The 72089-nt window shown below is 45.0% G+C and overlaps 1 non-coding gene across 1 annotated transcript; it reads left to right on the top strand.

Annotated features, from left to right (window-relative positions):
• The first annotated feature begins 39457 nt into the window (after nucleotides 1-39457).
• On the top strand, nucleotides 39458-39587 carry LOC141109167 (U6atac minor spliceosomal RNA). Its single transcript, XR_012236173.1, has one exon. It is a non-coding gene; the product is annotated as a U6atac minor spliceosomal RNA (small nuclear RNA).
• Nucleotides 39588-72089: the final 32502 nt, after the last annotated feature.

The raw sequence follows: 72089 nt of genomic DNA, 5'->3' as shown, positions 1-72089 counted from the left end.
CGGTCCCCTGACTGGACACTTTAGTGTACAACAGGGGCCCATAGTTAGTCTACGACAGGAATCGATTTCTTCCCTCCCCCCCTCCCTCTTCCCCTCCCCATTCTTACCTTACCGCTCCCCCCTCCCTTTTCTCTCTCTGATCCTCTCTTTCTCTTCTTGACCTCTGCCTGAAGGAGGCTCTATATCTTGGTGCCTCCCATACAGATACTACCTTCCATTTCCCTGCCAGAAGACACAATGGGTCATCTTAAGGTCACCTCCCTAAACGTGCGGGGCCTCAATGTCCCGGAGAAGCGCTCGCAGCTACTGGCTGATTTGCGCAGAGGCAAAACCCACGTAGCTTTTTTGCAGGAAACACACTTCCGGGCAGGCTCTATACCTCGGCTAACTAACAGGGCCTTTCCTATAGCGTACCACAGTGTCTCTCCGGTCTCCAAGTCCAAGGGGGTCAGCATCATTTTGGCCGGGTCGGTTCCATGGATATTCGAGGCGCAGCGGACAGACGAGCAGGGTCGCTTTCTTCTCCTAAAGGGGAAGGTGTTTGATGTACAGGTCACGTTCGCAAATGTTTATTTCCCTAATGTGAATCATCCCCAGTTCATGCGCAAGCTCCTCTCTGAGCTCCTGGAGTTCTCAGAGGGGATGCTTATCTTTGGTGGAGACCTTAATTTTGCCATGGACCCGGCTGTAGACGTCTCACGAGGATCCTCACACATGTCCTACTCACGCCTGAGGCGCCTCAAGACGGATCTCCAAACCTTACACTTAGTCGACCCATGGCGGTTGCTCCACAACCAAGACAGGGACTATACCTTTTTCTCCCAGGTACATCACACATACTCACGGCTAGACTATCTGCTACTGTCACATAAGGATCTTGACAAAGTGGTTTCAACGTCCATAGATGTCATATCCTTCTCTGATCATGCACCAGTCCACCTGACTCTTCAATTGGGATCGATAAATAGGTCCCCCCCGTCCTGGCGACTAAATGAAGCACTGCTTCAATCAGAGGAAACCCGCTCGGAGATACTGAACACATTACGGGAATACTTCATTGTCAATGAGGGATCGGTTCCCAACCCCCTTGTGGTCTGGGAAGCACACAAGACGGTTGTGAGAGGGGCACTGATCAAAATAGGAACCCGCCTCAAGCGAGATAGACAGAAACGCACTGAGGAACTCCTAGCATTAATCCGTAAATTAGAGAGAATACATAAAGCTAGTCTTGCCCGCGCAACCTTCCGAGACCTACAGAAGGCCCGCGAGGAACTATGTACATTGCTATTCCATAAGACCAAACAAAAACTAGCGTGGGCACATCGCACCATGTTCGAGTTTTCAAACAAACCCGGGTCACTTTTGGCCAGAGCCCTGCAGGGCCCTCGCACGAGAACATATATCCCTCACATACAGTCATCCTCAGGACGGAAGCTAAATACATCATCTGACATAGCAGAGGAGTTCTGCTCATTTTACACAGGCCTCTATAATCTAGAAAGCACGCAACCAAGGGACCCCCCCCTAGAGGGCAGACATACCCCCCAAACATATGTAGCTGCCTCAGGCATGCCATCATTACCAGAGGATGTGAGGGAGGAGCTGGAGGAACCCCTGACGGTAGAAGAACTGGGGGTAGCACTGGCCTCCTCGAAACCGAAAAAGGCTCCTGGCCCTGACGGTTTAACCCCAGTGTACTACAAAACCTTTTTTGACACACTGTCGAAACCTTTGGTTTCTGCCCTTAACACACTTACGGAGGGGAACGCCTTCCCAATAGACACCCTCAGGGCCTATATCTCCCTCATCCCGAAAGAGGGTAAAGACCCGTCACTTTGTGGGAACTATCGTCCTATTGCACTCCTAAATTCAGATCTTAAACTCTTTGCCAAGATCATAGCCAACAGGCTGCTCCCCCACATACCGAGTCTGATACACAGAGATCAGGCAGGCTTTGTGCCGCTACGTGAACCAAGAGACAACACTATCCGAGTTATCAACCTGATCCATGCGGCAAAGACCACCAAAAAAGCTCTTCTCCTGCTGTCTACCGACGCGGAGAAGGCTTTCGATCGCGTCAGTTGGCCCTTTATCAGGGCAACTTTGGAACACATAGGTCTTCGCTCATCAATGATGCAGTGGATACTTTCCTTGTACTCCCGCCCCTCTGCATCAGTTAGGGTTAACGAGACGAGATCAAACTTCTTTACAATCCGGAATGGTACACGACAGGGATGCCCCCTTTCCCCTCTGATCTTTATTCTGTCCCTGGAACCCCTGTTGTGTACAATTAGGGCAAACTCCAACATTGTAGGCTACCCGAAACCCTCGGGGTCTCATAAGGTAGCCGCCTTTGCGGATGACCTCATCTTTTTTCTGACGGAACCACTTTCCTCCCTACCAAGTCTGTTACAATCCCTCCGAGAATATGGTACTCTCTCCTCGTTTCAGATTAACCTAAACAAATCCTCCATCCTTAACATAACAGTGGGAACAGGAGTTGCCCAACGTTTACGTTCGTCCTTTCCACTGAAGTGGGCAACCAAGCTTATACGATACTTGGGAGTTGACATTACATCAGATCCAACGGAATTGTACTCGGCAAACTTTGATCCACTACTTCTACGCCTTAAAACTGACCTCCTACACTGGCACTCCTTGACGCTGACGTGGTTCGGCAGATGTAGTGCCCTTAAAATGACTCTTCTGCCAAGGGTTCTATACCTGCTTCAGGCACTTCCCATTCGACTGCCTCCAGCGTTCTTTAAACGGATTGACTCTATGTTTCGGGCATTTGTCTGGTCCCACCGTAAACCGCGAGTCCGACTGCAGCTTCTCCATCTGGCGAAAAGTAGGGGGGGGGTGGGCCTGCCGGATATCAAGGCCTACTACAGAGCGGTTCACCTAACTAGGTTAGTGGACTGGCATTGTCATGCTGAGGCGAAACATTGGGTTGCAATGGAAGAGGAGGACTCTGGGGGTACGGCCAGGAGCTGGCCCTGGATCACAACACCGTTACCCAGGGAGATCATAGCACACCCTACTCTGGGCAGCACCCTAACGGTAGTTAGGGATGCTTTCCGGCACACATCTGTGTCCCCGCAGCCGTCCCCCATGGTCCCGATTCTGGGTAACCCGGAATTCCCCCCTGGATTACAGAGCCCACAATTTAAGCGACTCGCAATAGACACCAAGTTGTATCTACATGACTTCATAGAGCCCAGTGGCCAACTCTCCCTTAACGTCGGGACGGTGGCGACAGACCCTCCCCTAGATTTCTGGAGCAGTTTGCAGCTGAGGAACTTTCTACGCAGTTGTCTACGGAAACCAGGAATTTCCCGCAAACTTACTGAACTGGAGCTTATATGCCACCGGGGGGAGCCGATACGACACTGCCTGTCACTGATATACTTATCCCTAACTCAACCGGAGGAGGGATACGTACCCCCGTTTCTCACTAAATGGGAGGGGGAACTTGGAATCCAATTCACTGATGTACAGAGACAAAAAATTCTTTACTTTGCTCAGAAATCCTCCATTGCGACCAGGGTTCAAGAAACTGGGTACAAAATCATGACACGCTGGTACAGGGTCCCTGCCATCCTTCACCGATTCTTCCCTCAGCTGCCCAGCCTCTGCTGGCGTTGTGGTACTGAGGAGGGGACGATGCTACACATTTTTTGGTCGTGTCCCAAACTTGCTCCATTCTGGCTCGAAGTGGCCCGCACTATCGGTCACCTAACGGGTGTTTCCCTGGAGGGGAACCCTGCCGCCTGTCTGCTCCATCTGTCAGATCGACCCATTAAAAAATACAAGACCTCTCTTACCATTCAACTTTTGAACGCCGCAAAGGCATGCATTCCCCTGTGTTGGAAATCGGAGAGACCACCGGCGAAATCCTTGTGGTTCATTAACCACTTGCCGACCGCCTAACGTATATATACGTCGGCAGAATGGCACGGGCAGGCAGAATCACGTACCTGTACGTGATCTGCCTCCCGCGGGCGGGGGGTCCGATCGGACCCCCCCCCGGTGCCATCGGCGGTCGGCATCTGACTGGGAGCGTCGGGAGGCGAGGGGGAGACCATCCGATCGTGGCCCCCCCCTCGCGATCGCTCCCAGCCAATGGGAATCCTCCTCTGCCTGTGTGTAGTTTCACACAGGCAGAGGATGTGATGTCATCTCTCCTCGGTCTGGCAGTTTCCGTCCCAGCGCCGAGGAGAGAAGACATGTAAGTGCACACAACACAAACACACACAGTAGAACATGCCAGGCATACCTTACACCCCCGATCCCCCCCCGATCGCCCCCCGATCCCCCCCCCAATCACCCCCCCCCCCGTCACAAACTGACATTAGCAGTATTTTTTTTTTTTTTTTTTTTCTGATTACTGCATAATGTCAGTTTGTGACAGTTACAGTGTTAGGGCAGTGAATATTACCCCCCTTTAGGTCTAGGATACCCCCCTAACCCCCCCTAATAAAGTTTTAACCCCTTGATCACCCCCTGTCACCAGTGTCACTAAGCGATCATTTTTCTGATCGCTGTATTAGTGTCGCTGGTGACGCTAGTTAGAGACGTAAATATTTAGGTTCGCCGTCAGCGTTTTATAGCGACAGGGACCCCCATATACTATCTAATAAATGTTTTAACCCCTTGATTGCCCCCTAGTTAACCCTTTCACCACTGATCACCATATAAGTGTTACGGGTGACGCTGGTTAGTTTGTTTATTTTTTATAGTGTCAGGGCACCCGCCGTTTATTACCTAATAAAGGTTTAGCCCCCTGATCGCCCGGCGGTGATATGCGTCGCCCCAGGCAGCGTCAGATTAGCGCCAGTACCGCTAACACCCTCGCACGCAGCATACGCCTCCCTTAGTGGTATAGTATCTGTACGGATCAATATCTGATCCGATCAGATCTATATTAGCGTCCCCAGCAGTTTAGGGTTCCCGAAAACGCAGTGTTAGCGGGATCAGCCCAGATACCCGCTAGCACCTGCGTTTTGCCCCTCTGCCCGGCCCACCCAAGTGCAGTATCGATCGATCACTGTCACTTACAAAACACTAAACGCATAACTGCAGCGTTCGCATAGTCAGGCCTGATCCCTGCGATCGCTAACAGTTTTTTTGGTAGCGTTTTGGTGAACTGGCAAGCACCAGCCCCAGGCAGCGTCAGATTAGCGCCAGTACCGCTAACACCCACGCACGCACCGTACACCTCCCTTAGTGGTATAGTATCTGATCGGATCAATATCTGATCTGATCAGATCTATACTAGCGTCCCCAGCAGTTTAGGGTTCCCACAAACGCAGTGTTAGCGGGATCAGCCCAGATACCTGCTAGCACCTGCGTTTTGCCCCTCCGCCCGGCCCAGCCCAGCCCACCCAAGTGCAGTATCGATCGATCACTGACACTTACAAAACACTAAACACATAACTGCAGCGTTCGCAGAGTCAGGCCTGATCCCTGCGATCGCTAACAGTTTTTCTGGTAGCGTTTTGGTGAACTGGCAAGCACCAGCCCCAGGCAGCGTCAGGTTAGCGCCAGTACCGCTAACACCCACGCACGCAGCATACGCCTCCCTTAGTGGTATAGTATCTGATCGGATCAATATCTGATCCGATCAGATCTATACTAGCGTCCCCAGCAGTTTAGGGTTCCCACAAACGCAGTGTTAGCGGGATCAGCCCAGATACCTGCTAGCACCTGCGTTTTGCCCCTCCGCCCGGCCCAGCCCAGCCCACCCAAGTGCAGTATCGATCGATCACTGTCACTTACAAAACACTAAACGCATAACTGCAGCGTTCGCAGAGTCAGGCCTGATCCCTGCGATCGCTAACAGTTTTTTTGGTAGCATTTTGGTGAACTGGCAAGCACCAGCGGCCTAGTACACCCCGGTCGTAGTCAAACCAGCACTGCAGTAACACTTGGTGACGTGGCGAGTCCCATAAGTGCAGTTCAAGCTGGTGAGGTGGCAAGCACAAGTAGTGTCCCGCTGCCACCAAGAAGACAAACACAGGCCCGTCGTGCCCATAGTGCCCTTCCTGCTGCATTCGCCAATCCTAATTGGGAACCCACCACTTCTGCAGCGCCCGTACTTCCCCCATTCACATCCCCAACCAAATGCAGTCGGCTGCATGAGAGGCATTTTCTTTATGTCCTCCCGAGTACCCCTACCCAACGAACCCCCCAAAAAAGATGTCGTGTCTACAGCAAGCGCGGATATAGACGTGACACCCGCTATTATTGTCCCTCCTGTCCTGACAATCCTGGTCTTTGCATTGGTGAATATTTTGAACGCTACCATGCACTAGTTGAGTATTAGCGTAGGGTACAGCATTCCACAGACTAGGCACACTTTCACAGGGTCTCCCAAAATGCCATCGCATTTTGAGAGACCCGAACCTGGAACCGGTTACAGTTATAAAAGTTAGTTACAAAAAAAAAGTGTAAAAAAAAAAAAAAACACATACAAAAATATAAAATAAAAAAAAAATAGTTGTCGTTTTATTGTTCTTTCTCTCTCTATTCTCTCTCTCTATTGTTCTGTTCTTTTTTACTGTATTATATTCTGCAATGTTTTATTGTTATTATGTTTTATCATGTTTGCTTTTCAGGTATGCAATTTTTTATACCTTACCGTTTACTGTGCTTTATTGTTAACCATTTTTTTGTCTTCAGGTACGCCATTCACGACTTTGAGTGGTTATACCAGAATGATGCCTGCAGGTTTAGGTATCATCTTGGTATCATTCTTTTCAGCCAGCGGTCGGCTTTCATGTAAAAGCAATCCTAGCGGCTAATTAGCCTCTAGACTGCTTTTACAAGCAGTGGGAGGGAATGCCCCTCCCCCCCCAACGTCTTCCGTGTTTTTCTCTGGCTCTCCTGTCTCAACAGGGAACCTGAAAATGCAGCCGGTGATTCAGCCAGCTGACCATAGAGCTGATCAGAGACCAGAGTGGCTCCAAACATCTCTATGGCCTAAGAAACCGGAAGCTACGAGCATTTTATGACTTAGATTTCGCCGGATGTAAACAGCGCCATTGGGAAATTGGGAAAGCATTTTATCACACCGATCTTGGTGTGGTCAGATGCTTTGAGGGCAGAGGAGAAATCTAGGGTCTAATAGACCCCAATTTTTGCAAAAAAGAGTACCTGTCACTACCTATTGCTATGATAGGGGATATTTACATTCCCTGAGATAACAATAAAAATGATTAAAAAAAAAAAAAAAATGAAAGGAACAGTTTAAAAATAAGATAAAAAAATAATAATAATAAAGAAAAAAAAAAAAAAAAAAAAAAAGCACCCCTGTCCCCCCTGCTCTCGCGCTAAGGCGAACGCAAGCGTTGGTCTGGCGTCAAATGTAAACAGCAATTGCACCATGCATGTGAGGTATCGCCGCGAAGGTCAGATCGAGGGCAGTAAGTTTAGCAGTAGACCTCCTCTGTAAATCTAAAGTGGTAACCTGTAAAGGCTTTTAAAGGCTTTTAAAAATGTATTTAGTTTGTCGCCACTGCACGTTTGTGCGCAATTTTAAAGCATGTCATGTTTGGTATCCATGTACTCGGCCTAAGATCATCTTTTTTATTTCATCAAACATTTGGGCAATATAGTGTGTTTTAGTGCATTAAAATGTAAAAAAGTGTGTTTTTTCCCCAAAAAATGCGTTTGAAAAATCTCTGCGCAAATACTGTGTGAAAAAAAAAATGAAACACCCACCATTTTAATCTGTAGGGCATTTGCTTTAAAAAAAATATATAATGTTTGGGGGTTCAAAGTAATTTTCTTGCAAAAAAAAATTATTTTTTTATGTAAACAATAAGTGTCAGAAAGGGCTTTGTCTTCAAGTGGTTAGAAGTGTGGGTGATGTGTGACATAAGCTTCTAGATGTTGTGCATAAAATGCCAGGACAGTTCAAAACCCCCCCAAATGACCCCATTTTGGAAAGTAGACACCCCAAGCTATTTGCTGAGAGTCATGTTGAGTCCATGGAATAATTTATATTGTGACACAAGTTGCGGGAAAGAGACAATTTTTTATTTTTTTTATTTTTTTTTGCGCAAAGTTGTCACTAAATGATATATTGCTCAAACATGCCATGGGAATATGTGAAATTACACCCCAAAATACATTCTGCTGCTTCTCCTGAGTACGGGGATACCACATGTGTGGGACTTTTTGGGAGCCTAGCCGCGTACGGGACCCCGAAAACCAAGCACCGCCTTCAGGCTTTCTAAGGCCGTAAATTTTTGATTTCACTCTTCACTGCCTATCACAGTTTCGGAGGCCATGGAATGCCCAGGTGGCAAAAAAACCCCCCAAATGACCCCATTTTGGAAAGTAGACACCCCAAGCTATTTGATGAGCGGTATAGTGAGTATTTTGCAGACCTCACTTTTTGTCACAAAGTTTTGAAAATTGAAAAAAGAAAAAAAAAAATTTTTTTTTCTCGTCTTTCTTTATTTTCAAAAACAAATGAGAGCTGCAAAATACTCACCATGCCTCTCAGCAAATAGCTTGGGGTGTCTACTTTCCAAAATGGGGTCATTTGGGGGGGGTTTGTGCCACCTGGGCATTCCATGGCCTCCGAAACTGTGATAGGCAGTGAGGAGTAAAATCAAAAATGTACGCCCTTAGAAATCCTGAAGGCGGTGCTTGGTTTTCGGGGCCCCGTACGCGGCTAGGCTCCCAAAAAGTCCCACACATGTGGTATCCCCATACTCAGGAGAAGCAGCTAAATGTATTTTGGGGTGCAATTCCACATATGCCCATGGCCTGTGTGAGCAATATATCATTTAGTGACAACTTTGTGCAAAAAAAAAAAAAAAAAAAAAAATTTGTCACTTTCCCGCAACTTGTGTCAAAATATAAAACATTCCATGGACTCAACATGCCTCAAAGCAAATAGCTTGGGGTGTCTACTTTCCAAAATGGGGTCATTTGGGGGGGTTTTATGTCATCTGGGCATTTTATGGCCTTCAAAACTGTGATAGGTAGTGAGGAGTAAAATCAAAAATGTACGCCCTTAGAAATCCTGAAGGCAGTGATTGGTTTTCGGGGCCCCGTACGCGGCTAGGCTCCCAAAAAGTCTCACACATGTGGTATCCCCATACTCAGGAGAAGCAGCTAAATGTATTTTGGGGTGCAATTCCACATATGCCCATGGCCTGTGTGAGCAATATATCATTTAGTGACAACTTTTTGTAATTTTTTTTTTTTTTTTTTTTTTTTGTCATTGTTCAATCACTTGGGACAAAAAAAATGAATATTCAATGGGCTCAACATGCCTCTCAGCAAATTCCTTGGGGTGTCTACTTTCCAAAATGGGGTCATTTGGGGGGGTTTTGTACTGCCCTGCCATTTTAGCACCTCAAGAAACGACATAGGCAGTCATAAATTAAAGGCTGTGTAAATTCCAGAAAATGTACCCTAGTTTGTAGACGCTATAACTTTTGCGCAAACCAATAAATATACACTTATTGACATTTTTTTTACCAAAGACATGTGGCCGAATACATTTTGGCCTAAATGTATGACTAAAATTGAGTTTATTGGATTTTTTTTAGAACAAAAAGTAGAAAATATCATTTTTTTTCAAAATTTTCGGTCTTTTTCCGTGTATAGCGCAAAAAATAAAAACGGCAGAGGTGATCAAATACTATCAAAAGAAAGCTCTATTTGTGGGAAGAAAAGGACGCAAATTTCGTTTGGGTACAGCATTGCATGACCGCGCAATTAGCAGTTAAAGCGACGCAGTGCCGAATTGTAAAAAGTGCTCTGGTCAGGAAGGGGGTAAAACCTTCCGGGGCTGAAGTGGTTAAAGTTAATGAATTGAGGGATATGGAGGATCTCACGGCTACCCTGTACAACAGGGAGGAGACCTTTCGGGAAACCTGGAGACCCTGGCAGCACTTTATATATACGGAAGAATATCTCCAGGAAATGGAGAAATCCAGCAACCAAGCCAACTGAATGAACATGCTCCACACATCAGGCGGAGGCCAACCCTCCTTATATTTCATATTCTCATACTTTCTGTACTTCCGCTCCTCTACTCTTAACCCACCATCTTCTACCCCCCTCTTTGCCCCCCCTTCCTTTCCTCTCCCTCCCTCCCCCCCTCTTATCCTGACATTTCCCCCACCTATCCCTGGGGATAACAGTCTCTGTTTAACGCATTCTCATGCATGGGTTTCCCTACGGCCAGATATAAAGTAAATCTTAAAATCAACTACCTTCTCATTTGGTCCCTTGTATGGGTTTGATAGCTTCTTAGAACCCCACCTTTATTATTTTTACTGGGAATAAAAAACTCCATCTTTCACTGAGTGTTGCAATCTACCACTGTAGGGAATCAGTACTGAACCAAGCAACTAAGACCCCGAAGCACTCTTAAGATCCTAATTTTGGGCAGTAGTGTTATGTTGGGGTATAACCCCCACAAACTGTGAATTTGGTGCTAATTTAAGTAATCAGATATTCTGACCTTGCTACTTTTGATATCTCGGGTTATAAACTCACTTTTGTATTCCACCTGCTTGTTTCTAACACTGTTGTATAATTGAATAAGTAAACGGTTGTACCCACTCAGTGTGAAAATAAAGGAATTTAAAAAAAAAAAAAATAAATTGCATGTGGTTATGAAGTATAATGAAGAGGAAGCCACATCTGTAGACCATAGCAGCCAATCGGAAATCAACCCATAATTTCCCACAGTCATACTTTCCACCACCTTTTCCATCAGCTCCTACTGGCCAGCCTGTTAGGATAATACAATTTTAAAATTATTTTATGTTGTCATTAACAGCCTGTCCAAAAGTCAGCTTCCATCACTTGCGTCTGTCAGTGGCTTAGCAGGGCAGGCGAGTCGTCCTTTGTGAAACTTCATGCATCTCATAGGAAGAAGCCAAACACTGCCCAAAAGAGTCCAAGTATGAGCAAGATCAGGCAATGTTCTGTGTGATGCAAGGCGCCATTACATAGATCGGTGTCACAGCAATGGATCTGCACCCCCGGTAATTCCTGCTGCTGGCAATGACGGGAGGTGGCGCAACCGCTAGTCAGGAGTTTCCCCAACACCACTGCAACAAGAAGGGACAAAGTGCATGTTACAGCATCAGTACTCATCAGACAGGAAGCAATTACGGGGAATGAAAGGAAAACTTCCTCTTACATCCAGTTGTGTCCCCAGGACAGGAAGCAAACGAAAATATACCCAATGAGACACGGGCAGCAAAATAAATGTGCACAAAAAGAACATTCCCACTATTACTCCAGAAATTCTGACCCCACCATTATATGAACACTGTGTATCGCTATAGTCAGTCATTTATTTTCAGTGGGAACATGGGGGGAACGCACTAAATGTAAGTAATGGCAAGAATTGCTGGGGTGTGCTGAAGGGGCTATTGATGCTGAGTGCTGGGCGATCTATTGTCACTGAGGGGGATCTATTGTTGCTCTGGGGGTCGTAAATTGGTGGGAGATATCTACTGTTGAGGAAGGGGTCTATTGTCGCTGGCTGGTGGGAAATCTATTGTTGCTGCAGTGTCTATTGTTGCTACCTGCAGGGAATCTATTTTACTGCTTTTCTTGTTATCGTTAACACCAGGGCCGTCTTTAAGGCAGGGCAAAAGGGGCAGCTGCCTTGGGCCCTGCCATTGTTGTGGGGCCCAAAGCAGCTGCCTTATACTGGCAAACTATCCTGGTTTAAATTCCCCCATCCCTTAAATTTTAGTCCTGTGCTGTGTCCCCATATCTCAGTGTGAAGTGCTGCTACTAATTCTGCCCAGCTCTGCCCTATTGTTGTGTACAGATGACTCAGCTGCAGACCCTGTGTTTATATATAAATAACCAGCATTGATATGTAAATAGCCACAGCCCACGGCATTGATATGTAAATAAAGGCGGCATTCATATGTATATCATACCGCCCTGAGGTCATATCCACATTACCTATACTGAATGCTGCCCACTGGGGAGACAAAGGGGCATGCTTGAAAGTCCTACCTGCAGCTGTGGTCATTAAGCCTAACATCAGCCCATTCTGTAACAGTAAGCAAATTGGTGGGGGGAGGGTAGTTTGGGGTGTGCAGAGGTAGGCAGAGAAGGAATTACAGTTTGGGTGCACAGGTGAGCAAGGAGGGATGTATAGAGGTAAGCAAGGTGGGTGCAAAGATAAACATAGGAGGCAGGTAGAGTTAAAGGGGTGGAGGGTTGGAGTGGAGAGAACGGGGGAGGTTTGGGGTGCAGAGGTTAGCAGGGGTCTTAGGTGTACTGACAGGGTGGAAAAAAATGTAGGTAACGTGTAGGACAGCCCATCCATTTCAATGGGCTGCTCTATGCACTAGAAATGCAGAAGAAAGTCCCTAACGCTTTTTCAAAATCACATGGTGCCATAGCACATGTCAGCAGATGCGTGAGGGTGTCATTAACAATTGATGGCACTGTTGTGTATCTGCTAAAGGGCAGCACGTTTCTGTGGTGTCAGGAAAGCGATTTTGCACACATTCCTGACACACAAATGTGAACGCAGGCTAAATGTCTCACTTACATTGGTGGTCAATGTAAATCTTCTCATTACATTGGGGCTTGGTGTAGAATCCTTTCATTCACACTAGTGGCCAGTGTGAATGTCCCCCTTACATTGGTGGTCAGTGTAAATCTCTCCTTACATTGGTGGTTACTGTGAATGCTTATATTACATTAGTGGTCAGTGTAAACCCCTATTTTATTGGTGGCCAGTGTTGAAACTACTCTTTATATTGGTAGTCGGTAATAAAATCAGAATTGCCATTGATCCCCCCCCCCCAGCACTGCCTCTGATCCCAGGAGTTCTAGGGGATCCATAGGAATTTTCTGTCTATTAATGGGTCCCCTCACCTCCCCAGTCCATGGTGTGCAGGCAGTGAGGAGATAATGTCCTGTAACCACTAGCGAGCAATCAGTAATGAAGTGCAGTAATCTCTAGCACCCAATCAACAAGCAGAAATAATGTGCTGCAACCTCCAGCAACTAATCAGTGAGCCGTAATGTGTGCTGTAACCTCTAGCAACCAGTCAGTAAGTGGTAATGATATGCTGTAACCTCTGGCAACCAATCGCAATCGCTGTCTGATCTATATCAGTAAACTGATTTTGAGTCTAGCTGCTATTTATTGTGTATATACAGTTGCAATAAAAAGTATGTGAACCCTTTTGGAATGATATGGATTTCTGCACAAATTGGTCATAAAATGTGATCTGATCTTCATCTAAGTCACAACAATAGACAATCACAGTCTGCTTAAACTAATAACACACAAAGAATTAAATGTTACTGTGTTTTTATTGAACACACCATGTAAACATTCACAGTGCAGGTGGAAAAAGTATGTGAACCCTTGGACTTAATAACTGGTTGAACCTCCTTTGGCAGCAATAACTTCAACCAAATGTTTCCTGTAGTTGCAGATCAGACGTGCACAATGGTCAGGAGTAATTCTTGACCATTCCTCTTTACAGAACTGTTTCAGTTCAGCAATATTCATGGGATGTCTGGTGTGAATCGATTTCTTGAGGTCATGCCACAGCATCTCAATCGGGTTGAGGTCAGGACTGACTGAGCCACTCCAGAAGGCGTATTTTCTTCTGTTTAAGCCATGTTTTATGACCAATTTGTGCAGAAATCCACATCATTCCAAAAGGGTTCGCATACTTTTTATTGCAACTGTATATATTAGAGCAGGTGGAGATCTAAAAGGGGCAGTAGTGGGACGTGGGTGGAATGTGGAACCAAGGGGCAGTGCTCAGAGGTGAGTAGGGGGGCGGAGGCAAGGGGTGAGTTGGAAAGGGGGAGTACTTGCACCTATTCCCTGAGGAAAAAGTTCATAAAAAACATTTTTATTAAAGAAAAAGTATAACCAAAGCCCTTTTGGCCATACTTCTTCTCTGGGTCACAGAAGAGTACTAAGTTCCTGTGACCCAGTTTCAGCCGACCAAGGGCTAAAGCCTGCTGTTGATTGACATCACAGAGCCTGTGCAGGCTCTGTAGGGATCCCGACAATAATGTCAGGATCTACCCAGATGCCTGACAGGCAGCTGGCTTGGTCTCTCAGTGCACTACTGAGACCGCTGCAAACAGCATCGTGTGAAGCATGTCAACCAAAAAAAGTTCAGGAGCTTCTTTTGGGCGACATGCTTCCCATAATGTGGTTTGCTGTGACTGTAGTGAGATTTATCGTGTGACAATCGCAGCAGAACCACACTGAGATTTTAGATGGCATTCAAATGAATGGCATCTCAAATGTGCATTCTGTGATTTGTCATTCACACCTGGACATTTTGAAAAAGCAGGCAGAATCGTGGCAATTCTGACCGCGATTCAAAACACTGAGCTGTTAATGCAGCCTCAATGATTACCAGATCAATTGTGTGTGTAGAGGAAGGTTCTGGACAGGTTATCTGTATCTATAGCTTCCTGTCCTGGCACACAGACAGCAATAAACACTTGATAGGTTATTATATAATCCTTCCCAGAATAAAATAAAAATAATACTGTTGTTAGAATTTAAAAAGCACTGTTTAACCCACTTATTTATTTCTTCAAATGTTATAAAATGTATTTAACGATGAATGTCAACACACTAGCTGAAAGGCAAATAAAGCTTGCAGTTGGAGTTTCTACATGGTGTGGGCTTAGGTGGGGGTCATCAGCATTGTGTTATCCATCTAATAATCCACAGTGTGGGCAGGGGTATAGTAACATAGTCAAACTCATTCAATGGATAATCCACACATCAGGGAAGTGGATTTTGATAGTTAAAATGCAATTGTAAATATGTCATTGGTAACCCTGATTTTGCCCCAGGTTGCTAGGACCCCAAATTCCATCCATTTTTAAGTTTTCAGACTGATGGACTTCAGAGAAGCTGGTAGTAAACATACCTGCAATCCAATCATTGCCTATTTGGTAGGCGTACCAGATCAGACATTTTTTAGTATATATTAAACCCAATTGGGCAGACCCCCTGACCTGTCATCTTTGTAAGAAGTAAGGAGCCTGCCCTGTTCAGACATGGCTTTCTGCTGCCTACACTACACTTACCTCCCTCCCGAGAATTACATGCCCCCTTCCTTGACTGAAAGGGACCACATTCTCTTTTTTGCACATAAATCTTATATATCCTCTAGGCTTCAGGAGCCTTCAGGAGCCTAGCTATAAATTGCTAACTAGATGGTATAGGGCAGTGGTCATCAACCCTGTCCTTAGGGCCCACTAACAGGCCAGGCTTGCAAGATAACTGAAATACATCACAGGTGATATCATTTGCTGCTCAGTGATTGCAGTATTCCAGTCTGCGTCTCCGTAAGGTAATACATAAAACCTGGCCTGTTAGTGGGCCCTGAGGACAGGGTTGATGACCACTGGTATAGGGTACCCGTGAGTTTACACAAAATGTTCCAGGTTGTTAATTGCTAGCGATATGGAAACCTTATGGGTCCGATATTTCATATATTTTGTTCTTGCCCAGGGATTTGTCCTTTCTGGACCAAGGTCTGTGATTTGATCCTGGAACTTAGGTGTTTATCCATGGCAGACAACCTTGCTGAGGGTCTCCTACATCTCAGCTCATTCTCAAAACAGAAATACCATCAGTCCCTGGTAATTCATCTCTTAAATACTGCTAGGATCTGTATTCCCTCTAATTGAAAATCTACCCTGACCCGGACAATAGGTCAAAGGGGGTTAAAGTAGTAAGGAACATCATGAACATGGTGGACCATACCCTGCCTCTGAGAAAAGAAGAGAAATGTAAGACGTGGTTCTAATGGACGCAAATCAAATTCTCCGCTACCTACAAAGAAATATTTACAACCTGCCCCTGTCAGATTGCAGAAAACATCCCTTTCCCATTTCTTTCATTGCCTTTCCTCTACCCCTTTCCTATTCTCCCTCCTTTCCCTCGTCCCCAACTCTTTCTGCTCCACCTTTTTTTTTCTCTCTCTCTCTTCCTTTCTCTCCTTTCTTACTCCCCTACATTTTCTGTCTGTTATAAGTTCTTGTCTTCAATTACTATTTCTCACACTTGACAAATTGTGTTTTTACATTTTCCGCACTAGCGAAGCTAGTTACCTGCAGGGCTATTATTTGGGTTTCGTTCACGAGTGGTTTTCTATTATTTGCATATCTTGAAATGAAGCCTGTCATGCAGTACAGTGTGAACTACATGCCCAAGTTATAGTATCTTCAATATGATGTGTTCTTCTGTACTTTTCTGTGGTTGTATCTTCTCCTCTCATAAAGAAAGGAATCACAAGAAAAACAAGATGTGACTGTAACTTTCAATCATCATCAATTGCATTTCTATTTCAGCCATAAAATCTCATCATCTGATTGATTGTATTTTTAGCCAAGTCCCGGGCCTCTCCAAGCCTAATGGTGACCTCCAGAGTTAGGGACAACTGACATCCTTCTGTGTAGAGTGGGTTACGAGGCATGGTGGGTGCAATGTAATGTAGATTAATGGGCGCAATCTTGAGCAGTTTTTAACAAAAGTTGTAATGAACTCTTTCACTTCTTCCACAACCTCCTTTTTAGATCTTCACTCAACTGAGCTCCCAGTCTATCACTTAGACCCGCTGATCCACTGCCACTGGATCTCTTGAGCTTTTCCAGTCTTCTCACTAAGTGGTTTCCTCAAGTGTCACCCCTGCGTCCCTGCTGGGTCCCTAGCTTGGTACTCAGAGACACTCTTCAAGCTTCACCCTGCTGGCCTGCTCGGGCCCTGGCTTGGCACACAATAATGCTCTGCAAGCATCACCTCCACTGACTGGTCCCTGGCTTGACCTCTGCTGAAGTTTCCCAATTCTTCACCTTCGCCGGTTGGTGAGAATACTGCTCAGGTACTTGCTTCAGCTACCCACAGTGGTCCCTGGTAACAAGGTGGATGGTCCCTTAGTGGGGACAGCTTCTATTCTACCTCCAACCACAACAGGTTCTCCGGCCGGCAGAACCGTTACTTCTGGTTGGACTGCGAGCCACAATCCCAACCCTACGCTGCTCCCTTGCCTCTGGATAGGCCCTCAGATAGCCTAGCAGCCAGATGTCCCTTGAATAGGCCTCAGGTCTCTGGCCTAGCAGCCCGGGGCAATATGACACACATCCACCCAGACACCTGTCCAGGTGGCACAGAACCCAGATCACCTGACTCCACCCAAATAAAAAGGTTCTCCCGGCAGGCCAAGGCACCCAAGAACATACCTGCCCATTGGTTGAGACACCCCATTCATTCCTAATCTGTCCTTGCAATGTCCCTGTCTTATCTAATGTCACCAGATACCTGGCCACCTAGCAACAGAAGAGAGAAGTGCAGCAATTCCAGAATAAGGACAAAATCAATTGACCTCCTAACAATTGGACTAGGACAACTATCACTTATCAGATACATTTAGGAGCAACCCTGTCTAAACATCAGGGTGCTAGATATTCATGAGCAAATTATCTTGGTGCTGTTGACCAATGCAAAACTGGCTATATTTTTTTCCCTGGCCGATCAACTTGAGTCTCAGTCAATAAGAATGTAAGTTATGGCTATTTTATTTTTTTTAAACATTATGGTTTTGATCAAATCGCAGGTGGATCACACCATGGTGGGGGGGGGGGGTTCTTAAAACTGGAGCACACAATATCTGGTGCAGTTCTGCATTCAAACCAATCAGCTTCCATGTTTTATTGTCAAAGCTTAAAGTGGTTGTAAACCTCAGACATAAAATATAAACAAAACATATCCCTCTATAGTATGTACGTGTCTCAATTAAGAGCACTAAGTGTCATTTCTGTCTGTTGCTTTGTTTCTCTGCTATCAGCATGAGTCACGTCTGATAAGTTTTCCTGACACCAAGGGGAAAAAAGGTAACAGGGGAGGGATCTCCAGCTGATGGACAGCCTTAGCTCTGGTCCTGTGTGAAGGGGGAGGGGTGTCCTTTCCCTCCAATCAGCTTTTAGAGCTCTCCTCGCTGAGCGCTGCAGAATGTAATTTCATCTCTCCACCCCCTTTTTTTCTGACAGCTCAGACAAGCTGTATAAATTCTGCACTTTGAACAGATGTAGAGAAGAGAATACTGCAGATAATCAAGTACAATACATTGTGATATGTTTAGCTCAGTGGTAAATGCATTTTTGCAGTGAACCCATTGCAGTCAGCACTTTGGTTTAGGGCATGGAAGGTCGTTTTTATTTAAAGGAAACAGAAAGTTCTTATAACAGCAGGTCTCCCACGCAGGGGGTCTTCTCCAGAAAACACAATTAATGAAAAATACTGAGCCCCCTGGCTCTTAGGCTCACTGAACCTCCAATGAGGTACCTGGCTGCATGGGCCCACTCCTGGCCTCCAAATATGGTTCTCCAGCCCCCCTGGGTTTGCTCACTCTCTCTCCAAAGCTTCCGTACTTTCTCCAGCCTCCTTTGACTTACTAGCCTCCTTGGCTTTCCCAGCCTCCCAGAACCTCTCTTGGTCTCCTAGGCCAGCCTAGCCACCCCAAACTCCCCAGTCTTCATGCAAGAAGTCCCCCTCACCAGGGATGCAGTATCTGACAGTAAAAAACAGGTATCCTGACAGGGTCCTGTCTCCAAATGGCGTGACTACCCTGAGCTATACTTAGATCTGGCTTATAACAATCCTGACCACCTGTGCACTCACACAGGCTGCAGGCAACTAGCAAATCCCGGACACAGGACTGAAGGCTTTGTCCCACCCAATAGTCTTTGGAACCTTCAAGCTTCCAGCCCCGATCCGGAATGACCAAATCCAGAGAAAACTTAAGACACAGTTTTCTCTGCTCACAAAATACCTGCTGACGCTTCTCAAACGGACTCTTTGAGGATCCTGTGTCCTTTTTAAACCCATTTATATAGTGGCATTGACTCTCACTGTCACAGTATGTAAGAGGATTCATTTCATCTCTGTGTATCACCTGAGGATAGTCACTTCACTGAGTATATGTAAGGGTTTACAACCACTTTAATTGAACAAGGTGAAGTTAGAATCTGATTGGCTATTATGCGCAGCTGCACCAGATTCAGGGTGCTCCAGTTTTAGTAAATCTCCCCCCATAACTCTATGCTCTTTGGCAGGAGTATGCCAATCATGTGACTAGCTCAGCGGAATTTAAAATCATCCGGCAGGCAACACTCTTCCTATACATGTGAGTACAGCAACAGGGGTAGGGCTTAGCCAATACATATAAATAGCACAGCTCATCAATTCCTCAGTAGCCAGTGATGGCACACCAACTTACCGCTCTCGGTCTTAATGCAGAAGCGCTGTTTGTATCCTCGATGGGAATGGGAGCAAGTGATAACCTCCGGGCTGGTGCAGCCCTTGTCGATGTATTTTGCTCCAGAGATGATATTACAGCTGTAGCACTGTAGACCCCAGGCTGCAGACATAACAAACAAAAGATAATCGTCACAGATGTCAGCATCGCTATATTAAGAATTCTGCAGAGATTTTCTGTCATTATTGTAACTCTTAATATTTTCCTGCGGATTGGCGGACAGATCTACGAGATTAATCCAGAGAAGATTTACAACCCGTTTGGTAGTAACATGGAGCTGCAGCAGCTGATTACTCTGCAGCAACTTCACAGTTTTCAACTTATTTAAACTGCGATAGTAGCAAAACACTATAACCCCAGCGACCAATCAGGGTCTGTCTTCTGTCTTTCAAGAGGTTTCTTTTTGTTATCGTGATTTGTGCTAACTGATTTGCTTCTTGCCTTAGGTATTGATTCTGTAATGTTTGCCAAGAGAAATTCTTGTTGAGACATTCACATGGTTACATGTTTGCTGATCCATATTTTGGTTATTGTGTTTCAAATACAAACTGACCTCCTTATGAAAATGCTGGTACCCTGCCTGAGTCTGCCTTCAAGTCACAAACCTGGAAAAAGCATTCAGAAAATAGAAGTCAGGATTTCTTATCTCTATGTGTGTTTCTTATCACTAATGCTACTTTCACACTGGGGTGGGGCAATAGTGGTAAAGCACCGCTAATTTTAGCGGCACTTTACCGCTGTCATAGCAGCGCTTTTCGGGCGCTAGCGGCCAAATAAAGGGTTAAAAGCGCCGCTGCCGAATCGCTTTACAGGCGATTCGACAGCGCTGTCCCATTTGATTGCAATAGCAGGGGCAGTGGAGGAGAGGTGTATACACCGCTCCCGCACCGCCCAAAAGATGCTGCTTGCAGGACTTTTTCTAAGGTCCTGCAAGCGCACCGTCCCACCGTGAAGGCACTCGGGCTCTCACACTGGGGCTGCAGAGGAGGTGTTTTTCAGGCGCTTTACAGGTGCTATTTTTAGCCCAAAAGCGCCTGAATAACACCTCCAGTGTAAAAGAGAATCAGAATCACTTCAAAGAGTATTGAAGCCACAGGATAAATATGAAAGATAACTAGCATTTTCAGAAGGAGAGCTCACCTGTAACATCTTACAATTTTCTGTACAGTTGCTGAGATAAGTTAAATTAGAGAATCTGTGTTTTGTTTTTCATCAAACCAGAACCTATACCAGTAGTCTCCAAACTGCGGCCCCGGGGCCAGATGTGGCTCTTTGTTAACTTTATCTGGCCATTGGGGCACTATCCCATGATACCAACAATGGGGCAATATTCCTCCCTCAAATACCAATGATAGGGCATTGTTTACTTCCATTGACTCCAGTGCATTTTCTACTTTCACTGACCACAGTCCGGCCCCCTTAAAATCTGAAGGACAGTAAACTGGCCCTTTGTTTATAAAGTTTGGAGATCCCTGCCCTATACCATTACTGAAAAAGAGAAACAGATAGGAGCAATTGTGGCCTCCCCATGTACATCTTTTATAATGCCAAACAAGGCTTTTAAAACATTAAACGATCAATGACAAGATTTTGTACATTAAGCGTATAACATTTGTCACATAGCTAAAAAGTATATATATAAATCTATATAAAGTAATTTTTCATTCTGCACAGCCGTGTCCTCCAACAACCAAACCACATCAGTCATCTGCTTTTAAAGCTGAACTCCAGGCATTGTTTTTATAACATAGTAAGATTGGTCCAGTTTGGACCAATTTAAAGAGGAACTGCAGTCTGCTCACATAATTTGTAATAAAAACATCTTTGCCATTCTGAAGCTTCCCTCCAACCACTTTGCATATTATTTTATGTATATACTGTGATTCTGTACTTGCCAAATATGCTGCAGAAATCTCCCTCCCCTGAGTCTGGCTGCAACCATTTTAACTGTGGGCAGCTGAAGTTGCTGCCTGGGATTCACACAGAGGCACACCTCCAGCTCTGCAGCCCTGCAGCTTTCATTGGCCCTCTTATGACTCATCCACCCTCCCTTCCTGGCAAACTCTCACAAGAATGAGAGAGAGAGCTGTGCATGATATCATAAGCCTAAGCTTTTTACCAGACAAGAAACAGGAAGTGGGCTGTATAAGGTATTGACTGGCAGAAAAAAATATGTACTATTCAAAGTTAAAACAACAAGGGCAGAAGATTTAATAGATGGAAAGATGCAAAAAATTACTGAAGTTGCGGTTTAAGTAGTAATAGTCTATAACTGTGGGAGCAGAGAATCACTGTAGTAATCATTGCTACTACAGTGACTGCCGCATTCCCAACTTCCTTACTGCAGAGTGAACACAGGGGGTTGCTTGCTCAGCATGGCTTCCATTCATAGAAGTTTTTTTTTATGAATACAAGGCATTCTCTGATTATACAAGCTGGAGACACGGTCACTGATGTCATGATCCCCACCTCATCCAAACAGAGAATATCTTGTATTCATCGAACAAAAAATACTAGGCAATCTCTGAATGGTGTCTATGCAGAGAAATCGACCCCCTGTGTTCACCAGTGTTAATTTTGTTGACAAAAATATTTTAGTTGATGAAATTAACACTATTTTAGTCAACTAAAATACAACTAAAACTAGTGGTATTTTAGTCAAAAGACTATGACTAAAATTAAATAAAATTTGACGTAAAAATTAACAGTGGTGTTCACTATGCAGAAGGGAAGCTGCTTGGCACCAGACATGGAAGTGGTAGTAGTAGCAGTGATTACTACTACGGTGATCCTCTACTTCCACAGCGGTCCCACAGGTATGGAATATGTATATTTACATTGGTCCAAGCTAGTGGTGGCCGCTCATTCAGGGCGCAGGGGTGCCACCCCCCTAATCCATGGGCCCGGCCCCTAATCTACATGCAGGGCGCTGGACGCATGGATTCCAATGTTTTTTTTTTCTTCTGTCTGTCTGGCTGGTGGAGCCGCGGGCCGCCCCCGAAGAAAACTGAGCACCAGCCACCACTGGTCCAAGCTGAACCAATTTAACTGGGCCCAAGAATAAGCACTCAGACAAGTAAGCAATTATGCTAAAAACACCTGTGTTCACCCATTAGGTCACTATATAGTGACAATGTGATGGGCCATTTTGAATGATTACTAGCAGCATCCAGCAATCCAAACAGCTTGCCATCACAGAATCAAAAATTTTGGCTGCATTCACACCTCAGCATATTGGAAAAATGGGCAGAAACACGTTTCAGCCTGCGTTTTTGTAAACTCCTGAATAATGTGCTAAATGTGCAAAATATTTGCAGCCCCATTATTTCTTAATAGCACCCAAATGCAGGTAGCAGTCATGCATTTTCCTCATAAAAGATGCACAAAAACTCATGTCGCCAAACACATTTGGCTCGTTGCCAAAAAACTGGAACTTGAGCTTCTTTGGAGTGTTTGTCGCACAACAGGCAGCCCATTTAAGTCAATGGGCTGTGGAGTGAAAATTGTGCCAAAAACACACTAAAATGCAGTGGAAAATGCTCGGATATGAACGTAGTCTTAAATGGAAGGAACTAAAATCTACTGATGACTCAGCGATAGCAGGATGAATGTAAGCAATTTCTACATTTTTCCAGTCTGATGTATAGCAATGTGATTCAGAGCCACACAAGACAGAATCAGTATGAGAAATGGCGCATCTCTTATTATGTAAATCTATAACAAGAGCATGTCATTGACTTCTCCTCTATAGGCCTGACTGTGAGGATCCAAGTCCTGTTGTGCCTGTATTGTGTTAGATTAGCCATAAACAGCTCCATTATGCACTCATTCACATTGAACACGGCTTTGAAATTGTACGACTTCATCTGAAATTGCACGATTTCAAACCTGCATTTCAGTGCGACTTCGGGTCCCAGTTAAAAGACATCTCTGTGGCTTCATGATCAGATGTCTATTGAAGTCGCAGCTGAAATCGGCAAAAGTAATGCAGGAACTACTTTTGCAAATCGGTGCGGTGCCACAAAGTCAGAGTCGCACCGATTGAAATGGTGCCATTGCCGGCAATAGGATGCAATTTGTCATGCGATTTGACCTGTCAAATCACATGACAAATCGCTTCAATGTGAACCGAGGGCTATCTCTCATTCAGCCTATTGGGAAAATCAGTTGAATCCCCCCATCCCCAATATCAGTGTGTATAGGGGAATTTCTACTACCAGCTATTGTATTCAGTCAGCCACAGCCTCAATATAGTGATGCCCCTGAACAGTGATTGCATCTGATAGGATGTAGTCACTGTTCAGTTGATAATTTTCCACCCAGCTAACAAAAGTCTGCATGAATAAAAGAAATCTGTGTCATCTATCGTCAGCTTTAGGGTTCCTTTAGACATGCAACCACCTTGCTGCGTTTTTACCTCCCTCCAACTGCCCCCATCGCCCTTAAGCTGTCGTGTTTGTCAGGCAATACTGGCACTCAATGCGACCAATTCAAGTGAATGGGGCAGGGCCAAAACTGCGTGCAATGGTTGCACTGTAGTGCGGCAGCATTTATGGAGTTAAAACTGGTGGTGAGGAGGCAAAATATTGCCTTCTCACCCCCCCAGCAAACACCTCTGAAAAGTGGTCCAAGTGGATTGCTTTTTAAGGGCATAGTACAAACCACATGTATCTATATCTCTCCTTGAGTTTCTTGTTTTTGATACGTATTGAGTATAGTAATATCTTAAATGTGTGTGGCAATTCCTGGCACATTTTGAGCATTAAGGGTGACAGGGCTATCTGATAAATCATGTGTACTGCAAGTGAAATATACTGTAATACAAACCATGAAAGATAATAAAATGTAATAAAGTATAGTGCCATGACACAATGTAATACTTAAAATAAATACTGAGTATAATACATAATAAATACAATATACCTTAATGTAATATAATGTAATACATGAAACATTATGAAATATACTGGAATACAGTATAGTAACATGATACAATGTAATACTCAAAAATATACTGTGTATATTAATACAATGCAACTTAATGTAATAACATAAAACAATTTAAAATGTAATACAATATAGTAACATGATACAATGTAATACTCCAAAATATACTGTGTATAATAAAAAGTATTTACAATATAACTTAATGTAGTATACTGTAATACATAACGTAAAACATAAAATGTAATGCAGTATAGTAACATGATACAATGCAACATTTCAAAATATACTACAAATATCTTTACAAATATAACATAGCAATATAATAAAATATATCCCAAAGTAACAAAATAACATAAAGGAATGTTACATTAGGAATCTAATCATCTAACCCAATTCATTAAAATCTTTTCAGTTTTTTCCCTAAACCCCCCAGGTACTCACCCACCCAGGAGAGGAGGAGCAGGGCACCAGACACCAGGACCAGCGACGCAGGGGGTCCCATCAGCCTTATTGACCTCCTAAAGTTCTATTATGGGTCCTCAGAACTGCACCCAACATGTCACTCCATGCACAATTCAGCCCAGTCTGGCTGCACTTGAAGGTCACGTAAACAGTCTTACAATGACACATGGATTAAAGCGCAGCCAGAAAATCATCTTTGCACATAAAGCCTCATTCCAGCTTGTTCGCTCTACTCTGATTGTGTTTTAGTCCACACTCTGTATTTATTATGCCAGCTGGATAATAGCAGGACATGGGACAGGGAATGCCCATTACAGGGGGCACATCACTACCCGTGTCTAGAGATTTATACAATATACAAAATATAGTCTTACAGGTTGTGGAGTGAATAATGACACCAGCTTCAGGTGTCTATCAAAACTTAAAATATCTAAAGGACCAATTACACTGTTTGTGTTAATGCGCATAGTATTAAGGCAGCCCATTCATTATGAATGTGTTGCCAACACATCACAAAGAATGTAAAAATGGATCTGACCCCCTTTTTCAAAATGCAATGTACCACAAAACATTGTATACACATTGTGGTGCTTTGTGCATTGTACATCACTGTACAGTGCGTTGGTGTGCCATTAACAATGAATGGCACTTTAATGCACAGTACAGAGCAGGTGCATTGGCATGTATTGTTGAAACAAGCATGTTAGTGTGCGTTGCTGGAATGCATAAGTGTGAATGGGTGCCATGACATAGATCTTTGGGGAATCTTTCTTTTATACACAGCTGAAGTCCTGTACAGTAAATCCTTTGGAGGACAATATAGGTAACCACTGGAAAGATCTAATGTAGTTCAGGTTCAGTGGTTCCTAAAAGCACTTGCTGTGCAAGTTCTGATATTATCATCCTCATACATTATTGCTTAATAAGAATAAGCATGTATGGAGTTACTGTAATGCCTCTGACAAAATTCAGGAGACCGGGAGATAGATCGATCGATCGATCCCACTGTGTGCTGTGTTACTGTCTGCTGATAAACACAGTGGAGGGTGATCGGGGTGGTCAGCATGGCTGCATATCACACACATGCCCCAACCCGACTAATGACAGTTTAAGACACAATCCATCCTCTGATCCGGGATTAGGAAGTTTCATTCTAACAAGAGGCTTCTCAGTGCCGCCTCGGCTGGTATCTGATAACCATGGCAGCCTGGCGGGATAGGAAATCATATCTCTTACTAAAACCCCTTTGGTTATCGAAACAGCCAACAACATGCTTGAGGCCCCATTCACACCTGAGCGATTATCTGCTTGAAGCTCAAAACACTGGAGGAGAAAAAAATCTATTATTCTCTATGGAGATGGATAAAAATTGCTGATCACCGCTATTACTAGTAAAACATCTCCACTCCATGTCTCCTGAAGCCAAACGCCTGAAGCTCAAACAAGTTCTGGAGCTTTTTTTTGTCGCTCGAATCAGGCAGATTTGGGCGTTTTTGGCGCATTTGTATTCCCATAGAAATGAATGGAAACGCACCACTTGCGTGTTTTTGCGCATTTCTACGCGATTTTCTGCTCAAATGAAAAAAAGTAAAAAATAAAATAGTAATAATATATGAATAAATAAATGTAAAATAAATACACAAATAACTAAACATCATCATAAATAAGTAAAATAAATGAATAATATATAATAATACATTAATAAGTAATAATTAACCTCTAACCTTAAAAAATATGAAATACATTATTATTATTATTATTAATATTATTATTAATAATAAAATAACAATAAACACAGACTCGAAAAAAAAATTATTATTATTATTATTATTAATAATAATAATAATAATAATAATAATAATATAATTTATTTTGTGTTAGGGTGTTTAGTCATTTATTATTATTATTTTTTTTAAGGGGTAAGGGTTAAAGTTAAAGGTTAATTATCTATTTATTGTTACTTAGTATTACCTTATTGAAATTTGTATTTTTTATTTATTCGTGTATTTATTTAACATTTATTCATTTATTATTATTCGTATACACTGCATACAAATGCGCAAAATCACGCATAAAACCGCACGGAAAAACGCCGGAAAAGCGCTCGGGTGTGAATGCAGCCTTACAGCGGAGCACAAACGTAAGAGTGAAATTTATTACATCAATTATCCAGCCTCAAACATTGCTGCAAAAGAGACCACAGTGTATGTTGCTCCATATTTTTATTAAAGTTATTCCATATCCAGATCTCTGGGTTCTCCTTTAATTGGTTAGATGTAAATCAGACAATAATGTCAATCTCCTGATTAAACAGCTGCTGAAGTCACACACTAATGGCCCGTACACACGATCGGATGAAAAATACCTCTGTCGAAGCGATCGTACGATAATGGGATAGTTAGTACAGAGCTTTTGAGAGCCAATCACGACAGTTCATCCGATATTATCCGATCGGACAAACACGAAAATTTTTCTCGTACGATACCAGATAAGTTAGTAACCTCTCCATTTTCGATATGCGACTAGCATGCAAAAAAAAAAAAACGGACAATGTGTTGTCAGATTTTTGGATAGTGTGTACAGGCCATAAGGCTTGAAGACTTGAAAGTCGTGTGATTTTGCGGCTGCGATTTTGACTTGATTTTGCCATGATTTCAGGGAATGCCTGTGTAAACTTGTGGTCTATGGACCTCAACTCACATCAAAGTCAAACCAAAGTAGTACAGGGACTACTTTGAAGTCACACAGATATGAATGGTTATCATTGGGAATCATGGGATATGACTTGTAATGCGACTCTGATGTCCAAAGTCGGAGGAAAAGTCGCACAAGTGTGAAAGGGGCCTAAGACAGAGCAGTAAGTTATCATGTAGCCTAATGGAGCAGGAAGCAGATACTGCATATTTAACAAGAAAATATGGTCACCACATATACATACAGTACAGTGGAACCTCGGTTTTGCGAGTAACGCAGTTAACAAGCGTTTCGCAAACCGAGCACTGTATTTCTAAAAATCCTAACTCGGTTTGCGAGTGTTGTCTCACAAAACGAGCAGGATTTAGGCCAAAAGCGGTGTGCAGTACCGCTTTTGGCCTGAGGTGGGGGGCGCCGGAGTCAAGCAGAGCCGAAAGTCGCCGATCGGCGCCGTTCGGAAATGCACGGAAAGGCCCGAGGACAGTTCGAATGACCTCGGCAAATCTTGGAAAGGCTTGTGAACAGAGTCTTTCCGAGGTTTGCCGAGGTCAGCCGAAGTGTCCCACTGGCCTTTTCATCCGTTTCCGAGGCTCTCTGGTGCCCTCCGCCTCTGGCCGCAGGCAGTATTGCATCCCACTGAAGTCAATGCGGAACAAATTATTTTAGTTTCCATTGACTTCAATGGGAAAACTCGCTTTGATATGCGAGTACATTGGATTACGAGCATACTCCTGAAACGGAGTATGCTCGTAATCCGAGGTTCCAATGTATATCATTCCATAGAAACAAGCTTTTACAGACATTAACACATGATATTTCTATTAAGCTGATCACATTCATATACAGTACATAATTCTTACTGTCAAATTTCCTGCAGTGTCTCACAGAGTGATAGTAAAAGGGTGTAAAATAGATCAAAAGGCTGAATCAGACGGTGAGTAGTTTTACAATTCATTTTACTAAACAGGTGCAGAGTACAATTAACGATACAAACAGGGTCAAAATGGCAAAAGAGGTACACGCACACATAACAGAACAAAGTTAAAGTGGTTTTATAGGGAAAACATTTTTACCTTCACCACTTCAGCCCCGGAAGGATTTACCCCCTTAATGACCAGGCAATTTTTTACTATACGGCACTGCGTCACTTTAACTGACAATTGCGTGGTCGTGCGACACTGTACCAAAACAAAATCGATGTTCTTTTTTTCCCACAAATAGAGCTTCCTTTTGGTGGTATTTGATCACCTCTGCGGTTTTTATTTTTTGCACTATAAATAAAGACCGACAATTTTGAAAAAAAAACAAACAATATTTTTTATATATTACTTTTTGCTATAATAGAAATCCTCCCAAAAAATTAAAAAAAAAAAACTAATTTCTTCATCAGTTTGGCCAATATGTATTCTACTACATATTTTTGGTAAAAAAAAATCGCAATAAGCGTATATTGATTGGTTTTCGCAAAAGTTATAGTGTCTATAAAATAGGGGATAGATTTATTGTATTTTTATTATTATTTTTTGTTTTACTAGTAATGGCGGTGATCAGCAATTTTTAGCAAGATTGTGGCGGACAGATTGGACACCTTTGACACTTTTATGGAACCAGTGACATTTATACAGCAATCAGTGATATAAAAGTGCAGGGAAGGGGTTAACACTAGGGGGCAATCAAGGGGTTAAGTGTTCCCTAGGAAGGTGTGTCTAACTGTGGGGGGAGTGGACTGACTGGTAGTAGAGAGGGATCGCTGTTCCTGATCACTAGGAACAGACAATCTCTCTCTACTCCCCTGAGGGTTTGTTTACATTGACAGATCCACATTCTGCCTCTCTGTGGAGTGGTACGGCGATTTGCGCAACAGAGCCGACCTGCCACCGTATATTGGTGGCGGCTGCTTGGCAAGTGGTTAAAGTGTTTGTTATCCTAAAAAAAAAAAATGTATCCCATTCCCTTAAAGCATGTTATTCAGCACTGTGTAATTTGGGCCCCTGTATCTCCTGAAATACCTGGCTTATCATGAATGGTTCTGCCCTCCCCTCTTTAAACTGACCATGGATTATCATGGCTGCTGAGCCCTGACACTGTGGTCAGTTTACCTGCCTCCGTCATCCCCAGTTCTCCTGTCCTTTTCTTCCCCCTCCCTGCCTGTCAGCTCATACCAGCGCTGCTCTGCTATGTTATGTTTATACCATTTCCTCTGTTAGATCACAACATGTGACCTAGTGTCTGTGCTTTATATTCAAAAAAAGCAGATTTCTACCCGATTTGACGGCGCCTCCCGGCGCTCACGTGACTCCTGGGCTCTCTCCTCCCAGCTGACGTCAGTGGGGGTTCTCGGCTCCGCCCACTGGAGCTGTCAGACAGGGAGAGGAGAGAGCTGAGGAGTCATGTGAGCGCTGGGAGGTGCTGTGAAATCAGGTAGAAATCAGCATTTTTTTTATAAAGCACAGACGCTAGGCCACATGTTGTTATCTAACATAGGGGATGGTATAAATATAACATAGTGGCTTAACAACCACTTTAATGCATTCCCTGCATAAAGCTAAAAAATAGCCCAGTATTTGTATCACCCCCTAAATAGTCCTCACTTGAGCCAGCGCTCTGCACGTCCGCAGCAGCTTTCTCCTCTATCCCCTCTCTCACAGGACAGAGAGGCAGTGGCAGGAGGCATTGGCTCCTATCAATCAAATCCTGTAGGCAGAGACGGGGGTTGGGGCCGAACACACAGCCCAGCTCAGGAGCACTCCAGCATGTGTACCACTGTAGGAAGCGGATTTCTAAAGTGGCCACGAAGACGAGGAGGAGCCTAGAGCACTGGTAGGGGACACCAGAAGAGGCAGGTCCTGCCACTCTGTGCAATACCAGAGCAGGTAAGTATAAACCTGTTTATTATTTTAATAAAAGTATTAAAAAAAACTTAGCCTTTACAACCCGTTTAAACTGATTATAAGTTATACAAACAAAAGCTTATAAGAGTAATTTATCTGCGCCTTAATATGGACAATAGTTGCCAGTGCAGCACAGTTTCTCACTGTAGCCACGAATACTAGAAATGGCCACTATTTCAGTAAACAATACAGTACGTAAACATCTACTTGCGCTTTGCCTCTTTTATAGCTTCTCTCACAGTGATGTCCAAGGTAGATTTTGGTACACAGGCAAAGAGCTGGAGGGATCTCTGGGCTGGCAGCACAGGTGAGCAGCTGAAAAAGTCCCAAGGATGGTACTATAGGCTGGTGGCTGGAGACACAAGGCCATCCCACTAAAAGCAGAGCACTCTGGTAGAAATGTGAGCAGTGCTCACTGCAGGGGCAAGAACCTCTGTAGAAGCTGCATTCTTTTGCTTACATGCAAGGACTAACAGTGAAGGGCCGTACACCTGGCTACAGATAACATGCCCAGTCACCTCTGCCTCATCAGGTGCCATCTCTCTGAGCTGCAAAGGTGAGAAATATGGTAAACGAAACCAATGAAAATTCCCAGCTCAACGTACCTACCAGCCCGCAACCAACCGAAATATCCCATCTAACAGTATGCGTTAAAAACGGGGTTTAGTTTGCACACATTTGCAAATACGTGCATAAGTTGCAGAGCCACTTCACGGCACTCCAGTATTATCTGCAGTCCTAACTCTAAATTTTGAGAGTCTCCAAAGTAGAAGTACATGCATTACAATGGATAGGCAGAGGGCAGGTGAGCCTGGAGGGATCCCATCCCTCCTTAAAGGCACAGAGGCACACTGGACACCCAGCATAAAGCACAATGGCAGCAAAGGTGTCCAGTGCGACCCCTCATCAGTATTCCAACAGTACAAACAAATGGCCACTGCCCACACCTATAACTGGCCTTTGCAGTAAGGAGCACATGGAAGGGTGACACATGTCACACAAAACTAAAGAAAATTCCTAGCTCAACTTACCAATCAGCCTGCAACCAACCAAATTATCCTATCAGTTTCCCTTAAAAACAGGGGTTTTGTTTGCACAAATTTGCAAATGCATGTGTAAGCTGCAGAGCCACTTCACTGCACCCCAGTGTATACTGTTAGACAGGATAATTTGTTGGTTGCTGGCTGGTCGGTAAGTGGAGCTGGGAATTTCCTTTGGTGTTGTTTGACATGCGTCGCCCTTTTATGTGCTCCTTGCTGCAAAGGCCAGTTATAGGTGGGGGCAGTGGCCAGTTATTTGTACTGAGAAATAGGGTAACTTATACTTCCTGGGTATGTCCAGGGGCTTGTGGGAACCTTAGGGATTGTGGGCAAAAGAGTTAAAGGATCTACCATCAACTATGTTGTACAAGGGCCTGCCTGATTTGATAATAGCTAAAAGGATTGTTTAGATTTTAATTCAAATTACTGTAGCGGTACCCCCGTAAGAACTGCTGGTAGTTGCGGTTTGTCTCTCACCCTGCACAGCCAGGCACACAATCTTCAGACACTCAGAAGTCAAGAAGTCCTTGTACTTTGTTTTTAAGTTTTATTGAGGAGAATTAAGCTTGGATGGGGTAAAGGTAAGTATGGGATGCCCAGTTGATTGAAGAAATAAAGAATTGGGACCTGATTACTCATCTCACTCTCATTACCAGCTAGCACTATAGTTTAGGCCTGACATTGGCTCAGTCCGGCCTTAGCAAATGCCCTTTGCAGGCAGGGACTGTGGTCCTCTTTGGTGTAGCAAAAATGGTGGCTGTCCACTGGGCTACTGATCCCAGCACCACATCTTCAGGCCATGACAGCCATCCTGGCTGCAGCTGCCCCTTTCCACTGCCCATGCCACCACAGTCCACTCCACTGGCTCTGCACCCATCCCAAACTGCACTCTCCCAGTCCTCTCAGGCATGCCTTCCCAGTCCTCCTGATTGTGTAAACACTCACCAGCCCACTTGGCTGCCTCTGTGGAACTCCTGGAGACTTGTCCGGCAGTGTTCTCCTGCTATCTTCTCTTGCTCCTCCTGTGCCTCCTGGTCAGGACACCTCTGTGGGTTGTAAGAGGGTCCTGAGCCCCAGGCCCAAGGTCACCACAGCCCCCCCCCCCAGAGTGGGGAGCTCCCTCAAAGGCCCCGACAGCCTAACACTCCATCTCCATCTTTCACCCGATCACAACTTCTCCCCAGCTGAGTATCTGAGGGGGCCTGTCCCCTGACAATCCTAGTTGGGGATTGGACAGAGCCCTCAGAATACTCCAAGCAGCTCCACCTCTCCTCTACTCCTTCCTTTCCAGAAGATTCTAGCATGTTCTGGAAAGAAGTGGGAGGCCTCAGTGATGCTGCCTGTGAGTCACCCGGCCCTGCCTTTGTTCCTGCCAACCCAGAATCAAACACACACAGGCTTGGCTGCCTGCCAAGCCTGTTTAAATTTTCCTAAACTACAAAAAAATCTAACTATACACATCCTAGTACCATTAGAGGGTGCTACATTACATAGTTTTGGCAAACCTAAAGGAGATTGTACAGAGATCGTATAGTGTATGGCCAGGTTTAGGCCTCATTTACTTTGCACGCTTTACTTTGCAGAAGTTATCTCAGTTATATAACAATATCAACGTTCTGGTTTAGTGTCTGTGATGGGAACTAATTGGGGCACTATAATGACTCAGCTAGAGTGCCTAGTGGCCCCTTCTTGCACCTGCCATTGTATGTGTTCTGATACTGCCGTGCTGGAAAACCTCAAAGCTGATCCTCACAAATCCCTCTTTACCCATCTGTAGAAGACTGTGCCAGACTGTAAGCCAATTCCTAATCTGCCTGTGTGTCCGGGTTATCCCTGCAAAGATCTCAGCATTAGCCTCTAATTCGTCTGAAGCACCAGGCCCTCTGATGGGTCTGATCTTCACATTGCACACGGGTATCTGGGCCTCATAAACTCCTTTGCAGCCTGCTGGGTCACCCCTACTATTAAGTTAATTTCAGAGCCTTCACGTTAAAAACAAGTCAGCAGTGCTGGCTGCCATATCTTTATCCTTATAGGTTCACTTTAAAGTCTCATGCACATGGTCACTTTTATGTGTGCAGCATAAGTTGCAGATCTATATCTGCGCTCAGGGCGCTGCTCAGTGTGCAACTGCCCATAGTAATGAATGGCTGTATGCTAGCTGTATGGGGGTATACACTACAGGGATGTGCAGTCAGGGGAGGCAGGTGAGGCCATGAACAAAAAAAAAATATAAAAAAACCCCCAAAACATCGAGCTTCGAGGGTCGTAGCTCAGCGACCAAATTTGGGGGGTATGTAGCCTAAGTCCTACCCCACCACTGGTAAAAAAAATTTGGGGCTCCTACAAGCTATGGTTCCGGAGATATGGGGCTCCTTGCGCAGCCTGTCAGAAGCTACATACAGAGCGGGCAGTTTAAATACAAGCTGGCACACTCTGGGGGTTATTTACTAAAGGCAAATCCACTTTGCACTACAAGTGCACTGAAAGGAAGTGCAGTCACTGTAGATCTGAGGGGAAACTCTGCTGATTTTATCATCCAATTACGTACAAGCTAAAATGCTGTTTTTTATTTTCCTTGCATGTCCCCCTCAGATCTACAGCAACCGCAATTCCAAGTGCACTTTTAGTGCAAAGGGGATTTGCCTTTAGTAAATAACCCTCTCTGTTTGCAGAAGACTGAGAGGTTGAGCTTACAGAGCCTCTCCTCACTTCTTGCCAGAGGCACTGAGCTCAATGGACAGCTTGGAGTCTTGGACCAATGGTAAAGTACCATTAGCCCCAGCTGTCCAATAAAAATGCTACAGGAGACTGCGGACGTTCTGTCATGGGTAGAATGCTCTGCAGTATGTCATGGGATGGGTGGAATGCTCTGCAGTATGTCATGGGATGGGTGGAATGCTCTGCAGTATGTCATAGAATGGGTAGAATGCTCTGCAGTATGTGATGGGATGGGTGGAATGCTCTGCAGTGTATCATGGAATGGTTGGAATGCTCTGTGGTGTGTCATGGGATTGGTGGAATGCGCTGCTGTCAGGAAACGTTCCATCCGCTGGTAATATCTGTTATTTGGCACGCAGTACTGAGGCCCACCAGCAGGTGTCTCCTGGCAGTTTGGAACTGTCAGGAGAGCTTTTCCCTGTTAATGTTATGTCATCTTTGGGCCGCAGTACTGGCGTCCACCAGCGGATGGATCCTGGCAGTGTGGAGCAGACAGTACCTTCTACAATCAGGTGTCACTTGAGGCCAATCACAGGCCTATAAATACCCGGCAAGCACTCACATGTTTGCCTTGGTTTCTTCCTTGCCTCCTGACCTGCTAGCAATCTGATCCTGTGCCCTGTGCCCTGATCCTGTCTCCCTGTCCAGATCCCTATCCTGCCCCATCTGCTACCTTGCATCCCTGCCTGCAGTCTGATCCATCCATCCTCTCCCTGTCCTGTGCTCTACCCCATCTGCCGATCTCCCTGTGTATGACCTTGGCCTGGCTTACGTTTATGTCTCTGGAACATCCCCTGTCCATTTGCTGATCTGCTGTGTATGACCCTGGCCTGGCTATTGTTTATGATCCTGGTATTTCCCATTTATTGTACTTATCTGTCTATTGTTATTTGTGGGTCTCTGTCTGTGGTTGGTTATTGCACTGTGTCATATTGGAGTTGGTTGTACTATATTGCTCACTTACTTTAATAAATTATTATATTTTCACTTATATACGTTTGGGTGTCCTCTGTCGCAGATCACACGGTTCTGGTCACACCTGTTCATGACAGCTGCAGTATATCATGGGATGGGTAAAATGCTCTGCAGTGTGTCATAGGATGGGTGGAATGCTCTGCGGTGTATCATGGGATGGGTGGAATGATCTGCAGTGTATCATGGGATGGATGCAATACTCTGCAGTGTCAGGGACTGGTGGAATGCTCTGCGGTGTATCATGGGATGGATGCAATGCTCTGCAGTATGTCATGGGATGGGTGGAATGCTCTGCACTGTATCATGGTGTAGGTGATATGATCTGCAGTGTATCATGAGATGAGTGGAATGCTCTGCAGTGTATTATGGGATGGGTGGAATGCTCTGCAGTATGTCATGGGATGGGTGGAATGCTCTGCAGTGTATCATTGAATGGATGCAATGCTCTGCGGTGCCATGGGATGGATGGAATGCTCTGCAGTGTATTATGGGATGGGTGGAATGCTCTGCAGTGTATTATGGGATGGGTGGAATGCTCTGCAGTGTATTATGGGATGGGTAGAATGCTCTGCAGCATATTATTGGATGGGTGGAATGCTCTGCAGTGTATCATAGAATGGGTGGATTGCGCTGCAGTGTATTATGGGATGGGTGGAATGCTCTGCACACATATACAGATATAAACAGGGGCGGAGTGACCAGTCGGGCACCGCACGAGGGCCCGAGGCCATTAGGGGCCCGGACTCGGCCACATGAAGCGGCTGTAATAATGCCAACAATAATACTGCTAACGGCGCGCTGCTCCCCACCGGCCCCTCCTTCCCTCCTGTCCATCCCAGGTGCTTGTACTGTATGCGTCGTGATATCACCTGGGACGGACGAGAAGAGTGGAGGGGCTAGCGGGGAGCAGCGCGGTGTTAGCAGTATTATTATCTGCATTGGGTGACTCGGTGAGTGAAGCTAAGACAGCAGAGCCATCATCGGGGGGTGGTGGTAGGGGCTGAGTACAGATGTATGGGGCCATGACCGCAGCAAGGCCCATGATACTCTCCTGGTCCCCCCACAGTGTCCCCCTGTGTGTGTGCTCTCCCTCCAGTGCCCCCCTGTGTGTGTGCTCTCCCTCCAGTGCCCCCCTGTGTGTGTGCTCTCCCTCCAGTGACACCTTGTGTGTGTGCTCTCCCTCCAGTGCCCCCCTGTGTGTGTGCTCTCCCTCCAGTGCCCCCCTGTGTGTGTGCTCTCCCTCCAGTGACACCCTGTGTGTGTGCTCTCCCTCCAGTGTACCCCTGTGTGTGTGTGTGTGCTCTCCCTCCAATGCCCCCCTGTGTGTGTGCTCTCCCTCCAGTGCCCCCCTGTGTGTGTGCTCTCCCTCCAGTGCCCCCCTGTGTGTGTGCTCTCCCTCCAGTGACACCCTGTGTGTGTGTGTGCTCTCCCTCCAATGCCCCCCTGTGTGTGTGCTCTCCCTCCAGTGTACCCCTGTGTGCGCTCTCCCTCCAGTGTCCCCTTGTGTGCGCTCTCCCTCTAGTGTCCCCTTGTGTGCGCTCTCCCTCCAGTGTCCCCTTGTGTGCGCTCTCCCTCCAGTGTCCCCCTGTGTGTGTGTGCTCTCCCTCCAGTGTCCCCCTGTGTGTGCTCTCCCCCCAGTGCCCCCCTGTGTGTGTGTGTGTGTACTCTCCCCCCAGTGCCCCCCTGTGTGTGTGTACTCTCCCCCCAGAGCCCCCCTGTGTGTGTGTGCTCTCCCTCCAGTGCCCCCCTGTGTGTGTGTGCTCTCCCTCCAGTGTCCCCCTGTGTGTGCTCTCCCTCCAGTGTCCCCCTGTGTGTGTGCTCTCCCTCCAGTGTCCCCCTGTGTGTGTGCTCTCCCTCCAGTGTCCCCCTGTGTGTGTGCTCTCCCTCCAGTGTCCCCCTGTGTGTGTGCTCTCCCTCCAGTGTTCCCGTGTGTGCTCTCCCTCCAGTGTCCCCCGTGTGTGTATGCTCTCTCTCCAGTGTCCCTGTGTGTGTGTGCTCTCCCTCCAGTGTTCCCGTGTGTGCTCTCCCTCCAGTGTCCCCTGTGTGTGTATGCTCTCTCTCCAGTGTCCCTGTGTGTGTGCTCTCCCTCTAGTGTCCCCCTGTGTTTGCTCTTCCTCCAGTTCCCCCTGTGTGTGCTCTGCTCCAGTGTCCCTGTGTGTGTGTGCTCTCCCTCCAGTGTCCCCCTGTGTGCGCTCTCCCTCCAGTGTCCCCCTGTGTGCGCTCTCCCTCCAGTGTCCCCCTGTGTGTGTGTGCTCTCCCTCCAGTGCCCCCCTGTGTGCTCACTCTCCCTCCAGTGCCCCCCTGTGTGTGCTCGCTCTCCCTCCAGTGTCCCCCTGTGTGTGTGCTCTCCCTCCAGTGACCCCCTGTGTGTGTGTGCTCTCCCTCCAGTGCCCCCCTGTGTGTGTGTGCTCTCCCTCCAGTGTCCCCCTGTGTGTGTATACTCTCCCCCCAGTGTCCCCCTGTGTGTGTGTTCTCCCTCCAGTGTCCCCCTGTGTGTGTGCTCTCCCTCCAGTGTTCCCGTGTGTGTGCTCTCCCTCTAGTGTCCCCCTGTGTGTGCTCTCCCTCTAGTGTCCCCCTGTGTGTGCTCTCCCTCCAGTGTCCCCCTGTGTGTGCTCTCCCTCCAGTGTCCCCCGTGTGTGTGCTCTCCCTCTAGTGTTCCCGTGTGTGTGCTCTCCCTCCAGTGTTCCCGTGTGTGTGCTCTCCCTCCAGTGTCCCCGTGTGTGTGTGTGTGTGTGCTCTCCCTCCAGTGTCCCTGTGTGTGTGCTCTCCCTCCAGTTTCCCTGTGTGTGTGTTTTCCCTCCAGTGTCCCTGTGTGTGTGTGTGTGCTCTCCCTCCAGTGTCCCCCTGTGTGCGCTCTCCCTCCAGTGTCCCCGTGTGTGTGTATGTGCTCTCCCTCCAGTGTCCCCCTGTGTGCGCTCTCCCTCCAGTGTTCCCGTGTGTGTGCGCTCTCCCTCCAGTGTCCCCCTGTGTGCGCTCTCCCTCCAGTGTCCCTGTGTGTGTGTGTGTGTGTGTGTGCGCTCTCCCTCCAGTGTTCCCGTGTGTGTGCGCTCTCCCTCCAGTGTCCCCGTGTGTGTGTGCTCTCCCTCCAGTGTTCCCGTGTGTGTGTGTGCTCTCCCTCCAGTGTCCCCCTGTGTGTGTGCTCTCCCTCCAGTGTCCCCCTGTGTGTGTGCTCTCCCTCCAGTGTCCCTCTGTGTGTGCTCTCCCTCCAGTGTCCCCCTGTGTGTGTGCTCTCCCTCCAGTGTCCCCCTGTGTGTGTGCTCTCCCTCCAGTGTCCCCCCGTGTGCGCTCTCCCTCCAGTGTCCCCTTGTGTGCGCTCTCCCTCCAGTGTCCCCTTGTGTGCGCTCTCCCTCCAGTGTCCCCTTGTGTGCGCTCTCCCTCCAGTGTCCCCTTGTGTGCGCTCTCCCTCCAGTGTCCCCTTGTGTGCGCTCTCTCTCCAGTGTCCCCTTGTGTGTGCTCTCTCTCCAGTGTCCCCTTGTGTGCGCTCTCCCTCCAGTGTCCCCTTGTGTGCGCTCTCCCTCCAGTGTTCCCGTGTGTGTGTGTGCTCTCCCTCCAGTGTCCCCTTGTGTGTGCTCTCTCTCCAGTGTCCCCTTGTGTGCGCTCTCCCTCCAGTGTCCCCTTGTGTGTGCTCTCTCTCCAGTGTCCCCTTGTGTGCGCTCTCCCTCCAGTGTTCCCGTGTGTGTGTGTGCTCTCCCTCCATTGTTCCTGTGTGTGCGTTCTCCCTTCAGTGTCCCCCTGTGTGCTCCTCCAGTGTCCCCGTTTCCCCCCACAGTGTCCCCTGTGCAGGTGTGGCTTGAGTGTGAGGACACAGGGGGCCCCATGAGTTGTCAGTGCGCCCCTGGATATAAACACACAATCGGCAGTGGTGGAGCTCTGGTAGTTAGTAATGTAGGCGAGGATTAGATATACACATATATATATTGTTATTTGGGGGAGGGGTTGTCTTCACTGCGATAGGAAGTATGAGTCATGCGCAGTGACACTCTCACCCGCCCCCCGCAGTGTGATAAGCCGCAACCTCGGACTCTCCTTTCTAACATCACGGGCTACAATACAGTTGCTCTGCCCTGTCATGTGACCCGCCTTTGTCCTTTGTCGTCTCCGCCTATTTAGGAATCAGATTTCTGCATCCGGGTCTCTGTTTCTACCGCCTTTGGCAACGCCCCGTTTACGGTCATTGGTTGATTTTTTGCATAGTTAATTTTCCAGCTTTTGCTTTAGTAGACGTTTCTTTTTATTGAAGAAAATAACTGTACGGGTGAAATTTGGCGAACGCTCTTCTCAGTGGTTATTTAGAAGTGATAGGCATAACCTGAAATGTTTTAAGCTTGATTATGTAAAATCGCCATAATCTGAACTTTCCAGATATATGCGTGCTTTATAAATGGAAAACGCTCCCAAATTCGTTGTGTTGTATGAAAGGAGAGAAGGTTAGCACTCCCCTTGACAAGGATGGAAGAGGTCCCAGTGGCCTTTACAACACATATACGGTTAAGGCATTGTCACTTACTTCGTGGCATCTCTAACCAAGTTTTTTGGCTCACTCCATGTGTGTATAGTCAGGGGAGGACTTGCTGGGAGAATATTCTGATCACACCAGAGTGTCATTGAAGGGTCTACTTCAGGCTTCTGTGCTATTACAGTAATCAGAATAAATCACTTGTGCAGTGTGCACCATGTTATCACCTTTGAATAAGCTGCTGAACGCACCAATCTTAATAATGCAGAGCGCTGCTGTTTCGTCACATATGGCGACCCATCACATTTGGCTACCCGCTGGAGTTCTACTTGTATTGTATTGCTATGTAATCACATTATATGTGCAAGCAGGATTAAATTGCACCCCCCCCCCCTCAACCTGAACGTGGACAGTGATCAGATGTTTATTTGTAATAGATTGTGTATGTTTATAAGGTGCTATTGTCGTCACTTCCGTGACACTATCTGACGGTTTCACTGGCCCGTATTGTCGCAAAAACTTTTGGAACGCATATTGCATATTGCCAAGTTACGAATGCGCACTGCGAAATTTCTCAGTGGAACGTCACTTCCCTAGCAAAATGTGATGGGTCACCGAATGTGACGAAACACCGCATCACACAGAAAAAAGGGAATATTTGGGACTTTAAATGAGACGCAACGGGGAATATTGCGCCTCCATCCCTGGTTGCTTTAGCAAAAAAGAGGGGGGGGGGGGACTTTAGATGAGGTGCGTGGGGTAGAGCCAGACAAAACCATATACATATGTAAAAAATTGTACTCTTTATTAGACCAAAGATAGGGCATGGATCAACCCATATAAACGCATAATAGCACATTGGCATATAAAATACAAAGTATCAACATACATATTAAGGATAGTCACCAACATGACACAGAGTAAATATTATACATCACAGTCCCTCAAATAGAGTAGGCATAACATTATGTCAGGGTGGTAAAGCAATAAAAACCAATCTGGAATCATAAATATGAAATGGATGCATCAAAATAAGCTCAACGACGTTTCGTGGACTTCTATCCACTCATCAGGAGCAAGTGCATCCATGTACTAAAAGGGGATAAAAAAAAAAAAAAATCACCATTATAGTTTAATATAACCACAGACTGGAGGGGTAGAGGGGTTGAAGATGATGATGAACAAATAGACGACCACAACTGAAAGTACTCACATAAGAGCTGATAATAGGCCATGCGATACCACCTGCCGGAGGTCAGCCAGATAAGTATGTCCAGCACGGGAGCTGAGGAAAGGACCCAAGCATGGATCAGGAGCACACACGCAGCCCCCCCCCCCCCCCCCCCAAAAAAAAAAAAGTGTGTATAGAGAAATCTTGATGTAACTGTAGATGGGATTTCTGTAAAGTAAGTGGTTTGTTACCATATTGGTATAAATAAAAAGAAATGTCATATAGACTAAACCCATCACCACAGTATAGAGGTATATTGTGGAACATATCAACAAAGTGAACAGAATGAAAAAATAGGGTGTCCATATAGTAAGAATAGGGAAGAGGAGATGAAATTCCTGAAATCAGAAGAAATGAATGAAAACTGGAGTAAAGAAATATTAGTAATGCTTGTTATAATTTAAGAATAAATCAAGAGCTTGCTATGTATTTATCCATGTAGGTCCTGATGGAATATGAACCAAAGATGGAGTGCAATATGGGACTGGTGAGAAAAGGTTCCTGAGGGGGAACTGTAGGGTGAGCCCAACAGCCAGGGTCCCATCCAGCGTCACACTGGCATGACAAGGGAGAGACAGCACGGCAGCAGCCAATGTGAAAGGTGTGGCGCCGATGCACGGTGAAAACGCCCGCCCAATCCCCCATCTGCGTTACTTTAACTGACAATTTCGCGATCGTGCGATGCTGCACCAAATTCAAATTGATGTCCTTTTCTTCCCATAAATAGAGCTTTCTTTTGGTGGTATTTGATCACCTCTGTGGTTTTTATTTTTTGCTCTATAAACAAAAAAAAGACCATCAGTTTTGAAAACAACTTTCTGCTATAAAACATATCCAATTAAAAAAAAAAAACATTTCTTCATCAGTTTAGCCCAATATGTATTCTGATACATGTTTTTGGTAAAAAATCCCAATCAGCGTATAATGATTGGTTTGCGCAAAAGACCGCCGTTCTGCCTTTGTCGGAAACGGTCAGCATGTCCCAGCGGACATTGGGTCAGTCGGTCCCGATGATTGGCTCCCGCTGTGTAAAATCACTGCAGGAGCCGGCTGCTGGCGGCGTGTGTAAACCCTGAAAAGGCGATTACATACAGGTATGTGATTTCCCCTGTAGGAGCCGCCAGCCCGCAGTACATGTACATGGGGCTGTCGGATAGCAAGTGGTTAAACTCTGCGTTTAGATGCGTACAGCAGATTCATTTGTACACATCTCAACACAGCACTATAGTAACCAATGAGCCTGTACACACAACCGTATCTACATGCGAAAATGTGCGCTGTATTTAGCCACACACACAAAAAAAAAGTAGAGCACAGCTGCAGATTTTATGCACGTAGTTTTTATGCTCTTACATGCATGAACACATATAAACACAAGTACTTAAGTATGTACGTTTTTTACACAGGATCTTCTAGCGCTGCTAGCAAGATCCTCTCTTTCATACAGAAAATACGGGTACGCCTGTGTGAATGAGCCCTTTTTGTGCACAGCTAAACGCAGCACACATTTTCGTATGTAGACGCAGCTGTGTTTATATGCAGACCCTTTGCTGTGACACTCATATATTTAACTCAGGTGCTGTCCATTTCTTCTGATCATCCTTGAGATGGTTCTACACCCTCATTTGAATCCAGCTGTGTTTGATTATACTGATTGGACTTGATTAGGAAAGCCACACACCTGTCTATATAAGACCTTACAGCTCACAGTGCATGTCAGAGCAAATGAGAATCATGAGGTCAAAGGAACTGCCTGAAGAGCTCAGAGACAGAATTGTGGCAAGGCACAGATCTGGCCAAGGTTACAACAAACATTTCTTCTGCACTTAAGGTTCCTAAGAGCACAGTGGCCTCCATAATCCTTAAATGGAAGACGTTTGGGACGACCAGAACCCTTCCTAGAGCTGGCCGTCCAGCCAAACTGAGCTATCAGGGGAGAAGAGCCTTGGTGATAGAGGTAAAGAAGAACCCAAAGATCACTGTGGCTGAGCTCCAGAGATGCAGTCGGGAGATGGGAGAAAGTCAACCATCACTGTAGCCCTCCACCAGTCGAAAACCTTCTCCAGAGTGTTCAGGACCTCAGACTGGGCCGAAGGTTTACCTTCCAACAAGACAATGACCCTAAGCACACGGCTAAAATAACGAAGGAGTGGCTTCACAACTCCGTGACTGTTCTTGAATGGCCGAGCCAGAGCCCTGATTTAAACCCAATTGAGCATCTCTGGAGAGACCTAAAAATGGCTGTCCACCAACGTTTACCATTCTGACAGAACTGGAGAGGATCTGCAAGGAGGAATGGCAGAGGATCCCCAAATTCAGGTGTGAAAAACTTGTTGCATCTTTCCCACAAAGACTCATGGCTGTATTAGATCAAAAGGGTGCTTCTACTAATACTGAGCAAAGGGTCTGAATACTTAGGACCATGTGATATTTCAGTTTTTCTTTTTTAATAAATCTGCAAAAATGTCAACAATTCTGTGTTTTTCTGTCAATATGGGGTGCTGTGTGTACATTAATGAGGAATAAAAATGAACCTAAATGATTTTAGCAAATGGCTGCAATATAACAAAGAGTGAAAAATTTAAGGGGGTCTGAATACTTTCCGTCCCCACTGTATAGACAGTATTAACATGGTGGAGCTCTGCACAGATGTGATTCTGCAATAATACAATGTGAATCCGGCCTCAAGAGTATCCTCTAATTATCTGTCTTGTGTTATTGAATGTGAATCCCTTCGATTCTGTTTTTCTTTTTTTTAGGAAACATGTAAAATCAGTTTAATGCAAAATATGATAAAATATGTTATGTTTTTTCAAAAATATGTTGTATAAACTATATTTACTGGTTGCATTTGTACAGTATCTCACAAAAGTGAGTACCCCCCTCACATTTTTGTAAATATTTTATTATATCTTTTCATGTGACAACACTGAAGTTTGCTATAATGTAAAGTAGAGAGTGTACAGCTTGTATAACAGTGTAAATTTGCTGTTCCTTCAAAATAACTCAATCCACAGCCATTAAAGCGCTGGCAACAAAAGTGAGTACACCCCTAAGTGAAAATGTCCAAATTGGGCCCAATTAGCCATTTTCCCAGCCAGGTGTCATGTGACTCGTTAGTGTTACAAGGTCTCAGGTGTGGTGTGAATGGGGAGCAGGTGTGTTAAATTTTGTGTTATAGCTCTCACTCATACTGGTCACTTGAAGTTCAATATGGCACCTCATGGCAAAGAACTCTCTGAGGTTTAGAAAAAAAAAGAATTGTTGCTCTAGATAAAGATGGCCTAGGCTATAAGAAGATTGCCAAGACCCTGAAACTGAGCTGCAGCATGGGGTCCAAGACCATACAGTGGTTTAACAGGACAGATTCCACTCAGTACAGGCCTCGCTATGGTCTACCAAAGAAGTTGAGTGCACGTGCTCAGCATCATATCCAGAGGTTTTCTTTGGGAAATGGACATACGAGTGCAGCCAGCATTGCTGCAGAGGTTGATGGGCTGGGGGAGGTCAGCCTGTCAGTGCTCAGACCATATGCCGCACACTGCAACAAATGGGTCTACATGGTTGTCGTCCCAGAAGGAAGACTCTTCTAAAGATGATGCACAAGAAAGCCCGCAAACAGTTTGCTGAAGACAAGCAGACTAAGGACATGGATTACTGGAACCAGTAAAAGTTGTCCTGTGGTCTGATAAGACCAAGATAAACTTATTTGGTTCAGACGGTGTCAAGCATCTGTGGCAGCAACCAGGTGAGGAGTACAAAGACAAGTGTCTTGCCTATAGTCAAGCATGGTGGTGGGAGTGTCATGGTCTGGGGCTGCATGAGTGCTGCCGGCACTGGGGAGCTACATTTCATTGAGGGAACCACGAATGCCAACATGTACTGTGACATACTGAAGCAGAGCATGATCCCCTCCCTTCGGAAACTGGGCCGCAGGGCAGTATTCCAACATGATAATAACCCCAAACACACCTCTAAGATGAGCACTCCCTTGCTAAAGAAGTGGAGGGTAAAGGTGATGGACTGGCCAAGCATGTCTCCAGACCTCAACCCTACTGAGCATCTGTGGGGTATCCTCAAACAGAAGGTGGAGGAGCGCACAGTCTCTGACATCCACCAGCTCTGTGTTGTCATCATGAAGGAGTGGAAGAGGACTCCAGTGGCAACCTGTGAAGCTCTGGTGAGCTCCATGCCCAAGAGGATTAAGGCAGTGCTGGAAAATAATGGTGGCCACACAAAATATTGACACTTTTGGCCCAATTTGGACATTTTCACTTTAGGTTGTACTCACTTTTGTTGCCGGCGGTTTAGACATTAATGGCAGTGTGTTGAGTTATTTTGAGGGGACTGCAAATTTACACTGTTATACAAGCTGTACACTCACTACTTTATATTGTAGCAAAGTGTAATTTCTTTAGTGTTGTCACGTAAAAAGATATAATAAAATATTTATAAAAATGTGAGGGGTGTACTCACTTTTGTGAGATATTGTATATGGACAATGTTCAGGCTAAACATGCTTTGCAGGACTACACAAACCTCAGCACAATAACTAAAAACATAATTAAACACTGCTATTACATATGCTTTTGTACACACTAAAAATAGAGAGTTTACACTTTATCTGGGCCTAACCTAAAGAAGAACTTTATTAACCACTTGACGACCGCCTCACGCTGATATACGTCAGCAGAATGGCACGGGCAGGCAAAATCACGTACCTGGTACGTGATTGCCTTCCCGCGGGCGGGGGGTCCGATCGGACCCCCCCGGTGCCTGAGGCGGTCGCCTTTGGTCTGGCAGCGATCAGAGATGAGGGGGAGGCCATCCGATCGTGGCCCCCCCCTCGCGATCGCTCCCAGCCAATGAGATGCTTCCCCTGCCTCTGTGTAGTACACAGAGGCAGAGGATGTGATGTCATCTCTCCTCGGCTCGGCAGTTTCAGTTCCGGCGCCGAGGAGAGAAGACTGAAATGTGAGTGCACAACACACACACATCACAGTAGAACATGCCAGGCACACATAACACCCCCCTTTACCCCCCGATCACCCCCTAATCACCCCCCCCCCCCGTCACACTGACACCAAGCAGTTTTTTTTTTTCTGATTACTGCATTGGTGTCAGTTTGTGACAGTTACTGTGTTAGGGCAGTTAGTATTAGCCCCCTGTAGGTCTAGGGTACCCCCCTAACCCTCCCTAATAAAGTTTTAACCCCTTGATCATCCCCCTGTCGCCAGTGTCGCTAAGCGATAATTTTTCTGATCGCTGTATTAGTGTCACTGGTGACGCTAGTTAGGGACGTAAATATTTAGGTTCAACGTCAGCGTTTTATAGCGACAGGGACCCCCATATACTATCTTATCAATGTTTTAACCCCTTGATTGCCCCCTAGTTAACCCTTTCACCACTGATCACCCACTGGAGGGTATAACGGTTACGGGTGACGTTGGTTAGTTCGTTTATTTTTTATAGTGTCAGGGCACCCGTCGTTTGTTACCGAATAAAGGTTTAGCCCCCTGATCGCCCGGCGGTGATATGCGTCGCCCCAGGCAGCGTCAGATTAGCGCCAGTACCGCTAACACCCACGCACGCAGCATACGCCTCCCTTAGTGGTATAGTATCTGAACGCATCAATATCTGATCCGATCAGATCTATACTAGCGTCCCCAGCAGTTTAGGGTTCCCAAAAATGCAGTGTTAGCGGGATCAGCCCAGATACCTGCTAGCACCTGCGTTTTGCCCCCTCCGCCCAGCCCAGCCCAGCCCAGCCCACTCAAGTGCAGTATCGATCGATCACTGTCACTTACAAAACACTAAACGCATAACTACAGCGTTCGCAGAGTCAGGCCTGATCCCTGTGATCGCTAACAGTTTTTTTGGTAGCATTTTGGTGAACTGATAAGCACCAGCCCCAAGCAGCGTCAGGTTAGCGCCAGTACCGCTAACACCCACGCACGCAGCGTACACCTCCCTTAGTGGTATAGTATCTGAACGGATCAATATCTGATCCGATCAGATCTATACTAGCGTCCCCAGCAGTTTAGGGTTCCCAAAAACGCAGCGTTAGCGGGATCAGCCCAGATACCTGCTAGCACCTGCGTTTTGCCCCTCCGCCCGGCCCAGCCCAGCCCACCCAAGTGCAGTATCGATCGATCACTGTCACTTACAAAACACTAAACGCATAACTGCAGCGTTCGCAGAGTCAGGCCTGATCCCTGCGATCGCTAACAGTTTTTTTTGGTAGCGTTTTGGTGAACTGGCAAGCACCAGTGGCCTAGTACACCCCGGTCGTAGTCAAACCAGCACTGTAGTAACACTTGGTGACGTGGCGAGTCCCATAAATGCAGTTCAAGCTGGTGAGGTGGCAAGCACAAGTAGTGTCCCGCTGCCACCAAGAAGAAGACAAACACAGGCTCGTCGTGCCCATAATGCCCTTCCTCCTGCATTCGCCAATCCTAATTGGGAACCCACCACTTCTGCAGCGCCCGTACTTCCCCCATTCACATCCCCAACCAAATGCAGTCGGCTGCATGAGAATGAGAGGCATTTTCTTTATGTCCTCCCGAGTACCCCTACCCAACGAACCCCCCCAAAAAAAATGTTGTATCTGCAGCAAGCGCTGATATAGGCGTGACACCCGCTATTATTGTCCCTCCTGTCCTGACAATCCTGGTCTTTGCATTGGTGAATGTTTTGAACGCTACCATTCACTAGTTGAGTATTAGCGTAGGGTACAGCATTGCACAGACTAGGCACACTTTCACAGGGTCTTCCAAGATGCCATCGCATTTTGAGAGACCCGAACCTGGAACCAGTTACAGTTATAAAAGTTAGTTACAAAAAAAAGTGTAAAAAAAATATATATATATATATATATATATATATATATATATATATATATAAAATAAAAAAAAATAGTTGTCGTTTTATTGTTCTCTCTCTCTCTATTCTCTCTCTATTGTTCTGCTCTTTTTTACTGTATTCTATTCTGCAATGTTTTATTGTTATTATGTTTTATCATGTTTGCTTTTCAGGTATGCAATTTTTTATACTTTACCGTTTACTGTGTTTTATTGTTAACCATTTTTTTGTCTTCAGGTACGCCATTCACGACTTGGAGTGGTTATACCAGAATGATGCCTGCAGGTTTAGGTATCATCTTGGTATCATTCTTTTCAGACAGCGGTCGGCTTCTTATGTAAAAGCAATCCTAGTGGCTAATTAGCCTCTAGACTGCTTTTACAAGCAGTGGGAGGGAATGCCCCCCCCCCCCACCGTCTTCCGTGTTTTTCTCTGGCTCTCCTGTCTCAACAGGGAACCTGAGAATGCACCTGGTGATTCAGCCAGCTGACCATAGAGCTGATCAGAGACCAGAGTGGCTCCAAACATCTCTATGGCCTAAGAAACTGGAAGCTACGAGCATTTCATGACTTAGATTTCGCCGGATGTAAACAGCCCCATTGGGAAATTGGGAAAGCATTTTATCACACCGATCTTGGTGTGGTCAGATGCTTTGAGGGCAGAGGAGAGATCTAGGGTCTAATAGACCCCAATTTTTTCAAAAAAGAGTACCTGTCACTATCTATTGCTATCATAGGGGATATTTACATTCCCTGAGATAACAATAAAAATGATTAAAAAAGAAAAAAATAAAAGGAACAGTTTAAAAATAAGATAAAAAAGCCAAAAAATAATAAGGAAAAAAAAAAAAGGACCCCTGTCCCCCCCTGCTGTCGCGCAAAGGCGAACGCAAGCGTCGGTCTGGCGTCAAACGTAAACAGCAATTGCACCATGCATGTGAGGTGTCACCGCGAACGTCAGATCGAGGGCAGTAATTTTAGCAGTAGACCTCCTCTGTAAATCTAAAGTGGTAACCTGTAAAGGCTTTTAAAGGTTTTTAAAAATGTATTTAGTTTGTCGCCACTGCACGTTTGTGCGCAATTTTAAAGCATGTCATGTTTGGTATCCATGTACTCGGCCTAAGATCATCTTTTTTATTTCATCAAACATTTGGGCAATATAGTGTGTTTTAGTGCATTAAAATTTTAAAAAGTGTGTTTTTTTTCCCCAAAAAATGCGTTTGAAAAATCGCTGCACAAATAAAAATGAAACACCCACTATTTTAATCTGTAGGGCATTTGCTTTAAAAAAATATATAATGTTTGGGGGTTCAAAGTAATTTTCTTGCAAAAAAAAAATAATTTTTTCATGTAAACAAAAAGTGTCAGAAAGGGCTTTGTCTTCAAGTGGTTAGTAGAGTGGGTGATGTGTGACATAAGCCTCTAAATGTTGTGCATAAAATGCCAGGACAGTTCAAAACCCCCCCAAATGACCCCATACTTTGGAAAGTAGACACCCCAAGCTATTTTCTGAGAGTCATGTTGAGTCCATGGAATATTTTATATTGTGACACAAGTTGCGGGAAAGAGACAGTTTTTTTTTTTTTTTTTGCACAAAGTTGTCACTAAATGATATATTGCTCAAACATGCCATGGGAATATGTGAAATCACACCCCAAAATACATTCTGTTGCTTCTCCTGAGTACGGGGATACCACATGTGTGAGACTTTTTGGGAGCCTAGCCGCGTACGGGACCCCGAAAACCAAGCACCGCCTTCAGGCTTTCTAAGGGCGTACATTTTTTATTTCACTCTTCACTGCCTATCACAGTTTGGTAGGCCATGGAATGCCCAGGTGGCACAAACCCCCCCAAATGACCCCATTTTGGAAAGTAGACACCCCAAGCTATTTGCTGAGAGGTATAGTGAGTATTTTGCAGACCTCACTTTTTGTCACAAAGTTTTGAAAATTGAAAAAAGAAAAAAAAATGTTTTTTCTTGTCTTTCTTCATTTTCAAAAACAAATGAGAGCTGCAAAATACTCACCATGCCTCTCAGCAAATAGCTTGGGGTGTCTACTTTCCAAAATGGGGTCATTTGGGGGGGGGTTGTGCCACCTGGGCATTCCATGGCCTCCGAAACTGTGATAGGCAGTGAAGAGTGAAATCAAAAATTTACACCCTTAGAAATCCTGAAGGCGGTGATTGGTTTTCGGGGTCCCGTACGCAGCTAGGCTCCCAAAAAGTCCCACACATGTGGTATCCCTATACTCAGGAGAAGCAGCTAAATGTATTTTGGGGTGCAATTCCACATATGCCCATGGCATATTCAATGGGTTCAACATGCCTCTCAGCAATTTCCTTGAGGTGTCTACTTTCCAAAATGGGGTCATTTGGGGGGGTTTTGTACTGCCCTGCCATTTTAGCACCTCAAGAAATGACATAGGCAGTCATAAACTAAAAGTTGTGTAAATTACAGAAAATGTACCCTAGTTTGTAGACGCTATAACTTTTGCGCAAACCAATAAATATACGCTTATTGACATTTTTTTTTACCAAAGACATGTGGCCGAATACATTTTGGCCTAAACGTATGACTAAAATTGAGTTTATTGGATTTTTTTTTATAACAAACAGTAGAAAATATCATTTTTTTTTCAAAATTTTCGGTCTTTTTCCGTTTATAGCGCAAAAAATAAAAACGGCAGAGGTGATCAAATACCGTCAGAAGAAAGCTCTATTTGTGGGAAGAAAAGGACGCAAATTTCGTTTGGGTACAGCATTGCATGACTGCGCAATTAGCAGTTAAAGCGACGCAGTGCCAAATTGGAAAAAGTCCTCTGGTCCTTAAGCAGCATAATGGTCCGGTCCTTAAGTGGTTAAAATAGTAATTGACTGTTTAGCAACCAGAAACTGTTGAGATTCTTTATAAGCTTATGAACACTTTAATGAGACGTATGTAATGTATACCCGCAGGGGTCTCAAACTGGTGGCCCTCCAGCTGCTGCAGAGCTACAAGTCCCATCATGCCTATGCCTGAGGGAGTCATGTTTGTAACTGTCAGCCTTGCAATGCCTCATGGGACTTGTAGTTTCGCAACAGCTGGAGTGCCGCCAGTTTGAGACCCCTGATAGTGTATATAGAGTAGGGAGGGGCTGGATTTTCGACTCCAACATCGGCTTTTCGTTTGTTCGTAGAACAAACAAATAGGGCGCTCACAGGAAGTTCGCCGGCTCCGGAGCGCCCCATAATGCACTGCAAGATCGCAGTGCATTGATAGCTGCTGATTGGCCAAAGCATGCACATGACCTGTATGTTTTAGCCAATCACAGTGCGATGTGCTAAGTCCACACCCCACACTATAAGGCTGCTGCTTACATGGCGGCCCTATATAGTGATTGAATGGAGATTAGGCAGGTAGTTAGTGTAGTGTGCAGTCAGTCAGTGTACTATATATATATATATATATATATATATATATATATATATATATATATATATTTCAAAGTATATAGTGCAGTTTGTGTAGTATATATAATTCAGTTCAGAGTATATAGTGTAGTCTGTATAGTATATATAATACAGTAGTTCAGAGTATATAGTGTAGCATATATAATACAGTTCAGAGTATATAGTGCAGTCTGTATAGTGTATATATAATACAGTTCAGTGTATATAGTGCAGTCTGTGTAGTAAATATAATACAGTTCAGTGTATATAGTGCAGTCTGTGTAGTATATATAATACAGGTCAAAGTATATAGTGCAGTCAGTATAGTATATATAATACAGTTCAGTGTATATAGTGCAGTCCGTGTAGGAAAAATAATACAGTTCAGTGTATATAGTGCAGTCAGTATAGTATATATAATACAGTTCAGAGTATATAGTGCAGTCAGTATAGTATATAGTGAAGCCCATATAGTAAATATAATACAGTTCAGAGTATATAGTGCAGTCCGTGTAGTATATATAATACAGTTCAGAGTATAAAGTGCAGTCCATATAGTATATATAATACAGTTCAGAGTATATGGTGCAGTCCGTGTAGTATATATAATACAATTTGGAGTATATAGTGCAGTCAATATATTATATACTGTATGTGACAGACCTAGCCGGGACAGAGGCTGTTGGAGAGGACTGAATGCAAGCCTGTTGCCTTTTGATTATGGGCCCTAGCATTTGGGGGAATGGTGCTCTCTGTGAGCTGTATGCCTGGGGACCCTGGGGTTGGTGTTACTTTGGATTCAGCTCCATGTCCCCCCCAAAACACACAGACTCTGGGAACCCTTTATATGCCATATTAGAATGATAAGACTGAATTATACTGTTGGGACACATCCTATGAGGAGATGCTGGTGTCATCAACTCCAACTACCTGTGTTTATGTTAATTGAATGAGCTGATCACATTGTCCTCTATACAATGTAGGAGACGGGACGACTCCTATTGGAGTTGCTGCTATTGTGAGAAGGTGTCCTGTGATAATTAACTCAGTCTGGGCAAAAGGTCATGTCTCAATCACCTAGGCTGTATAAAGGATTAGTTAATTAGCTCATGTTAATTAGGTTAATTAGGTTACGTTTGTATTGTTAGAGTAATATTTTCTCCTGTATATAAGACTGTATTCTGGTTCTGAATAAAGTGAGTTCATGTTAGCAACAAGCAAGTGTCACCTTGTTTTGTGCTCAGAGAGGTTGGGATATCTGTATACAGACTGGGAGGAAGTGGTGTATGACGGAAGCACTCAAGCGGAGTGTGGGACGTTCGGTGACATTGGTGGCAAGCAGCGGGAAAACTTCCTGCAGTCTGGGACATCCAAACTTCCATCTGGATCCAAGGTCCAGATAGCAGGAGAGGAGAGGTACAGATACCAGCCGCCATGGATGAGGAATTCAGAAGGAGGTTGCGAGAGATGCAGATACAGCACAGAGGACCAGTATCAGAGCAGGTCCTGCTGGGATGGTGTGATTCTATTCGCCGCAAACTCTGGAAGGAAGCGCTAGCCCGTGAGCAGTGACACCAGGGAAAAGTTCTCCCCTCCATCGAGGAAAGGTACTGGTCGCAGTACGGACTGCGGGTGCGGTTTTTGGGAGAAAAACCACACAAGAAGCAGACAGCTGAATTAAGCAGGCTGGTCTGGGCAGAGATAAAGCTGGATGAGAGCTACAGAGCCCTCCGGTGGCATGTATCCCAAGCATGTCCCTGGATAGCGGATGACAGCCCAACGGAAGGCTTAAGCTACGGCGGCTTGGGACTGTTGTATGTGAAGCTGACAGGGGACTCTAACTTTGGGAGTGATTTGGAGTGGCGGGTGGACGAAATCATGGATTTCAGAGAAGGGCTACTGAACATTTCGGAAGTGCACTGGGCACAGGAAGATTTGGAGTTTCTGGCCATTCAGGAATGGGAGCTAGAGATCGCCTACAGACGGCTGCTAGACATTGCTCAGTGCCAGGGCTGGGCTCCCTTTGCCTGGGACTATCAGGAAATACCAGCTGACAACCCTGAAATCCTGGCTGAAGAGTCGGCAATGTGGCAGAGCAATGGTGTGCTTTGCCAACCTGCCCCCGCAGCTATGGAGGCGGAGGTCTTATGGCGGATGCAGCAAGTGCTGACTGACCTTGATGATCCTGTTTCTGCATGGGATGATCTTGGATGGAGGAATGTGCCTGTCCAGCAGCATGCCAGAGAATCTGCAGTGGAAAATCTGGAGATTGCCATCCCCAAACGTGAAGTGCTGACAACAGGGCAGAGCTCTGCTAACCTCTGCCCAGCACTGATAGCATCTTCTGGATTCCATGGACAGGAGATGGTGAACCTCCATCCCCAGACACCAGTTGCAGAGACAGGGGATTTGATAGACTTTTCTGCTGAGGAAGAACCATCGGGTGAGCCCCCAGCAGAAGAGTTGGGATTAGGGCCAAACTTCATTGCACTCTGCTCAGCACTGATGGCATCTTCTGAGTTCCACGGACAGGAGATGGTGAACCTCTATCCCCAGACATCAGTTGCAGAGACATGGGATTTGATAGACTTTTCTGCTGAGGAAGAACAACCTGATGAGCCTCCAGAAGAAGAGCTGCTATCAGGGCCAAAGTTCATTGTGCTCTGCCCAGCACCAACAGTGGCTTCGGCCTTCTTGAGAGAAGAGGTAGTCGGCCTTTCTCCCACAACACTGACAGGAACATGTGATTTTCTGCCAGCAGCATCTATGGAGTTACAACAAACTTCTCCAGCTGAAGATCTGGTAACTGAACAGAGGGTCCAAGACCTTTGTCCCACACTTTTAGCAATTCCAGAGACTGAGGATTTGATAGACGTTTCTGTAGAGGAGGAACCACCTAGCAAATCCCCAGCAGAAGTGCTGGCAACCGGACAGAGGGTCCAAGACCTCTGCCCCACACCTGCAGCAATTGTGGAGGCCCAAGTTGAGGAGGTGGCAGTCTATCGCGATCTGCAGATCAGGATCCAAGGAGAGAATGCAGTCATTACCTCACAACTGCAGCTTGATCTGGTGTCGGTGGATGGGGCTTCAGTTCCCACCTGTATACCCCAGGGATGCTGGGCAGTCGGCCCAGATCCCCAACAGCAGGATGGAGTGAGCTCAGTCCCCCTGTCTTCTCTCCAGTGGCAGAAAGGACTCCAGGGAGAAGGGCCAGTCCAGGCCTCTCCCCAGTGGCAGATATGTTCTCTGAGAGAGGCAGAGGTTGGCTGGGTGAGTAATACTCTGTTTGGAATAATTTATTTGGGGTACTGTGTGGGTACAGGCAGTAGAGGACTGGAACTACTGACTAACTTCGGAGTCAACCCGTCTGGGGTCTCCTCCTGTGTTAGTCTCCTGCCGAAAGGGGAGAAATGTGACAGACCTAGCCGGGACAGAGGCTGTTGGAGAGGACTGAATGCAAGCCTGTTGCCTTTTGATTATGGGCCCTAGCATTTGGGGGAATGGTGCTCTCTGTAAGCTGTATGCCTGGGGACCCTGGGGTTGGTGTTACTTTGGATTCAGCTCCATGTCCCCCCAAAACACACAGACTCTGGGAACCCTTTATATGCCATATTAGAATGATAAGACTGAATTATACTGTTGGGACACATCCTATGAGGAGATGCTGGTGTCATCAACTCCAACTACCTGTGTTTATGTTAATTGAATGAGCTGATCACATTGTCCTCTATACAATGTAGGAGACGGGACGACTCCTATTGGAGCTGCTGCTATTGTGAGAAGGTGTCCTGTGATAATTAACTCAGTCTGGGCAAAAGGTCATGTCTCAATCACCTAGGCTGTATAAAGGATTAGTTAATTAGCTCATGTTAATTAGGTTACGTTTGTATTGTTAGAGTAATATTTTCTCCTGTATATAAGACTGTATTCTGGTTCTGAATAAAGTGAGTTCATGTTAGCAACAAGCAAGTGTCGCCTTGTTTTGTGCTCAGAGAGGTTGGGATATCTATATACAGACTGGGAGGAAGTGGTATATGACGGAAGCACTCAAGCGGAGTGTGGGACGTTCCGTGACACTGTATAATACAGTTCATTACTACATGCACTTCATTACTATATGCAATAACTTGCATATAAGCCTTTAAAATGAGGACTTTTGATTTTTCGTGTTTGTGTCCCATAGACTTTAATAGGGTTCGTATGTTCGCTAGAACTTTTTGCCTGTTCGTGGTGTTCTGGTGCGAACCGAACCAGGGGGTGTTCGGCCCATCCCTAATATAGAGCAGGATTCTGTAATGCAGAGTGCAGGGGTCAAGAGTTTGTAACGCACAGACAGTCAGTGCTGGGTTTAAAAGTATATAACACACAGATAATTGGGGTCAGGGCTAAGCAATGCACAGTAGGGTTCAGGAGTACAAAAGGAAAAGAGTGAGTCAGAGGTGTGTAACACACGGTGTAGAGGACAGAGAATGCAAAATTCCCCTGCAAGCAATACTCTCTCCCAGTGTAAATTCCCATCCCTCCCCCTCCAAAAAAAAACCTGTAATAATTTGCACACTTACCCCTCCCAGTACAAAACTTTGGTCCCTGCTGTCCCATTCTGGACCCCCCAATCCCCCCACTCCTACCACAAATCGTCTTCCCCCCCAACACAAATCCTCCACCACCCCTCAAATCTCCCCTCTCTTAGCACAATTCCTCTTCCCCACTAAATTTCTCCCAAACACAAACCTCCTTCTTCCCCCAAATCCCCCCTCCTAGCACAAATCCTTTCCCCCCAAATCCCCCCTCCCAGCAGAAATCCCCCCCCCCACCTTCTAGCACAAATGCCACTTCCTCCCGAATCCCCCTTCTAGTACAAATCCTTTCCCCCCTGAATATCAACTCCTAGCACAAATCCCTCCCAGTCCACTTCTAAGCACAAATAATGCACCCCCCCAATTCTCAGCACAAATCCTTGCCCCCCGCAAATCCCCACTCGCCCCAGTCCCATCTCCCAGCACAAATCTTCTTCCCTCCCAAATCCCTCTTCTAGTACCACTCCTTCAGATCCCCTCCAGCACAAATCCTCTTATTCTTCAAATCACCCCAGCACAAATCTTCCCTTACCAAATTCCCCCTCCCAGCACAAAACCCCTTCTCCCCAAAAGGCCCCCTCCAGCATAAATACTCTCCCCCCAATCCCCCTCCCAGCATACCCCCCCAAATCAAACACCTCAGCATAAATCCTCTTCCCTACTAAGTTTCCCCCAAACACAAATCCCTCCTTTTAGCACAAATACTTTCCCTCCAAATCCTCCCTCCCAGCACAAATCCTCTCCCCCTTCTAGCACAAATGCCCCTTCCTCCCGAATCCCCCTTCTAGTACAAATCCTTTCCCCCCTGAATATCAACTCCTAGCACAAATCCCTCCCAGTCCACTTCTAAGCACAAATAATGCACCCCCCCCCAATTCTCAGCACAAATCCTTGCCCCCCCCCCGCAAATCCCCACTCGCCCCAGTCCCACCTCCCAGCACAAATCTTCTTCCCTCCCAAATCCCTCTTCTAGTACCCACTCCTTCAGATCCCCTCCAGCACAAATCCTCTTATTCTTCAAATCACCCCAGCACAAATCTTCCCTTACCAAATTCCCCCTCCCAGCACAAAACCCCTTCTCCCCAAAAGGCCCCCTCCAGCATAAATCCTCTCCCCCCAATCCCCCTCCCAGCATACCCCCCAAATCAACCACCTCAACATAAATCCTCTTCCCTACTAAGTTTCCCCCAAACACAAATCCCTCCTTTTAGCACAAATACTTTCCCTCCAAATCCTCCCTCCCAGCACAAATCCTCTCCCCCTTCTAGCACAAATGCCCCTTCCTCCCGAATCCCCCTTCTAGTACAAATCCTCTCCTCCCTGAATCCCAACTTCTACCGTAAATCCATCCCAATCCCCTTCTAAGCACAAATAATGCAACCCCCCCCCCCAAAAAAAAAATTCTCCATCAGCACAAATCCTTGCTCTCGGCAAATCCTCCTCCTAGCACAAATCTACTCACCCCAATCCCACCTCCTAGCACAAATCCTCTTCCTACAAAATCTATGTTCTAGTACATATCCTTGCTTCTCCCAATCCCAACTGCTAGCACAAACTCTACCTGCATATTATGCTCCTCTTAGCACAATACCTCTCTCCCAAAATCCCCCTTCTAGTGCAAATCCCCCCTTTCAGCCAAAAAAGTTTCCCCCTTCTAGCACAGATCCCCCCCGCACTTACATAACCACCCAAATCGCCCACCAGCGACTATCCACTCCCCCCAACACAAATCCTGGTATTTCCCCTAATACCTCCCACCCAACAGAAATCCTCTCAACCGAGCAGTGGAGAGTGAAAAACAGTTTTTCTTTTGACTGCTGGTGCTGTATTTGCATTTTTAGGGTCTTTTGGGGTCTTACCTTGCATCTTCTTTAACACCTTTTCTGTCACTTTTTAAACAGCCTTTTTTTTTTCTTTCCTTCCTTCGGACTACTAATTAAGGTGAGTGGTTAATTGGTCACAGGTGCTTGAGGTCCTCTATATAACTTTCTGTAGAAATAATTCCTGAGCCTGCTCATCCTTGAGCTTGCCAACTTTTTGCTTGCTGGAACCAGGGCCATCTTTAATATTGATTGGACCCCGGGCAAACATTTTCTTGGGCCCCCCAATGCAATTTCGCTCTCCACCTGCTCTGATATATATATACACAATAAATAGCAGCTAGACTCAAAATCAGTTTACTGATACAGATCAGACAGCGATTGCGATTGGTTGCCAGAGGTTACATCATATCATTACCGCTTACTGACTGGTTGCTAGAGGTTACAGCACACATTACGGCTCACTGATTAGTTGCTAGAGGTTGCAGCACATTATTTCTGCTTATTGATTGGGTGCAAGAGATTACTGCACTTCATTACTGATTGGTCGCTAGTGGTTACAGGACATTATCTCCTCACTGCCTGCATACCATGGACTGGGGAGGTGAGGTGGCCCATTAATAGACAGAAAACTCCTAGGGATCCTAGAACTCCTGGGATCAGTGGCAGGGCTGGGGGGTGTGATCAATAGGAAAGCTGATTTTATTACCGACTACCAATATAAAGAGTGGTTTCAACACTGTCTACCAATAAAATAGGGGTTTACACTGACCACTAATGTAATATAAGCATTCACAGTAACCACCAATGTAAGGAGGGATTTACACTGACCACCAATGTAAGGAGGACATTCACACTGGCCACTAGTTTTACACCAAGCCCCAATGTAATGAGATTTACACTGACCACCTATGTAACTGAGACATTTAGCCTGCGTTCACATTTTTGTGTCGGGAAAGCGTACAAAAAAGCTTTCCTGACACCACAGAAACGTGCTGCCCTTTAGCAGATACACAGCAGTGCCATCAATTGTTAATGACACCCTCACACATCTGCTGACATGTGCTATGGCACCATGTGATTTTGAAAAAGCGTTAGGGATTTTTTTCTCTATTTCTAGCGAATAGAGCAGCCCATTGAAATTAATGGGCTGCCCTACACATTACCTGCATTTTTATCCACCCTGTCAGTACACCTAAAACTCCTGCACCCCAAACCTCCCCCATTCTCTCCACTCAAACCCTCCACCCCTTTAACTCTACCTGCCTCCTATGTTTATCTTTGCACCCACCTTCCTTACCTCTATACATCCCCTCCTTGCTCACCTGTGCACCCAAACTAATTCCTTCTCTGCCTACCTCTGCACACCCCAAACTACCCACCAATTTGCTTACCGTTGCAGAACAGGCTGATGTTAGGCTTAATGACCACAGTTGCAGGTAGGACTTTCAAGCATGCCCCTTTGTCTCCACAGTGGGCAGCATTCAGTATAGGTGATGGTGGATATGACCTCAGGGCGGTATGATATACATATGAATGCCGTCTTTATTTACATATCAATGCCGCCGCCTGCGGATATTTACATATCAATGCCGGTTATTTACTGTATATATAAACACAGTGTCTGCAGGTGAGTCATCTGTACACAACAATAGGGCAGAGCTAGGCAGAATTAGTAGCAGCACTTCACACTGAGATATCGGGACACAGCACAGGACTAAAACTTTAAGGGACGGGGGAATTTAAACCAGGATAGTTTGCCAGTATGAGCTAGCTGGCTTTGGGCCCCGCAACAATGACAGGGCCCAGGGCAGCTGCCCCTTTTGCCCTGTCTTAAAGATGGCCCTGGCTGGAACCAAGTGGAACTAGACTAAAGCCTCGTACACACGATTGGATTTTCCGACGGGAATAGTATGAGGACAGGCTGTTGGCAGAAAATCCGACCGTTTGTACACTCCATCGGACAATTGTGGTCGGATATTCCGCGGACAAATGTTTGATGGCAGGCTTTAAAATTTTCCATGGACAAATGTCTGTTGTCGGATTTTCCGAGCATGTGTACACAAGTCCGTCGGACAAAAGTTCAAAGTACAAAACATGCATGCTCGGAGGCAAGGACGAGCTGGAAGTGGTCGGTCTTGTAAACTAGCATTCATAATGGAGAATTAACATTCGTGACGTGGCAAATTATGAAATCTCGAAATGCAGCGCACATTCTCTTCTCCTTTATTTAATGGGAGAATAATGAAGCTACTTTGCTGGTGATACTGATGGAGTTATGGCAAACAAATTTTCAAAGGCTTTTTTTTCTAGTGATATCAAGAATAATATTATTATGCTTGTTATTTTATTTTATTTATTTTTTTGATGCAAGTTACCACAACACCATTATCCTGTAGTTTTTAAGATCAAAGATACAACTATGTTGGTGTCCCTTGTTAATTTTACATTGTATTTTTTAAAATGTAACTGCCTACTTGCAAACAGTCATTTGAAGCAAAACACATAGCCAAGTACAGGGGGTCCCCTACTTACAAACATCCGACTTACAAACGACTCGTACTTACAAACGGAGGGAGACAACAGGAAGTGAGAGGAAATCTACCCCTAGGAAGGGAAATTCACTCCTGTAAGAGTTAATATGGGAAAAAGGTGTCTCCACTGATGCTTTATCACCTATCCTTATTTCCCTAATAACCCCAAATTTTCAAAATCCAATTGTCATTGGGACAGAAAGTGAGGTGAAATCTTCTGAACAGGGGCACAGACAGCAAAACAAATGTTACAGGGGTGATAACCCGTCCCTATGCTATCTACAAAACTTAAAAATAGATTTTTTGGCTGGAGCTACACTTAAAGAATTTACCTGTTCCGACTTACAAACAGATTCAACTTAAGAACAAACCTAAAGTCCCTATCTTGTTTGTAACCCGGGGACCCCCTGTATTATTCTCCACAATTTTTTTATTATGCATTAAAAAAAGAAAACAAATAAAATCAGACATGCCATCTGCCAATAGAACTTAACCAACAAGTGCATTCTATGCATCCAAAAATATAGAAAATACACCAAATCAAATCATTATTCAACCAAAAAATAAAATAAAAGCCTCATGCATGTGTCCTGCTTCTTAATATAGGGGATCAACAATGCCAAGAGTTGGTGAAAGCAGGGGACCGCCATCTGGAGATAATTCCGAAAATCATCTGGATTATTCTCCAGGAGCTCCCACAGCAAAGGCATATGACATAATTGGTCACGATTAATAAAGCAACCAATTTTTGGTCCAAGAAATCCTCATCCTTCTGTTCCTGGACTGGACTTGGGGCAATAACTCGATAACTAAAGCAATAAGGCCAATAATAAATAACATGTTATCTCCTCCGATTCCGCAACAAGGCTGGTTGACGAACGGCCGTTCAGAAACGAACTGAAAAGCGCAAAATGAAAAGTGCCCAAAGGGTGGCGCTACAGAGCTGAAAAACCACGTTTGTGCTTGTTGGCCGACAATTGTGTGCCATTTGTATGCAAGACAAGTTTGGGGCCAACGTCCTTCGGACAAAAGTCCGAGGTTTTCTCTGTGGAAAATCCGATCGTGTGTACGAGGCTTTAGTGATGAGTTAAAAACCAGAGTTTACAACAGGAGTCATCAAACCTGTAACATCTGAAATTTCCTGTTAGTAATATTATTGTAACTGTCAAAATGGGGGTTAGCAAGATTGAAGGTTTTGTGCAGTGAACAATGTGCCACATGTATACAACAATGGAGCAACAGCTCCAGGATGAATACCGCTGCGACAGATGTGAGCAGGTTGCCCTTCTGGAAGCTCACATTAGAGATCTGGAGGAGCAAATTCCAACACTGGACATAACGGACAACCTTGAAAGGGGTCCTCTGCTCACTGAGCATGTGGCTAGTGGGGTTAATGGTGAGGGGGGAGGGGTAAGTCAGGATTATTGGGTAGGAAGATGGGTTAATACAGTTAGAGGGAGTGGTAGAGGCTCACAGAAAAGGAAGGCCAGCCCTAGGTTTGAGCACCCTAACAGATTTGCCAAGTTGGGTGAAGATGTGGGGTATCAAGCTCAGAGGTGGCAGCCCTAGAGGTCACTGCTCCCCCTAACAGCTGGGAGAGCAGCCCATCTAGTAGGGGAGGTGAGGGGAGTGTGGGTAGGCCTAGACAGTTGGTGGTAATAGGGGATTCTATAATCAGAAGGACTGATAGAATAATTTGTCACCAGGATCGCCTCAACCGAATGGTTTGTTCTCTCCCTGGTGCCAGGGTTCGGCATGTGGTGGACCGGGTTGATAAATTACTGGGAGGGGCTGAGCATGACCCAGCTGTCTTGGTCCACGTTGGAACCAATGACAAAATATATGGAAGGTGGAGGCTCCTTAAGAACCAATGTAAAGAACTAGGCTGCAAGTTGAAGGGATGGACCTCCAAGGTGATATTCTCTGAAATATTGCCTGTGCCATACGCAACACAGGAAAGGCAGGGGGTGATTAGAGAGCTGAATGCATGGCTAAATACCTAGTGTAAGGAGGAGGGATTTGGGTTTTTAGAGCACTGGGCTGACTTTTCGTTGGGGTGCAACCTACAGTATATGCTAAAGATGGTTTGCCCCCAAATGAAAGGGGGTCTACTGTGCTGGGGGAGAGGTTTTTGGGAAGGCTGGAGGAGTATTTAAACTAGGATTGCAGGGGGAGAGTGAATTAGATTATAATGGGCTAGACAGGGGTCAGCCCTTATTGGTGGGTGGAATGGGGAAAGATGGGGGGAGGGCTATGGCAGATGATATGAAGGTTCCTATGTTACAAACAACCATTGGAAATGGTACTATTTGTACTAAAATAAAAAATAAGCAACATACAGTATCACACAAAAGTGAGTACACCCCTCACATTTTTGTAAATATTTTATTATATCTTTTCATGTGACAACACTGAAGAAATGGCACTTTGCTACAATGTAAAGTAGTGAGTGTACAGCTTGTATAACAGTGTAAATTTGCTGTCCCCTCAAAATGACTCAACACACAGTCATTAATGTCTAAACCGCTGGCAACAAAAGTGAGTACACCCCTAAGTGAAAATGTCCAAATTTAGCCCAAAGTGTCAATAATTTGTGTGGCCACCATTATTTTCCAGCACTGCCTTAACCCTCTTGGGCATGGAGTTCACCGGAGCTTCACAGGTTTCCACTGCAGTGCTCTTCCACTCCTCCATGATGACATCAGGGAGCTGGTAGATGTTAGAGACCTTGCACTCCACCTTCCGTTTGAGGATGCCCCACAGATGCTTAATAGGGTTTAAGTCTGGAGACATGCTTGGCCAGTCCATTATCTTTACCCTCGGCTTCTTTGGCAAAGCATTGGTCATCTTGGAGGTGTGTTTGGGGTTGTTATCATGTTGGAATGCTGCCCTGTGGACCACTTTCAGAAGGGAAAGGATCGTGCTCTGCTTCAGTATGTCACAGTACATGTTGGCATTCATGGTTCCCTCAATGAACTGTAGCTCCCCAGTGCAGCCCCAGACCATGACACTCCCACCACCTCGCTTAACTGTAGGCAAGACACACTTGTCTTTGTATTCCTCACCTGGTTGCGGCCACACACGCTTGACACCATCTGAACCAAATAAATTTACCTTGGCCTCATCAGACCACAGGACATGGTTCCAGTAATCCATATATCAATCAGGAGGTCCCGATTCTGGTATAGGAAGGTAGCAATTTATCTCATCCATTTGGCCATTTACAATTCCTACGTAGTCTACACCAAATCCATTGAAAGCCCCGCCCCCTTCCTAAAATTCATAGAAGAAGTTGTCACGTCCCTCATCTATCACCAAAGACCCCCCCCAAGAAGACCTTCGCTCTGAGGCTGTTTGCTGACTCCATGAGCGCCACTTCCTCTTCAGCATTCCACCATCTGAAGCAGGCCGAAGACGGCAAAAAAAATGTCGCGTGTGCACCAAAAGAGGATTTAGAAGAGATACCAGCTACCATTGTCCACAGTGTCCCTCCCAACCTGGCCTTTGCATTGGTGAATGCTTCCAAATTTATCACACATCCATTAAATATTAGCCCATATTTTTAACCATTTCCCCATTTTCATCATCTGTACTGACCATTTTCCATTCTTTCCCAAATAACCATGCCACTGCCTTCCATGTGAACTGACCCTGGCCTGTTTTTTGACTATGCCTCTGCCTACCGTTTGGACTGCTTTCATGTGAACTGACCCTGGCCTGTTTTGTGACTATGCCTCTGCCTACCGTTTGGACTGCCTCCACGTGAACTGACCCTGGCCTGTTTTATCAACTACTCTACTGCCTACCGCTTGGACTGCTTACATGTGAACCGACCCTGGCCTGTTTTATGGACTATGCTTTTGCCTACCGCTTGGACTGATCTGTTGGCCTGCTACTGTAGTACACAGGGGTCTCACATATGTGAGGGGCTCCAGAATTGTTTTTCCAGTTGGAGAAAACAATTATTTTTGTTTTCTCCGGGATTACCTGATTGTGGCCCTCAGCCTGCTGCTGACTTACTGCCACCATGCCCATGCCTGTCGCGGTACAATAATGAGTGTCTGCAGTTAACAGTGTACCAGGACCAATATTATGGCTGTGCTGGCTGTCTCTGCCTGGACAATTTCTATGGACTGTGCTGTGCCGACTATAGACAATATTCCTGCCTGCTGCCTGGATAGTTAATATTGCTGTCGCTAAGCACCTCCCTGCCTGCTGCCTGGACCAGTGCTCTCCTCTGTGGATACTACTAAAAGCACAGGTAATGCTTTTTTTTTACCCTTTCTGCAATAGAATTTATTTTGGATTGTAATTCTTGGTATGTGCATGCTATGCGTTAGAAATATGAAGGGTTTTCAAAAATGATAGGTTGCCAGGAAATTATATATGTCATTTATGCTCCTAGAACGCCTGATGGTGCTACTTTGATGTTGGGCCTCTGTATGTGGCCAGGCTGTGTAAAAGTCTCACACATGTGGTATCGCCATACTCAGGAGGAGTAGCAGAATGTATTTTGGGGTGTCATCTTTGCTACGTACATGCTATGTGTTGGAAATATCTGATAAATAGACAACTTTGTGTAAAAAAAAAAAAAAAAATGCGTTTTCATTTTTTTCCACATTTTCCAAAAACTTCTGGAAAAAAATGAACCGTTCAAAAGACTCATTATGCCTCATAGATTATACGTTGGGGTGTTTGCTTTCCAAAATGGGGTCAGTTTGGGGGCAATTCTATTGTCCTGGTGCTCCAGGGCCTTCAAAAGTGTAAATGGTGGTTGAGAAATGAGATGTGTCATTTAGGCTCGTAGAACGCATGAAGATGCTACTTCAATGTTCGGCCTTTGTATGTGGCCAGGCTGTGTAAAAGTCTCACACATGTGGTATCGCCATACTCAGGAAGAGTAGCAGAATGTATTTTGGGGTGTAATTTGTTGTATGCATATGCTCTGAGAGAGAAATAACCTGTTAATATGACAATTTTGTAAAAAAAAAAAAAAAAAAAATCTTCATTTTGCAAAGAATTGTGGGAAAAAATTACAACTTAAAAAAATTCACCATGCTACTTACTTAATACCTTGGAATGTCTACTTTCTAAAAAGGGGTCATTTAGGGGGTATTTATACTTTTCTGACTTGTTAGTGTACCAAGAAATGAGATAGACCATCACTACATCTGTGTGATCAGATGTGATCAATTTTCAGTGATTGGCACCATAGTTTGTAGACTCTATAACTTTCACAAAGATCAAATAATTTACACTAATTTGGGTTATTTTTACCAAAGCTATGTAGCAGTATAAATTTTGGCCAAAATTTATGAAGAAAAATTACTAATTTGCTAAATTTTATGACAGAAACAAAGAAAAGGGCATTTTTTTCACAAAATTTACAGTCTTTTTTATTTATAGCACAAAAAATAAAAAACCCACTAGTGATTAAATACCACCAAAAGAAAGCTCTATTTGTGTGAAAAAAAGGACGCAAATTTCATATGGGTACAGTGTTGCACGACTGAGTAATTGTCATTCAAAGTGTGAGAGCGCTGAAAGCTGAACATTGGTCTGGGCAGGAAGGGGGTGTAAGTGCACTGTATTGAGGTGGTTAATAAAAGACCACATAGACGAGTTCTAGCTGGAAAAAAATGTTTTAAGCAACAGACAGCATGGATTCAAAAGAAATGCTGATTTCTTTTAATGAGGAGGTAAGTAAAACTTTGGACAGAGGAGTGGCTGTGGACGTGGTATACTTGGATTTTGCAAAAGCTTTTGACACAGTTCCCCATCACATAGCTCATGTGTAAGGTAAAGTCTACAGGCTTGGAAAGATCAATTCGTAAATGGATTGAAAACTGGCTAAAAGACAGAATTCAGAGTAGTGGTTAATGATTCTTATGCCCTGTACACACGGTCGGATTTTCCAACGGAAAATGTGTGATAGGACCTTGTTGTCGGAAATTCCGACCGTGTGTAGGCTCCATCACACATTTTCCATCGGAATTTCCGACACACAAAGTTTGAGAGCTTGCTATAACATTTTCCGACAACAAAATCCGTTGTCGGAAATTCCGATCGTGTGTACACAAAACTGATGCACGAAGTGCCACGCATGCTCAGAATAAATTAAGAGACGAAAGCTATTGGCTACTGCCCTGTTTATAGTCCCGACGTACGTGTTTTACGTCACCATGTTCAGAACAATCAGATTTTCCAACAACTTTGTGTGACCGTGTGTATGCAAGACAAGTTTGAGCCAACATCCGTCGGAAAAAATCCATGGATTTTGTTGTCGGAATGTCCGACCGTGTGTACAGGGCATTACTCTGAATGGTCTAAGGTTATCAGTGGTGTACCCCAAGGTTCAGTGTTGGGACCCTTAAGTTTTAACATCCTTATAAATGATATAGCGTCTGAGATTAAAAGTAACATTTCTGTCTTTGCAGATGACACTAAGCTATGCAGTATTTTAGTATTTAGATATAGTATTTTAGTATCTAATTAGGCAACTAAGTGGCAAATGAGGTTTAATGTTGATAAATGTAAGGTTATGCACTTGCGAGCTAAGAATATGCCTGCATCATACATACTAGGGAGACTGGGGGTTTTGGTAGATCACAAGCTCAATAAACACACAGATCCACGTCCTATCAGTTGAGAGGAGACCGATCTATGTTCCCAGTACAGAGGAACACTGATAGGTCTCCTCCCCTTGTACGTCCCCGCCCCCTACAGTTAGAATCATTCCCTAGGAAACATATTTAACCCCTTGTGTCCCCCTAGTGGTTAACCCCTTCACTGCCTGTCACATTTATACAGTAATCAAAGCAATTTTATAGCACGGATCGCTGTATAAATGTGAATGTCCCAAAAATGTGTCAAAAGTCATCGTCACCGCGATCGGCGCTATTACTAGTAAAAAAAAAAAAAAAAAATTATTTTTTTTTTTAAAATGCCATAAATCTATCCCGTATTTTGTAGACGCTATAACTTTTGCGCAAACCAAACAACATACGCTTATTGCGATTTTTTTTACCAAAAATATGTAGAAGAATACGTATCGGCCGAAACTGAGGAAATTTTTTTTTAAAAATAGGGATATTTATTATAGCAAAAAGTAAAAAATTGTGTTTTTTTCAAAATTGTCGCTCTTTTGTTTATAGCGCAAAAAATAAATACCACAGAGGTGATCAAATACCACCAAAAGAAAGCTCTATTTGTGGGGAAAAAAGGACGTCAATTTTGTTTGGGTACAACGTCGCACGACCGCGCAATTGTCGTTTAAAGTGCGACAGCGCTGAAAACTAAAAATTGGTCTGGGAAGGAAGGGGGTGAAAATGCCCTGTATTGAACCGGTTAAGATGAAAAAGTTTGTGTATATATGAGAATAAAAGTTTTTTAATTACAATATTTCTTGAACAGGATATTAATAAGACCATTGGGTTTTCAATGAATATAATATACATACTGATTTCTGTAGTATTTGATCCAGATGTTATATTGCATACGTTTAATGCTTTCACACATTGTTCTTGCCCACTCCTCAGGAATGTCATTGCATAGAGACTGAACAACCCCCATCCTTGTGTGAGAGGTGGGAGGGAAGCTATGTCTCATTAGAAGAGTCTGTAGGACAATAAGGCTCAGAGGAACTTTAAACTAGCCATTTTAAAGATAAAATGAGGGTCAGATTTCAGGAGTGAAAGCTAGAAACACAGTTGGGCAGACTAATTCAGGCAGGCATTGAAGGAAGCTGCCACAGCTTCACTCACACACAAAGACACACATCTGATTCAGTCTTCATCTTAAGAACATAATTACATTGATGTTATTTTTACATTTTGATATTGTTCTTGTAATAGTTTGCTATTTTATTATTGTTTTGAGTTTTTACACAAGAACTAAAACAGATTTTCTTGGAACTTTCCTCATCAATATAATTTACAAAATATCAATATTAACCACTTAAGCCCCGTACCATTTGGCTGGCCGAAGACCAGAGCACTTTTTGCGATTCGGCACTGCGTCGCTTTAACTGACAATTGCGCGGTCGAGCGACATGGCTCCCATACAAAATTGACGTCCTTTTTTCCCCCACAAATAGAGCTTTCTTTTGGTGGTATTTGATCACCTCTGCGTTTTTTATTTTTTGCGCTATAAACAAAAAAAGAGCGACAATTTTGAAGAAAACGCATTATTTTTTACTTTTTGCTATAATAAATATCCCCAAAAAATATAAAAAACTTTTTTCCTCAGTTTAGGCCGATACTATATATTTTTGGTAAAAAAAAAAAAAAAAAAAAAATCGCAATAAGCGTGTGATTGGTTTGCGCAAAAGTTATAGCGTCTACAAAATAGGGGATAGTTTTATGGCATTTTTATTAATAATCTTTTTTTTACTAGGAATGGCGGTGATCAGCGATTTTTATCGTGACTGCGACATTAGGGCGGACAGATCGGATACTTTTGGCGCTATTTTTGGACCATTCACATTTATACAGCGTTTAGTGCGATTAAAAATGCATTGATTACTGTGTAAATGTGACTTGCAGTCACAGGGAGCTGTGATCAGTGTCAGTGTCATTAGGCCGAACGGGAGACATCGAGTCCGCGGGACCCGCGATCACACTCACGGCGGTGCACACGTGACCACGCGGCGGAAAATTTAAAGGGACGTACCTGTACGCCCATTTGCCCGACCGTGCCATAGTGCCGAAGTAAATGGTCGGCAAGCGGTTAATACAGAAATAACGGTATCAGGCACACATGCCGTAAATCAAACAACGAATTGCGCATGCACTGGTGACGTCATAAAAGATTGTAGGGTGGATTGTGAAAAGATTGTACAAGTGAAGTTTCACAGGCAGCGATCAGTAGCATTATAAATGTAGATTACAAGCTAAAGAATAACTAGAGTTTACAACCACTTTAAAGCCCAGCCAGCACACATTTGCATCTATGGGAAACTGTCATTCTGGGCCTAGAACATGTTTATTGTGTATTTCCAGAACAGTTACCAAGCTGTCAAGGACAGCTCCCATTGATTGTTCACGATTTGGAACTCCCGATCATGTGAACAGCCGATCACCACAGTCACATGGTTGGGTGGCCGCCTCCACCTCCCAGCATTATGACCCTCTTGAAGGGCTGCCGGGTGGTAACAGCAAGGTGTTAATTATACCAGTAAAGATGTTTTGTATTTTTATTTGTCCCTGACATTAGGAATTAGCTTTGAGTTGCAGTTGACCACAAGTTTAAACCAAGCTTTTAACTGTGGTTCAAAAAAATATCAAACCAATGGGATAATTTACCACTGACCAGTTACCAATCATGTCATTCCTGGTCTTTGAAATGCAGTTAGGTGGTGTCAAAACTTGGATCACCTGCTGGTGGCACTGTGGTTCCAGAACTGAAATGTAGTTCCAGGGTCCACCACCAGCTGGAGCAGTAGCAAGCAGATCCTAGTGATCAGTCTCCACCTGATGTTGGCTGCTGGCAAGGTATATACCCAGTGATAAGGAACCTTGGCACCCCAGATGTTTTGGAATTACATTTCCCATGATGCTCATGCACTCTGCAGTGTAGTTGAGCATCATGGGAAATGTAGTTCCAAAACATCTGGGGTGCCTAGGTTCGCCATCACTGGTATATACAGTATCTCACAAAAGTGGGTACACCCCTCACATTTTTGTAAATATTTTATTATATCTTTTTATGCAACAACACTGAAGAAATTACATTGTAGCAAAGTGTCAAGTAGTGAGTGTACAGCTTGTATAACAGTGTAAATTTGCTGTCCCCTCAAAATAACGCAACACACAGCAATTAATGTCTAAACCGCTGTCAACAAAAGTGAGTACATACCTAAGTAAAAATGTCCAAATTGGGCCCAAAGTGTCAATATTTTGTGTTGCCGCCATCCATTTCCAGCACTGTCTTAACCCTCTTGGGCATGTTCACCAGAGCGTCACAGGTTGCCACTGGAATCCTCTTTCACTCCTCCATGGCGACATCACGGAGCTGGTGGATGTTAGGGACCCTTGCCTTCCTCTACCTTCTGTTTGAGGATGCTCAATAAGGTTTAGGTCTGGAGACAGGCTTGGCCAGTCCATTACCTTTACCCTCAGCTTCTTTAGCAAGGCAGTGGTCATCTTGGAGGTGTTTGGGGTCGTTATTATCATGTTGGAATAGTGTCCTGCGGCCCAGTCTCCAAAGGGAGGGGGATCATGCTCTGCTTCAGTATGTCACAGTACATGTTCGCATTCATGGTTCCCTCAATGAACTATAGCTCTCCAGTGTCAGCACCTCTCATGCAGCCCCAGACCATGACACTCCCACCACCATGCTTGACTGTAGGCAAGACACACTTGTCTTTGTACTCCTTACCTGGTTGCCAACACACATGCTTAACACCATCTGAACCAAATAAGTTTATTTGGTCTCATCAAACCACAGGACATGGTTCCAGTAATCCAAGTCTTTAGTCTGCTTGTCTTCCGCAAACTGTTTGCGGGCTTTCTTGTGCATCATCTTTAGAAGAGGCTTCCTTCTGGGGCGACAGCCATGCACACCAATTTGATGCAGTGTATGGTCTGAGCACTGAGGGGCTGACCCCCCACCCCTTCAACCTCTGCAGCAATGCTGGAAGCACTCATCTATTTCCCAAAGACAACCTCTGGATATGACGCTGAGCATGTGCACGCAACTTCTTTGGTAAACCATGGCGAAGCCTGTTCTGAGTGGAACCTGTCCTGTTAACCATTTCCCGCCCGGCCTATAACAGATTGATGTCCGGGAAGTGGTTCTGTTATCCTGACTGGGCATCATATGACCTCCAGCAGGATAACATGCCGGCGTGCGCCCACGTGAGTGCGGCGTGTCAGTCTTACATGCCGCATCTCCGATCGTAATAAGAAGCCTCTAACAGAGGCTTCTTACCACGTGATCAGCTGTGACCAATCACAGCTGATCAGCACGTGAACCAGGAAGTGCCAGTAAACGCCGTTCCTCGGTTCGCGCTGACAGGGTGAGCCGATCGGCGGCTCTCCCTGTCAGAAGGGGGGGTCTGTGCTGATAACCAGCACACTGATTATCAGCACAGCCCCCATCAAATGTACCCATAAGCTGCCAATCGGTTCACAGTCAGTGCCCCATCATAACCCCCTGCCAGTGCCCACCATAGTGCCAGTGTCCATCACAGTGCCAATCAGTGCCCGGCGTTAACACCTGTCAGTACCTGCCCAATCAGTGCCATCTATTAGTGTCCATCAATGCCACCCATCAGTGCTGCCTATCAAACGAAAGAAAAACTTTTTTTTTTTTTCAGAAATGTCAGTCTGTTTTAGTTTTAGTTTAGCAAAAAATAAAAAAAAACGCAGAGGTGATCAAATACCACCAAAAGAAAGCTCTATTTGTGGGAAGAAAATGATAACAATTTGGTTTGGGTACAGTGTTGTATGACCGCGCAATTGTCATTCAAACTGTGAGAACACTGAAAGCTCAAAATTGTCCTGGGCAGGAAGGGGCAAAAGTGCCTGGTATTGAAGTGGTTAAACCGCTGTATGGTCTTGGCCAGCATGCTGCAGCTCAGTTTCGGGCTCTTTATGTAGAGCAAAAAAATTTTTTCTTAGATCCTCAGAGTTCTTTGGCATAAAGTGGCATGTTGAACTTCCAGTGACCAGTATGAGAAAGTGAGAATGATAAAATCAAATTTAACACACCTGCTCCCCATTCACATCTGAGACCTTGTAACACCGAGTCACATGGCACCGGGGAGGAAAAACAGCTAATTGGTCCCAATTTAAACATTTTCACTTAGGGGTGTACTCACTTTTGTTGCCAGCGGTTTAGACATTAATGGCTGTGTGTTGAATTATTTTGAGGGGATAGTAAATTTACACTGTTATACAAGCTGTGAACTCACTACTTTACATTGTAGCAAAGTGTAATTTCTTCAGTGTTATCACATGAAAAGATATAATTAAATATTTACAAAATTGTGAGGGATGTACTCACTTTTGTGAGATAGTGTATCAACTTCCCTAGTTTCCCAAGGCTTTGCCTCTGTACCACATACCTGGTGATTAATGGGCTGTTCCTGATCCTGCTCTTCCAAAAAAATTCATGGGTTTTCCCACAT

This window comes from Aquarana catesbeiana, linkage group LG09 (genome assembly GCF_042186555.1).
Source record: "Aquarana catesbeiana isolate 2022-GZ linkage group LG09, ASM4218655v1, whole genome shotgun sequence".
NCBI classification, from domain to species: Eukaryota; Metazoa; Chordata; class Amphibia; order Anura; family Ranidae; genus Aquarana; species Aquarana catesbeiana.
The sequence above is the reverse complement of the archived record's forward strand: the minus strand, read 5'-3'. Positions and strand labels throughout refer to the sequence as shown.